The sequence below is a fragment of the Brienomyrus brachyistius genome, chromosome 15 (genome assembly GCF_023856365.1).
Source record: "Brienomyrus brachyistius isolate T26 chromosome 15, BBRACH_0.4, whole genome shotgun sequence".
NCBI classification, from domain to species: Eukaryota; Metazoa; Chordata; class Actinopteri; order Osteoglossiformes; family Mormyridae; genus Brienomyrus; species Brienomyrus brachyistius.
Window position 1 is genome coordinate 20,920,807 of NC_064547.1, and position 72,089 is coordinate 20,992,895.

Genomic DNA, 72,089 nt, shown 5'->3' on the forward strand with positions numbered 1-72,089 from the left:
AAAGTTTTACATTAAAAACGTGACAAAATACTAATCCTGCAATATATTTACAAAACATCTGTGACACCAGACATTTCATTCCTCTGCACCTTCATACGTAAGCTGCATTAATGCCAGTAATCTTATTTATGAAACAAAGATTTGACATTAAATTGCAGCATTCTTGTCTGGGTGTATCCAGATTTATAAACAAATGATACTAATAGTATCCACTGATCTTAAAATACTGATTGGCGTCCTTGTTTTTAACAGTGGTGTTCGTGTTTAACATCTTTACATGTATGGACACCGTAGCAGCGTGCTGTTACTTCCCAAGATCTTTGAACCAATATAGTCAGATTACATTAATCCATCTTCCAACTGCTTGTCCTGGCCAGGGTCATGGGGTGGGGGTGGGGGTGGAATTTGGCAGGCTGGGGACATTCTGGATTATTACCTAACTGAGCAGAGGTGGGGTTCAAACTCACAACCTTGGAGGCTTGACACAAGCTTACATATACTCTGAACATGCATGCACTTATAAATAGACGAGAGGGATAATCATACAAAATATTATAGAATCCAGATTTTCCGAGGTGCCCAAGACTTAATGTTTCAATTAAATCAAATATTCTTTCATAGAGCCCCTTGTTTAGACATCTCTCATAAAGCCTTATTCAAAAACCTACCTCAGGGAATCGGACGCAAAAGCAGGTCAATGCAGGATAAACCAGAACATCATTTCCGGGATCCTTACAAGCGCTCTTAACCATAACACCAAGAAAACAATTAAACATGGATTTAAGTCTGATTCTTTTTTATATATATTTGACTCTCAAGATGTTTCTGCAATTGAAGGTGACCTCTTACTCAGAAATACAACTGTTCGGGAAAAGTAAGATTTCAAAGGATGGATGTGAATTAATTTTGGGGAAAGAGCAGTAAACTGCACTATAGGCAACATCCATCCATTCATCCATTTTCTAAACCGCTTACCCTACTGGGTCGCGGGGGTTCCGGAAAAGCGATGGGCACGAGGCAGGGAACAACCCAGGATGGGGGGCCAGCCCATCTCAGGGCACACTCACACACCAGTCACTCACACATGCACACCTATGGACAATTTAGTTACTCCACTTAGCCTCAGCATGTTTTTGGACTGTGGGGGGAAACCGGAGTACCCGGAGGAAACCCCACGACGGCATGGGGAGAACATGCAAACTCCGCACACATGTGACCCAGGCGGAGACTCGAACCTGGGTTCCAGTGGTGTGAGGCAACAGAGCTAACCACTGCACCACCATGCCGCCCCTCACAGGCCACATGTTTATGTAATTAAAGCAAGACTTGAAAGTAATTAAGGAAGAATATCCAAAGAGTGTATTGGTGACAAACGTACATTTTAACATGGTATCGAAAACCAAAGATGCTTTTACAGACATATTCAGCTTCTCCAAGTATCTAAGTAATATTGTTCATGAGCAGAGCTGTATTTGGGGTATGCTTAATTATTTGGGGGGGAGTGTGGGGGTGTTACAGAACAACTGAAAGAAACAAGAATGGGGGGAGCAATCCAGCCATTGTTTCTGACACCAAGGGACTCCAATAACCCAGCTAGAGCCGAATGGACAGACATCCAGCTAACCCTCACTGGACATTCACCCAGCTAGTCTTCACTGGACAGTCACTCAGCTAGCCCTCACTGGACAGTCACCCAGCTAGCCCTCACTGAATAGTCACCCAGCTAGTCCACACTGGACAGCCACCCAGCTAGCCCTCACTGGACAGTCAGCCAGATAGCTCTCACTGGGCAGTCAGCCAGCTAGCCAACACTGAATAGTCACCCAGCTAGCCCTCACTGGACAGTCAGCCAGTTAGCCTTTGTTGGTGTTCCCCATGACAATTATCAGACTATTTGTCATTTACTGAGCTACTACTGATGACTCTTTGTCTCTGAGGTCACCAATGGATCGTTTAATGTTCAGATTATGTGACTTTAATGAACAGCAGAGTAGAGTTTTGGTTTATATAAGCAGAATGTGCGCTGTGACGACAGACCTTCTGTGATTTCAGTCATCGCGGGGTTTTGTTTACTTTTCTTGGCTGAACTCAGTAGCAGAGGTGTAGCTGGTGCCCGGAGTGCCAGTCCTGCCCATTTACACAGAAACACGTTCGCTCACGCGGGCACTCATTAAGGACGGCGTGCGGTGCCTCGCTCAGGCGAGAAACACAGCCTTGCTGGCTACATCACTCTTTTCCCCAAATAGCGTGCTACTTCGGGCTCCCTCATTTACTAAGGTGACACATTCTCTTCCGCTTCCCACTAGCACCCTATTCAGGGCACTGAAAATATCCCATAATGCATTCCAAACAGTGCTGCGCAAACAGAGTTACCCCAACCGGAAACAGAGCACTGAGAATAATGATCTATTTAGGAAATAGATTATAAAGACAGTATAATTCTCAGCCCATCTGGACTTGAGAAGGAAGGTGAAGGTGGGACCTAGTGCTTGGATCCACACCGTGTTCCTGACAGCTGTAGGAGAAATGGAACAAAGGTCCCACTGAAGTTTGAGAAGACTGGGCTGTACTCTGACTGGTTTCCACGCCACACCTGTGGATGTTGCAGTGTTTAAACAAACACACATCCTTCACTGGTGCACATCCCATGGTCTCCTGGTGACACATGGCAGTGCAGTCTCAGTGTAGTGTCGCAGTCAGTGAAGATGCGGCATATCGCCACTGATTTTGAACCAATCAGATGGCACCTCAATGAGTGGTTTTCAGGACCGGATTGGCTGTTTTGCTCTGCTGCTACACCAATCAAAAATCCAAGAAGGGCAAGAGGAGACATGGGGCTTTCGACCCAAAACTGCCTAATAATATCCCTGAATATCATCATGTCTCTAGGAAGTTTAATGTTATTGACTCATTCAAAATTAGGAAAATGGCCATATAAGGTACTTTTACCATTCTCTGACGTACAGCAGATTAAAGGATTGTCATACCTCATGTTGGTTTGTTGCCTAGGTGATGTATGAGGAACCAAGAATGGGCAGCCATTTTTGAAGGAGTAAATTCAGTCAGAAGATCATTTCCAGATTGAGCTCTCATTATTCCAGTTTAATGTACAGCAGATTAAACTAGAGCCCTATTTTTGAGTTATTTTTTTGAATATCCTCCAGTTAGTAATTTAACAGCGCCTGGGTTTTCACAAACGGCTGTAAAACCAGCGGAGAACATCGAGTTACAGCCCTCAAAAGTGTGATGTCCCATAGTCAGAACATGCAGTGCCAGGATCTCTCCTGACACACATACATACACTGAATGTGGCACCTTTTAACGTCTTATGTGAGGTTTACATTTTATGGTTCACTATTCATATCCTGGGCTAGATTAAAAACTTCATATGTGTGAGGAAGCATGGTAGGAAGGCAGAAAGGTGATCAGATTTCCAAAAAACTGGTTTATTAGGGCAGCACAAAATCCCGCCAAAACCAGAAGAATCAAAACAGAATTGAAGTCGGAAGGCAAGAGCAGTCGGTAGGCAGAACGGGGTCAGGTGATGGGAATCGGTGATGGGTGGTCTTGGGCAATACTCAGAGTCGATGGACAGATCAAGGGTCAGACGAGATGCATCGTCAGTTGTTGAGCGATGCAGAACCTGGAGTCCAAAGGGCAAAACAAAGTCAGACGAAACTGAGAAGCAAGACAGAAATCACCAGGAAATCTCTGGAACTGCAGGAAGTCTGCGGCGTTATTTCGTCCGGCAGGTGTGCGAAGTAGAGATGGCAATTAGTGATGTCAATCACAGGGGTGTGGACCCAAACAAACTTCGCTGGTAATTAAGGAGCAGGAAAGAAGGGGCTTCTCAGACTGGGCAGGTCTTGCAAATTGGGATACCCTAGGGTGGGCGTGGTTGTAGAGACTCAGAGTCTGCGTGACATCATCGGAGCTCCCCCAGGCCAATCTGTGATACTTTCTCAAATATGTTTTCAGGAAAATTGATTTTCTGCTCTGATACTGTATGAGGGTTAAACCATAGGAATGCAACAATGATAAAATTCAACAAATCGTAACACCACCGCAATGCATATAAGACGCCCGCAATGCATATAAATGTACCTCAGATCAGCTGATTTTCTAGCTAATTTCTGCCATCTGCTTCTGTGAACAGTGAACAGGAATCTGAAAACAATATCTGTTCATCTATTTTTTTATGCCACTTCCACATTGACGGGCTGCTGTGTATGTTATTTATGTGTAGATGTATGTTAAAAATAGGCACTAAAATTGATATGTGGGACAGATTGCAAATTGCGCACTTTTGTGTATCTGTCAGTTGTGACAAACTGAGAAGACAATGCCCCTCAAAACAAGCAGCAGCCTTTTCATGGAGGACTTTTAAAGGGCTTTTTGAAGGGAAATGCAGACCGAATCTGAGTGGGCCCAGGAAGGCTAAACAGCACTGACCTCTGCCCCTTTCTTGCGTGTTTACATGCCCACTTGTTTGTGTTGGGCTGTTTTATAAAGGTCCGCTGCATTGGATGATTCATAAAAAGGACAAACTCCTTTTCCAGGTGAGAGGCTCACCCACAAAGTCAATTCAACTAAATGATCTTATAAAAATGAATCAGAACCATGTGGCTGTAACAAGACTATTGTTAATAGTAGTAAGAAGCAGAGAGATTAGTACAGCAAGCAGATTAGTCAGAATAATGATGATTCATGGGTACAGTTAAGACAACAAGCTATGCCATAAAATGTAACTTACTTTCTGATTACAATCATCAACATTGATTAGAAGATCGGAATGGTCTAAACCGTGACTAAAATAAATAAATAACTCATTAAACTTAACTCATATGTTAAGACTTTCGAACCCTCACAAAGTGAATAACGCAGCAAGCACTGAATGATCTGGATGGATAGATGGATATTAACCTAGTGAATGGGCTTATTTCTATATAAAAACTGGATCATCTACTGTAGGTACAGGCCGAGAACCTGGTAGCTGGATACCTGTGCATAAACTGCATCTGGGAATGTGCATTTGTGGAGCGTGAATGCGACGTAGTCAGTCACGTTGGCCTCTGCAGTCCACTGGATAATCAGACACATTGTGGTAGCCCCCTGCCTGCAGAACAACACAATACAGCCCAGTTTGCCTGATCCAGTGGTGATGGGTGTTGGTGGTTCTACATGCTGCTTCATTCTACATGCAGCTACATGCAGCTCTGCACTCTTCATTTGCTTGCCAGAGAGAACAGTGCTAATCACCTCTGCATGGCTTTGGATTGATGACCACAGTATGTCTCAGTCTCTCTTACGGAGCAATACCGACCATCCCCCGCCCACTGCAGGCACACGATAAGCATGACCTGCACGGTTTTGAATGCCACGCCTTCCGCGGCTGCAGGACTGAAACCCAGTACTGTGTTTATAGGAATGTTCTAGACCAGTGGTTGCCAACCAGGCAATCAGCAAAACATTATTTTATTATGTGTATCGTGATTCACCCCCCCCCCGCCCCCCCCCCTCCATGACTGACAAAGTATACTGAGATCCGCCACCCCCCAAATCAGCAAAATATACCAAGGGGGACAAACTGGCAGACCATACTGTCACGATTTGGTATCTCAGCACAGTATTTTCTCTGACTGTTAAAAAGGTTGGATATCGCTGTTTTACAATGACACCCACATTCCTCACCTGGGTAACCCAGCCGAGGGAATCCCCCTTCCCCCCAGATACTGATAAAAATAACAGGTTTCATACTATAGAAATTCCCGTGGTCACACTTTCTAGCAGATTATTTCTTGTCTCCTGCTTCTACGGGCTCTATCAAAGTTAACTTTTTTTAAATTAAGTTAGTCATCGTGTTGGATAAATATGCTGATGTAGATGTATATTCAGTGTTTTGCCTTTAAACTGCTCATAAAATCACATAATGTCATTTGATGAGACCCTTTCTCTATGTTTAAAGTGTATTACGTAGATTTACTGGTGTACTTAATGTCTTACACGGTTTACGATTTGCCAGTGTGTTTGTTTATTTTCCTTACTGCGATAATGTAGAGGTTATAGCTTGGTAACTTATGAGTTGATTGACTGTGTGCCATGAACAACAGGCACCATCCTGAAGGTCATCAAGAGGTAAGTCATATTCCTCCAGCAGGGAAGAAGCCACTTCCCGGAGCACAGTGCCAAACGTGCACCGGTGAACAATGCCTGAGTCACCGGCAGCACCGTAGGTGGGGGGCGATCGGTGCGGTGATTCGTCATGTGCCCTAGAGGGGGCAGTGCTGGCAGAGACTGACAAATGCCCCTCTCTTTTGTCAGGAGGACACATGACCTGCAAGAGCAGAATTAATGCCCCTTTTAACGGCACGCCGACTTTTCAGCTGCATGTTTATCCCACACGCTGACCCAGGCACCTCACCTGGGCTCTGCTAACAGCAGCTGATGATACATGAAAAGGGGCCCTGCTTCCACTACAAGGGATTACATTTTTTAAGAATATAGTTGTGTTAAAGAAAAGTAATTTATGCAGTGTTCACTTTTCTAATGTATAAATATATCTATTTGAAATATATATATCGGGGTGGCATAGTGGTGCAGTGGTTAGCACTGTCGCCTCACACCTCTGGGACCCGGGTTTGAGTCTCCGCCTGGGTCACATGTGTGTGGAGTTTGCATGTTCTCCCCATGTCGTCGTGGGATTTCCTTCGGGTACTCTGGTTTCCCCCCATAGTCCAAAAACATGCTGAGGCTAATTGGAGTTGCTAAATTGCCCGTAGGTGTGCATGCATGAGTGAATGGTGTGTGAGTGTGCCCTGCGATGGGCTGGCCCCCAATCCTGGGTTGTTCCCTGCCTCGTGCCCATTGCTTCCGGGATAGGCTCCGGACCCCCCGCGACCCAGTAGGATAAGCGGTTTGGAAAATGGATGGATGGATATATATCTCTAAAAGACCAATATGTGAATGGAATAGCAGTGAATCCATTCATGTATTGCATCCATTTTTCAATCACTTATACTGAGCAGGAATATTTCAAGCAGCATAGAATACAGGCAGGTGTCAATGAAATAACCATATAAATCATTCAGTTTTAATGATACATATATTGTAGCAAAGCATATACTGCACTCAGTGGTCTAATTGTTATGTACACCTGCTCACAAACAAATAGCATTAGATTGATTAGATTAGACTAGTGTTATTATCATTGTACTGAGTACAGATACAGAGCCAATGCAATGAAGTGACCCTCCAAACTAAGAATCATTTGGCTGCAGCTGAATATATACAGCATGCAAACAGAGTGGAGAGGTTCACTTACTGTTTAACTGAGCATTACAATGGCTAATATTTGTGATCTAAATGATTTTGAACATGGTGTGATTGTTGGCGCCATATGTTTTGCTTCCAGCATTTCAGAAACAGCCACCCTCCTGGGATTTTCACACAGTTCAGTGTCTGAAGTTGTTGGAGAATGGTGTAATGCACAAAAAATAAAAAAAAAATCTAGTCAAAGACCAAAAGGAAAAAAAAAAAACTCGTTAAAGTTAACAGGAAGGTCACAAGTGCAAAAATAACAGCTTAGTATAACAGTGATGTTCAGAAAGGCTTCTCTCTGAACATACAACTGATCTACCCTTAAAGTGGTTTAGGAAGCAAAAGATTTTGTAATGGTATCATTGGGTCTGTGACCATAGGTCTTGGACACTCAGGTGAAGAGTAAAGCATGTGAGTTGGATCACATGACTGGGGAAAGTTCTGGACAGACCTACCAGACCCAAGCTTACAGTGAGGCCGTGCTGGAAGTGTCTGGCAGAAGTCCCTGTGCAAGAGATCTTTACCTCTGGCAGAACATCTCTTGCATTCCAAGAGAGGCCGAAGACATTGAGCCAGAAAGTTACATGCCTTCATTTCCGAAGCGGCTGCGCAGAGCTGTGGCTATAAGATTCTTAGTGCCCCCAAACTGGGTAGTGGACACCAGTGAAGAAGGAAGCCTTCTGAGCTTGGATAGTTTGTGGTACTCTGGAGAAAATTGACAGGTCCGGGCAGGCTGAGCGGAGTGTTGATTTACAAGTTGCAGAAGGAGGAATTCATTGAGACTATAGAAGACGACCAGCTCAGTCCAGCTCAAAGAGATTCTGGAAAATCATCAGGTGACTCAGGAGAGAGAAGCAGGGCTTCTCTCCATGACGTTTACAGCAGGGATGGAGTGCTATTGACCTCAAGTATAGTCGCATGGTGGAAAGGGCATTGAGAGGACCTCCAGAAGCATAGTCAAATGCCATCCTTGGAGTCAGAGCTCTTGGAAGAGGACTTTCTTCATCACAACAGCTGAGGTCACTTAGGTACTTAAAAAGGTCTTCGGTGGTAAGGCTGGAGTTTGGACAAGATTCGACTGAATTCCTAAAGGCCCTAGATATTGATAGGCTGTATTGGCTGACATACCTCTTCAACATTGTGTGGAGGTTGGGGAGAGTGTCTTTGGATTGACAGATAGGGGTGGTGGTCCCAGTCTTTGGATCAGAGGCTGTGCCCCAACTTTAAGGGGATCACTCTCCTCAGCCTCCCTGGGAAGCCCTACATTGGGGTACCAGACAGAAGGTTCCGTCTGTTAGCCGAACTTCAGATCCAAGAGAAACAATGGGGATTTCATCCTGGTCGTGGAACACTGGACCAGCTCTTTACCCTTATAAGGATACTGGAGGGGTCATGGGAGTTTGTCCAACCGGTCTACATGTGTGTTGTGGGCTTGGAAGGAGCATATGGCTGTATCCCTTTGGGGTATTTCGGAAGTATGAAGAGCTGAACAGCTGCTATTAGGTCCCTGTACGACTGAAGCAATAGTTGGGTCCCACTGCCAGCAGTAACTGGGACTCGTTCCCAGTGGGTGTTTGACTCTGCCAGGGCTGTCCTTTGTCAAATGATTCTGCTCATAATTTGAAGGACAGAAATTCTAGGTGCAGCTAAGGAGTGCAGGGTGTCCAGTTAACTGACCTCAGGATCACATCTTTGTTTTGTTTTTTTCAGACAGTGTGGTCCTGTTGGCTTCATCGAGCTGTGATCTCCAGTGTGCAGTGCTGCAGTTCACAGCCAAGTGGCCGGGATGAGCATCTGTACCTCCAAGTGGAAGGTTTCACAGGTGGATCGTGGAGCCTCCGCAGATATGTGGACACTGTACTGGTCTGTCGTCATGAAGAAAGAGCTGAGTTGGGAGGTAAGGCCTTCAATTTACCGGTCAATCTATGATCCCACCCTCACCTATGGTCGCTGGCTTTGGATAGCGACTAAAAGAATGTGATTATAGATAAAAAAGGCGGAAATGAGATTCCTTCGCAGGGTGTCTGGGATTATTTCTCTGTTACGTTGATAAACAGGAATTAACTTCATACAAGTGGTTTGGGATACATCCTTCATATGTCTGCTTATGTGATAAACCTAGACAAATTGAATTATGAATACATTCCTCATCTGAAAGCACACCTTTGTTGACCTCGGGCTCCAGTGCTGATGGCTTTGTTATTGCAATCTGTGTTTTGCTAGACGTCGGTGGAAACTCAGTTCGGTAAATATGATGGAGAGCTATTAAATGTGGTCAGGGCCAGTAGTTTCATAATCTCGTCACGCTTGTGTCTTATTTCGTCTGTGAACTCCCCTAGTCCCTGGCCCTTAACCTGATAGAGGAAAAGATACAAATTTATTTGTTGAGTGAGCTCCAGGAACACCATGCTTCACCTTAATCACCTCAGAAAAAATACTAATAAAAATCAGGGACAGAATGTACTTGCCAAGTTATTGCCATTTTATCCCATACATTTTATATGCTGTGATGCTTTACTTCCTGGCCCATTCCAAGATGTTGCTCTCTGCCTCTTTGTCCAGCATATTTACTCTCAATGTTGTTTTTTCTCTATTTGTAAAATATTTTCTTATCTTGCATCAGTCAGTTAATATAGAGAATGCACCTTGTGTGCTGCACGCAATACATGTTCATCTCAGCTCTACACACTTGCTGCTGTACGCAGAAAAATTTCTCCTTGGCATCAATAAAGTTCATTCTAATTCAAAAGAGTAGTAAGAAATTAATTATCTGCATTTCCTTACTGACGGGCAGAAATCTGAGCTCAAACGAGAGATGTGATAAAAATGACAGTTTTACCTGTGCCTGCCCTTGACATTGAACCTTTCACACAATAACAGCAAGACAACAGCATTTGCATTTGTTTAGCTAAATGTTTCCGCTGCCTCCTGCTATCTGTGACGGCTCTCAGTCGGACTGGCGCTGGGTTACAGGGATGTGTTTTCAGCTTCATGCCGGTGAAGCGGACCTTTGAGGAACTCCAGACTGGAACATGCTTAGAAAATAACAACCAAAGTGCTTCATAAGTGTCCTTCTGGCGTTGGCAGTGGCAGCAGAGGGTGCGAATCCCGGCATTTCGGCAAACGCCGCCTTTCCTCCGAGGGTGCGGCTGCAATGAGCTCCGCCTTTGCTTCTTCAGCCTTCGCCAAGTAATTTAGAGTCAAAAGGGCGTCTCGCTGGAAATGAGGAAACAGCTTGTTTAGCGCTCATATGTACAGCCCCAAGCAATTATGCTGAAGAGCGGGACACACTGTTTGTGGGAAGGCTGTGATTAAAATTGGGCTATAGCTGCCAAACTGCTCTATGATCAGAAATACTATGCCACTAAACAGTGTTAATTTGGAAGAGCTTTGAGCCATGCTAATTTAAACATTCTTGCCTTGCCTCTAGATTTTTCTGTTGCATTATATATCACTCTCCTTATTTCCAAATTAATGTCCTTGTTTTTAAATTGTTGTCTTCCAAATTATTCTCAGTTTCAAAATTAATGCTCTTCTAACTTAGAATCGAGCCAAACTGAACAAGTCCAAAGTCAAGCTGTTCCAAACTGAAGCTGCTCCAGGTTGAAGCTACTTTGAAAGTAAAATGGTCTGAATGAAAGGGTTTCAAACTGATTCTGCTCCAAATGTAAACAGGTTAGAATCTAAGTTGAAAAGGAAATATTTCCCAAAAAAAAAACAGAAATAGAAAATACTTGAAAGCAGCTCAGAAAGAAAAGAAAAACTCATTATTTTTTCAGCAAGGAGTCAAGAACCACTAACAATCTCTCGAGAGGTTTACAATTTTTGCCCAATTTGTTAACAATGACCAGTGTTTATTGTCAGTACAATTTCAGTAGTACAATTCATACTAACAACCAGAGTGTTTACATGGTTGTATGACAGATGTGAGAAAACAGTAAAGCTGAACTGACACCAACTGAATCATGACGCAGAAAGATGCAGAGACACAGCAGGCTTCTGAAGCATCAGCGAGCAGTTATCTGACAGTTGTGATTGTGGTTACAGCCATGGTCACGGTCACTGCTATGATCACTGGATAAAGAATCTTATTCGACATACATATGGGAATTTAGGACTGTGAACAGAAGCTTTAACTGGATGAAACCCAGTATATGTGCAGAGTGTTCTACAGCCTGGGCTCTTTGTATGGAGAGCAGGTGCCTCTCGATGTAGGGAACGGCCTTACTGATGCCCTCAGATTACTGTTTATGTGCAATAAGCACAATCCACACGAGCGTCCTAGTGAGCGGAATAGTGACTGTGATAATGGGGTCAGTAACACGCGGGAGTGTGCGACGGTAAAAATCGTGATCACCATAGCGATGTTCACTTCAAGGAAAGCCCAACGGACGCAATCATGCTACAGCCAAGCAGGGCTGTCGCTGCTGCTTTCAAAGAAGCAGGGAGAGGCGGAAGGCGTCATAGAGCAAGTTCACCGTGTGATTCAGGGTAGTCACACAAGGTACTTAATAAATAAATATAATGACTGCTGTACTGTCAGCCCTGTGTTCTGTGCTATAATAGATCAGTACTGTAATGTATATATAGATGTGCTATACCATAGTGCCTGGTTTATACAGTGATAAGTTCTGTAATGCATTTGTGCCAGTAATGCATTTGTGAGTTTAATTACACAACAATGTTCTGAGGGCACAAGGAAAAACGATTGGTTTTGAGAGATAAACAACTGTGAAGGAGATAGGTCCAAGCAACTAGAGGAGGCATGACCAAGCCATCCGATTGGTTGACCCTGCCTCCACTATTTGCTTGGACCCACCTCTTCTACAATCTGATTGGTTCTCTCTCTAACCAATCATTTTAGGTTCTGCCCTCAGAACATTTTTGTGCAAGCATTTGTGCCACATTGTAACTTAGTAGCACTACATTTAATACATGATAAATCTACTGTTACACTGATTGCAGCATTGTTACTGTAGGATGCCGCTTGCAGGCAGTATCATCTGCCACATTATGTATCATTATATATCCTGCTGTAGATGAATCTGGATCCAGCCTTTCCACATGGCTGGCTGGAGCATCAACGTCGTTGTGCCAGAGCTTCTGTCAGGAACCTGGACGGATTTGGAGCGATGGCAAGGCATGGTGCAGGCAGGTAGGAAGGAGGTGAACGAAACACTGGCGGCGTAAAGGACAAACGGGGTTCATTAACTGAAATAAGAAAAAGACAAGAAACGTTTACGAAACAAAGGAGCACGAGGGGTCAAAAGTAAATGGGGATGAACAGAGACTACAAAACGGTGCAAGTAAGCGGATCCAACATACAAACGTCACAAACAATCAACGAACCACTCACGAACTAAACAGAGGAAGGGACTTAAATACAGAGGTGTAACAAGACTAACAAGGGGCAGGTGAGATTAACCAACAAGGTTGGGAAAACGGGTCACAGATGAAAGTGCTAATTAACTCAAGGAACTAAAACTAAGAACTAACCAGGAAATAGGGAAAACAGAATGTAACACTGGGGGAATAAAAGACAGGTAGAAACACAAGCATGGGCACAAAGAACGAAACCAAAACCGGATAGCAGGAGCTGACCCTGACAGCTTCAGAGATTGGTGTCACCATGTGACCACCATTACTTGGGCAATGTGATTCTGGATTTAGTGCAATTCTCCCCAAGTAATGTGTAGAAGCTAAAGCCGCAGTTGCTCTGTGATTTGGGCTCCCCCTCTCCTCATTCCTTCACCATGTCAGGGGATTCAGAACTCACAGTGTGGAAGCAGACCACCCTTGGTGATGTAACGAGGCTTCTGTGATGATGCTGCATCAGAGGAACGTTGGGCACGGATCTGCCTGTCCAGAAACTTCCTTCAGCCCAAATTGTCCGCCAAAGGAAAATATTCAGTGTGACTGGCAGAGGACAGACTTCCTGTTTAGAGGACACATCAGTTATTTTTACATGTCAACACATTTTATTTGTGTGTGAGTATTTATACTTACTTTTGGTGTATTTTTTACCCTGTTTTGTCTATGTAAAATTTATAAAGCCTGTTACATTTAGCTGTTTTTCATAGTGTCATTTAACCATAGTCTTGTGCTGTTTTCCTTGTAGAAGTGAAAATTTCATGTTGATTTTGTCTTGTTTGGTTTACCTCACTCTTCATGCTGATTTTTTGGGGGCATTTGGCCCTTCAAAACTGTGTCTGAAAAGCAATTAAAAATAAAACTTAAATGGGGTGAACAGACTGCAGACACTCGAGGAACAGAAGACGGCTGCAATGCAAGGACTGTGAAATCTGACTCGCTAGATGTTATCACACTTGTCAGCTGCTCAATTCCCCAGTGAAGCGGGCTGGGATTCGGGAGCTGGTCATGATCCAGGCCTGTTGAGTTCTGATGATGTATTGTTGACGATGTGAGACACTAGGAGGCCACACTAGTCTCTGCAAGGCCTGCCTGCCAATTCTCTGCTGCGTCATATGGCAGTCTGGACTATTACAATTCGTCATGCTTCTGAAGCTCAATAGGCAACATAGCTTTTAATAATCAGTCCTCATTTATTTATCATTTTATCAAGCGCAGAATTATTTTATATAATTTATTGGAAACTTAATATTCAATTATAGTCAATGGTCAAAGAGATTAACGTTACAAAGTAGTCATTCTGAGGAATTATTTTTCATTTCATTTTAAAGAATTTATTTTAACATATGCAAGTCATGAAAAACCAACTTAGGCAGAAGATCGAATGAATGAAATTATCCCAAAATAAGATGTTACAATACCCAGCAAGATTTTTATTTCTCACTGTAGTGTAAACTGTTGTTTCTTTTTCCAATTTAAGAGATAGAAAGATTTTTGGAGAAGTCAACGGATTTGAGATTGAAGGATTCAGAATTTTGATACTGATTGGTGTGGACAGTTAGGGTGGGCTTTGGAAATAATTGTAGGAGCCTTGTCTTAAAAAATAGCATCATTATGGAAAAAGATAGCACTATTAAAATAATTCCTCACTCATTCAGTCGTGACATTTCAAATATTCCCCTTGGTAAAATAATTGGTACAAATGAAATGGGCTATAACATTTGCGAGGGCAAACTCATTATGATACGGTCTTTCTGTGGGTGTCCTACAAACAGTGGGTCATTAGGAAAGACCACAGCTTGGTGACTTTTATTCAATATTAGTGATTCTCAGAAACACCTCAAATAGCAAAGACTCCTTGCATGTAATGACCCCATCAGTAGCACAAAAGATGTGCTTCTTCAATACTCAAGAAGTTGCCTCAGAGCGAAACGCACGCGGACGGACAAGGGAATATTGAATGCCGGTGGTGATTGAGCCCCAAAATAAGTTTATGTGACACTGATGACCTTTATGGGATGTTGCTGACTGCATCACTTGTGGAAAATAGCTGAATAGGTGGAGCTGGTTACACTGCAAACAAAGTCTGAGTACGTATATGCGCGTCACATTCGTATGTGTGTTTGTGTATATATGCAAATTAAAAATTACAATCTGTTTAAACACTTGCAGAGGTGTTTATAAATCGCAGTTATACGCTGGGATGAATGTGTTCCTCTAATGAAAGTCTGGGTTTTCTGCTTTTCTTTTTAACAGTGTTTTTCCACTGGAGAGTTGGAACCACTTAGCACCTTGATTAAACATGAAAACATGACTAGTCCCAGCAGCAGTAGTGTTCTTGAAAATGAAATTAAAATACAGCATCCTTGTCTTATGTGTTTTTCTTTATTATTTTCCCTCTATATTGCACCCTGGCCTCACTGAACATACGGCCCTGCTTTTCACGGCTGTCGTGTCACCGGTGCAATTTTCGCTCATCAGTTAAAGCTCTTCCAGCCGTCCGGAGCAGCACTTACGGCGAGAGGTACGATGTTGAGCGACACTCGTGGACGGCAAAAAACACGCCCCTGCCCGCTGGAGCCTCAGCCAGCGCCGATGTATGAGTGGTGTAGTGGTGCTTCTGAATTCAATCTGTAACTGTGGTTTGCGCAGAATAAATTGAGTTTTCATGCGGAGAACTTTTGTGATTGTTTCATCGAATGGCGATGACATAAACCACCAGAAATAGTTCCACTACGAATTACAAAAAAAAAAGGTTCCTACCTGCATGTTTGCATGTACCGGCTATTGTCTGTTTTTCATTTCACTTTTCTGTGCTTTGGGTGCTGCTGCTTTTCATCCATGTGCTTGATAATCTAAAATTCCCTGGTTCTTCACTGGTGATTAAGAGTGACTCCATGATCTGCAGCTCTTCACCAGCGATTATGGGTCATTCCTTCATCTTCTGCGAGGGAGATGACTTCGGTTCACTGACATGCTGAGTGTTGCTTTATGCTCTAATCAAATCAGCCCTTGAAGCACCAGGCAAAAGCCACACGTGGAACGTGTCATTGGGTTCACGCTGATTTGTCAAATTCACTAATCATGATAAATCTCATGATTTCATTATTTCTGGTGCCAAATGCTGATAAGGAATCAGAGAGATCAATAAGTAAAAAAATAAAAACTATGTAAAAAAGTAGGGGTGGCATGGTGGTGCAGTGGTTAGCACGGTTGCTTCAGACCACTGGGACCCAGGTTCGAGTCTCCGCCTGGGTCACATGTGTGCACAGTTCTTTGCATGTTCTCCCCATGCCGTCGTGGGGTTTCCTCCAGGTACTCCGGTTTAATTTTAGAGGTCACTGTAACCTTAAGCTGTGATACCCTAAACCCCCTCCCTCCCCTCACACACAGATACAAACACACACTACAGAAATGATACACACTGCTAGTGTCTGGCACTAGCACTAAAACTTTCAGCACCTCTATTTAAATGTATTAAAAAACAATACAAAGTCTGGTGTTAACAGCAGCTCCTTTCATTCAGGCTGCATGCTAAAGACCAGAATCTTCCTAATAACTCCACACTCACCCACCCAAAACGATGATTAACAGCAAGGATAACCAGTTTATGGCTCCACATATAACTACACAACTGCAGTGGGATCTGAAAATGGAAAGATTTTACACAAACATGCTCTTTATCATCCTCATCCATTCCCATTTACACCCCCCGGGATGCGATATGATGCAGCCTATTGATTTTCATTTTATTCTTCCTCACTCTGCTCTTATTGCCCTACAGACATGTCCTTTTTAAAGTATTTAAATATTCAGCACAGTCCTGGCTCCCAAGCATGCTATTGTTGTTTGACCACGTTTGAATGGAGTGATCTTTTACAGTGGTATTTAATGACAGCCCAGAGTTAATGTACCGCCAGTCAGCTCTTCTGCCTCAAGTGGCCGATTTCCGCAGAGCTTCAGCGGGGTTTTTCCTGGGGGTGTCTCAAAACCTGGGGTTTTAATCCTTCCTTAATCCAGCAACTCCCCAACGAAAATATCGCTGAGCTTGGGACCCCCACCACTAATGTGTGCCCATGAATGTACTAAGACTTAAGAGCAGCAGGCGCTTTCAGTGGGCTCGCCCATGAATATTTTCACTGCAGCTTGGTAATGAAGCAGATGATAATGCTGGCATTTTGTCAATGTAAGAACCATCTCTGCAGCCCCCCAGGAACTGCTGTGTGGCCCCCCAGCAGGTCACAGACCTCAGGGTAAATACCGCTGGTCTAGATCCAGCTAGATCCAGAGACTGATCTGATTCACCATGAGTGTGCGAGCCATAATTACCGTAGAGCAGCTCAATTAAAAGATCTGAAATTCACTATGTATCATCATACGGAATTTAGGCAAATATGACATAATAAAGTAACTGTGTGACTGATTATTTCTTGAAAATAAAACACTGCTTAGTTATAATATGTCAGTTTTGTTCAGTTGGACTTAAAGAAATGATAGATTACTGAAATTCTACATTTTCATAATTTTTTCGCAAATTGCCTTTATTTCCGAGTTCCTTACTGAAAAGTCGAATTGCGTTTTCAGTTGGCTAATTTAATGTGCCGTTTCGGGGATATGGGAGGAAGAGCATCAGAAATGGATGAAATGTTTCTTAGCACCTCCTAAAATAAATATTTCAGCACCCTCAAGTGTTCCATTTGCAGAGTGATTCCTCATTGGACCAGTAAAATATTCTCCCCCATCTAATGATGAACGTTGCTGATTTGACACCTGCAACAATTCGTTGTTCCTGTCCGTTATACTTTGTAATAAGAAATTATATTAAAACCGTAGCTCAGTAGAGTTTCAAGTGTTGATTAAGAGTCACTGCTGTGATTAGAAGTTAATTCAGAGGCAGCATCTTGTGTGTTTGTCTTTCACTGGGACTTGTGAACGTGGAAAAACGGAGAACTCCAGGCAGATGGAGACGGCTTATGTCTCCTGCAGATCACACTGAGAAAAGCCCAGGAACCCAGCCAATATGTTACATGCATAAACACACCGAAACCGCCAGTGACGGCACAGCACTGGAAGGAAAAATCTCTCCGTTACCTAAAATTAGCACCATTTTGCGATAATAACAATGACACAAGATGACGAAAACGGCACTAAAACTCAAAGACTTCAACAACCAAGGTTGTGTCATCTATCCTATTTCTTACCTTGAATTTTTGGGGTAGTTTTGTAAATCCAGGCACCACGGCTGAAAAGGTTGAAGCCCATTCTGAGCAAATTCAAAAGGATCTTGTCAGCATGGCCCATGCTGGCAGGTGAAGTTCAACACCCCCCCAGAGGTGCCTGGCTATCTGACTCTCTCTTGGAAGTCATCTCCATCACAGTGACCAGCTGCTGAGGCGTGGCCTTAAAGTTTCCCGCATCTTTCACTCTTGGTGCAAATCCAATCTTTTGATCAAACGAGAAGCGTCCCCCCGTGCCAAGAGCACAGACTTCATGCTCACTGCTCTGACCTGACACTTTGTCCTCCCATAATGCAATTTTCCCCGGGTTCTGAGCTAAAGCATGCCATGCGTTGACTGTTATGGCAAAGGAAAGGACATGTGATTTAAAGCAACACACCCCAAACACTTTCTCTTTTTTGAAAAGTTATTGATATATAAAATATAGGGAAATTAATTTATTTTTCCTATCATTCTCATAATCACTTATCCTGGCCAGGATATATAAATTTAATATATTTATTATAGCAAATTTCTCCTTTACCGAAGACTGACATGGTACTAAACTTCTGATTCTTCTGGTTTCAGTTGATGAATTTAATGTTTTTATGTACTTAGCAAGTTCTTCAGTAAGACCCATAGTATTAAGTCCATGAGATGCTGATACACTCTACTGTAGCTGCGTATACTAGGTGCTTGAAGCCACTTATCCAGTGCAGGGTTGTGGTGAGCAGATGACAGGAAGTGCAGCACTCCAGAAGGCTTGTCACAAGGTCATGAACACTGCAATAAAATTACAGGTATAGAATTAAAGCAGGATTTAAACTTATTTAGAAAAAACATACAGCTGTCAGGCCATGAAACAGTCCATTGTACACAAAAGAAATAGTAAATTATTGCAAAAAATCATAATTCCTACTGCAATGACTACCACACTGCAATAATTGTTGCATTTATAGAAAGTAAAATGGATTGCATTTTATTATGTACATTTTATCTAGAAAGCTCATCCATTTTGTTTTCTTGGACGTGACCTTGTTGCTAAATATACAAAAACTCAGTGTGCCCAACTGTAAAAAGACAAAAGCTGTTAGTTCAATGTGTTTCGGCCGTGACCTTTCCGGATGATTCCCAGATTCATTGTTCTTTATCATTATGCGGGAGGGGGCAGCCGAAATGCACGCTGCAACCTACCTCCTCAGGGGGCAATTAGACAATAACTGAAGTCTCTTCAACTTCGCATATCTCTGTAATGTGTCCCAGCAGAATAAACAAAAAAACGAACGAAAAGCAAATGAATGAATGAGTGAATGGATGAAAACGGCACAGACACACTTTGAAGGCATGCAGGCATTGCATGTGACAACACAGCATGTGACACTTTGTTTTTGCTTAATGCAATAAAATGCATTAAATATGAAACTGGGGTTTGTATGACAATTTGCTGTCATTGAGGTCACAAGTGAAATTTAAAGAACTACATATATACAGCTATACAGGGGGTGGCATGGTGGTGCAGTGGTTAGCACTGTTGCCTCACACCTCTGGGACCCGGGTTCGAGTCTCCACCCGGGTTACATGTGTGCGGAGTTTGCATGTTCCAGGTGCTCTGGTTTCCCCCCCACAGTCCAAAAACACTCTGAGGTTTATTGGAGCTACCAAATTGCCCATAGGTGTGGATGGCGTGTGTAAAGTATGACTATGAACTGCAATGGGTTGGCACCCCATCCTGGGTTGTGCCTGTAGCCTCCAGAATAGGCTTCAGACCCTCCATGACCCTGAATATGATAAGCAGTTACAGAAAATGATGTGTTATTATTATTATTGCCCTTACATCATTGCCATTTAATTTACGCGAGTTTCTCAGCAGTGATTATGGATCCCTTTACCCAGAGTCATGGGGGAGTAGGGAGGGTTTAAATCAGCCTAATAAGTAGCTAAATAAGAGTCTTTTTCAATATACTTTTCACGTGCATGGTTTCCTCTGTAACAAGTATTTAATCAGTGTATCTTTGCACTTATTATCAGGTTATAATTGCCTCAGATGGCTGCCATTGACTGATCACCCATGTTAGGTACACATCTGTGAATTACATTCCACTGCATAAAATGCCAAATGTCAGTGCTTTTCTGTTAAGTGCTAATTGAGCTTCATCAACACTTAACTGCGATCACACATATATTGTTATGTAACAAAAAAGCAACACATTTATTACATTTTTGTTATTTGCAGTTGGAATAAACCAGAAATGAGGAAGGGCGAGATTGTAAAGGAAATCTCCTTGGCGACATAGGCAAGGACGAGCGTCCTTGGCACGAGTGTCCTTGGCACGAGCGTAATACGACACGGATGTTTATCAACAAATTTAACACAGCACTGACATCACGCACACATCACTGAGCGCCTGTTCATTACAATTATTATTCAAATGCGGTGTTATCATTCACTCGCGACTTGCCAGTCAGCGCCCTGTATTTTTGCGTGTTTAATTGTTCATGGAAAATGAAACCTAATTAATGGCAATCGTTTTTTGGTTGTCATAAAAAGCTTTATAGGCCTAGTATTTGCAAATGGCAGCAATGAACATCAAACAGTTGAGTGTTTTGTTTTTATAGCAAACTTTTTAGATATAAATAAAAATGATTTTTTTTTAATCAGGGGTTAGTTCTGATAGCAGGGGTTAGTTCTGATAGCAGGGGTTAGCTTTGTTAGCAGGGGTTAGTTCTGATAGCAGGGGTTAGTTCTGATAGCAGGGGTTAGCTTTGTTAGCAGGGGTTAGCTGTACCTTTCCTGTACGAGGTGCAGGCAGAGATGGAGGTGTAAGCGGGAAGCTGAGGAGTCAATGGGGCCTTGGAGGTTGGGGTGGGGTTGAAGTTGTAATATGTCCATACATCCATGTTTAAAAAGCTTGGCAACTTTGATTTAGCCACAAAACTTCCCCAGGAACTTGGCAGATTCATTAGTTGGCAAATCCAATAAGGCATTGCAGAGAACATTTTAGTCTTGTGTGGTTTATTCTAAAAATGACATACATTCTCACTCAGTCTGATGTGGGATGTACAGTAAAGTACATTTTGCCAGGACGCAAAGTGAAAATGATACGGTACATTATGCAGCGGATCAACGTTAAGGTACATTGAGCTAAGGATTTTGTGCAAAAGTGTTTCTTCATTGTTTGTTTGTCTTAAGTAACAGTCGCTGGCAAATTTACATAAAGCATAAAAACACATAAAATTGTGCTTAGGTGGCAATTGTAAATAAGCTTGAAACCATAACCTGAAGCCCAATATAATTAACATGGCCAATTGGGGAAATGACTCCAATAGAAAGCTTAATAAGTGCTATCAATGCGGGATTAATAAACTAAGTGACTCTTTGAAAGGCCCCAGTGCAGACTAACGGGACACCTGCCAAGATCAAGGTCATTTAACCATTTACTGACCCAAGCAAAAGCAAGTTGCCACGATCGCTGGGAGCACGGCGGGAAGGGAAGGACCGGAATCCAGAAGTTAGGATGAAACTCGGGATTTAATAAGGGTTAGGTCACAATCAGGAGCACGACCAGACATTAGCGACCTACAGACGTTAACGACAGGACAGGGGAAAGACCAACAGGAAGGCACTAAGATACAGAAACTTAATCAGACAGGACTGGGAACATGGGGATTCCACACGAGGTTAACGAGGGGGCGTGGCACACAGGAGGAGCGGACAAGCAGGCTGTGACACAAGACAAGCCCTGCACTGAGCCACTCCATTCCATCATCGCTAAAAATGAAGGAAAATGGGGGCCTCTATTGACTTCGGTGAAAATGAGGGGAATAGGAGCCCCTTTGCAGTCTTCCACTGAATATCTGTTCAGATATGTTTTCTAAGAGCTGCAACTAGTTTAACTTTATACATTATAAATAACCACCAAGAGCAGTAACATTTTCAACAAATGTGACCATCTGCAGTATATAACCTCCCACTGCCTTAACATAACACATTAGGCACCATGTACTGAAAGCGGAGGCTGCCTTTCCACTTAATAATCCTCTGCGATTTGCTTGAGCGTATATCAATGAAAGCGAATATGAAATTAACCCCTTAGAAGCTGTGCAGTTGTATTATTCCGGCGTCTTGTTCTTTTTTTGGGTTATCCCTCTTTCCCTGCTTCTCTATATAGGTGACTCTCCACATTGGGAAAATTTAACTGCTCGAAGCAGCACTTTCTATTCCTCAGGAGAAACAGTGGGTCTCTCATTTTTAACTTTACAAAGTTTTGTTGTTGCAGAATAATTTCTCCTGAAAAAAATGCATAATATAAAAAATAGATCTTACTATAGTCTAATTTCAAGATGTCTGTAGATGCTTGCAGACCCCAAGAAGGTCTAAGACCTACATTTTTCAAGGCAGTAGTGCCCCTCAGTTGATTGGAGTGATTCAGTTTCCATCCATGATAGAATCATAAAGTGTTTTATCTAGACAGATGAGAAGATTTCCTTTCTTTGGTTCACCAAGAACCCACCTAAACACAGACCTGCATGCACGCACACACAATCAAATTTGTTTTATAATTGTCCTTGTTTTACAACTAATATTAACAACTTACTGCACTCACCATCTGTGAGGATTTGCCATAATAGTGAGAAATTCATTAATCAAACATTCAGCTCAAGAATGCAGCATTCATGGTACATTAGAGGTACGAATATCCATCAGTCCCTCTTCCAGTCACACGTCATACACGGAGGGGGGGGGGGTGCGTGGGTGGGTTACACGGTACTTAACCCTGGTGTGATTAGAGGGCTACGCCCAAGATGGGATGCCAGTCCATCGCAGGACACGCACACACACACACACTGTAATGGGGCACAGAAAAGGAATGATGATCTATAAGACAGCATTCATGCACCAATTCCAAACGAAACACGCTACACCAAAAACAAAAGGACCACAAGGGGTCAAAAACAAAGGCTGGGTGGGACATCAGGAATACACAAGGACTAGAACATACACTCAAGGAAATACTGGGGAACAATGTAACAAAAAATACTAATTGGGGTCCAAAATATTAGTAACGCCTACAAACCAGAAACCGGTACATATGCACAGCACACACAATGACCATCAGTGAAACAGGGCAGGATTAGGTACAGTCATATAATGAGCACCAGATGAAAGACAGGTGTGAACAATTCACTAATAATCTAAACACTCAGGAACCAAGGGAGAAAACGAGATGGCCAGTGACATCTGCTGACCAAACACGGACATGACACAGATCCTGACACACTCTGTCTGCCAGAGGAGGCTGAGAGAACAAACCACAGTAGCCCATATGATACAGGGGAGCACATCTCATCACATAGAGGCCTCAGTGCTGCCCATCATGCCTCCCTGTCAGCCAATCACAAATGCTACACTAATTAATTATATGCTGACCTTGTGCTGAGGGCTCCACCGCTTAATGTACTGCAACTCAGAGTTACAGTTTATCAGTCCATCTAACAAATTGCTGTCCCGCCCCGATCGTCCGCTCCGCCCGTGTGCCACGCCCCCTCGTTAACCTCGAGTGGAATCCCCGTGTGATCAGCTGTTTCTGGTTGTTGTCATTAGTTTTGGGTATATAGTCCGCGTTTCAGTTTGTTTCCCCAGTCCAGTCATTGTAATGTCAATGCGTGTTTGCCTGCCCCCCTTTCAATTGAACGCCGAGTTCCTGACTGCAGTTCTTTTGTCTCCGCTCCGCGTCCCGCAGTTGCTGTGCTGTATGGCCAAGTTCTAACCATTTAGCAGAATTAATCCCATGAATCGGGTGGCTGACTTTATGGACGTTTATCCTACACACCTAAGAAGTGAAAGGGCAGTTATTTTAAAGATAATTTATTGCAGGAAGCATAGAGTCATTATTTACCCAGGCTGCAGCCTGGTCAAGCCTTACTATTAGGCATTCCTCATCATTTTATTGCCTTGGTTAATATCACGTAACATCCTAACTACCTATTTTCCGCATTCCACTTATTTATTTGGCTGAGTCTGTTCCGCAGCGCTTTACTTCGCTTTTTCTTTTCTTGGCATTTTTTTAACGGATATTTGCTCTGCTTTTCTCAGCGTTGCCGGCACTTTCCGGCACTAATGAGACGGGAGCGGCTAAGCGAAATGCCCCGTGTTTCCTAGCTGTTTTACGGATGCTGCTTCGCTCCCCGCCATGCAGCGATCTCTCCCGCGTACTTTCGCATCTCCTGTATGCGCGGTGCCGCTTCACGCGTGGAGGGCAGTGCGGCCTCGGACATTCATCTGAAGCCGCTTCACGCCGCGCTCCGTGCGGCACGTCCATACATCTCAGCCACTGCTACAGTTTCACACAAAAAGCTGCTATCTTAGCACATACAGTACTTTTATAAAAGCGACTTCGCAGACCAGCTTTTACATTTATTTATGCGCGCGTTGTATCCTGCTAACAAAATCATGGTCACAGTTTCAAATACCCTGGATAGTGGGTAACAAATTAATTATCTGACGTGCAGCATAATTCAAAGGTTAATAAATAATTACCATTTTTAACTTGGTATTATGTAACATATTATTCAACTGAATATCATAATTTATTATTATCTATAGTGTTTGCATCCAGTTAAATTATATAAAAACCCTCCTGTAATGAATTTATACCCAAATTGTGCATCTTTAAATGTGTGTTCACCAGAGAAGAAATGAAATATGTCATGATAAATGTCCGGTTGAGAAAAAAGCTTGTGAAACCTTCTACCAGTAACTTTTACCGACTCCCTAAAGGGACATGAAATTCGTATTTTTCAAATTTTTAGTTCCTGACGCTCACCTGATACTAACCAGGCGTGTTACTGTAAAGTTTCAGGTCAGAACCGGAAACTGAAAATGGAAAAAAAAATAATTTCATGGTGCTTTAGGGGCTCCGTACTTTTTCAGTTATATGATATTTCTAATGTAAACATCCATCATCCAGCCATTTAGCCAGTAAGGGCTTCCGGGTGAATCAGGAGACTGTCCTGTAAGGGAGCCTTAGGGAGCGAGACAGAAATCCCTCTGTATGACAGCTTCCCGGCCGTCACAGGGCCAACGAGCAGGAACGGGGGTTACCTGCAGAAGATCTGCACTATATAGGGATTAATGCAAAGTGCAGAGAGCTGCCACCTGGAATCCTGGAGGGCTGAGGTGGCACTGCTGCCCTGCGAAAGAATCCTGTGAAAGCAGCTCTGTGGCCCCACTGGAAAGAATCTCAATGCTGTATTAAATCTTTCTTGGTTTGTATGTTTATCGGTTTATTATATTTACACAAAAGGCCACTTTAATATCACCAATATGGTATCGTGCCATTTAATACAACAGGTAGTGCAGCACCAGTGACCCTGTGCAAGACAGATGCCTATAAGATGGGTGGGTGGGTAGATGAATGGATGGATGGATGGATGGATGGATGCATTGATGGATCATAGTACGGCAATAGTACACAGAGGAATTTATGTATGGATATTTATATATAGATATTTATTTTTGGATGTTTAAGGAAGTCCATCCTGTGTCTGTGTGGATCCCAGTGCCCAAGTGCAGTGATGGGGACACTGTACTATAAAAATGGTGCCGTCCTTCAGACAAGATGTAAAACTGAGGCCCTGACTCTCTGAGCTCATAAAAGGTCCCTGGGCAGGTTTCAGAAGAGTAGGGGTCGTACGCCGATGTCTTGCCTAAAATTGTCCCAAATCTGGTCTCCTAATCATCCACTGCATCTAACTGGTAAATTCTCTCCTGCCCCTTCACCGCCTTAGCTACTGTGTGGTGAGCGTACTGGTGCAGAATGGCTGCCGTCGCGTCACCGCGGTGGGTGCCGCACTGTGCTGGTCCCCTTGGTCTGTAAAGTGCTTTGGGTGTCTTGAAAAGCACTACATGAATTTATCGTAAAGGTGACCAGTATAGATTTCTGATAAATGGTATAAGATGAATGGATGGATACTTTAATTATGGACGGCCTGACATATGTACAGTAAGGGGATAGCTGCATGTCTACCATGAATCCCACTGCGATATTAATGTTTTATGCGCTTCGGAACATTCCTTATGGATGTGTGCGGTTTTCCATGTGTGATAACCCTGTTGCTGCCTCAACACGCGTGCAGCAGTAGCCCGTTATTAATCTCTATCGCGCCGTGGCATGAATATCAAAGTGGAGGTACGCCTTGCCACAGTCAGTCATGCTCGAGAACTGAACGACGCGTACTAAATGCAAAGACGCTCGTTCAGTGGGGTGCCTCTTTCTCATCCGACCGCCCCCCCCATAATAATACGTCCTACTTCCCTCACTGACAGATGTTCCATTCACTCTTCTGCTGGTTTTTACCATTACTTGACTTATTTAACAATAAGGGTGAAGGGCTCTTGTATTCTGTGTAAACGGTTACGATTCCGAAAGTCTCTCTTCTGCCGCAGATTGTGCGATGCCGATTCTTTGCAATGCGTTTATGCGGGATTTAATTTAATCCCTTAACTTTGTAGCTGCGCCGCTTGACTGAAAAGCAAAATTTAGGGATGTGGGGCAGGGAACGAGACTCGGATCTCTGATCTCTCTTCGAAAATAGAAATGATATTTTATGGAGCCGTGTTTAGCTAATAGGCATGCAGTGATGCTGCTGTGTAAGGTCTGAATCGGGCGCGTAGCTGGACATTCTGGGGCCCCCTGAGAAAATGTCACCTTGGGCCCCCCCGTTAGGGTTGCCACATTCAATCTAAAGAAATACAGACACCCCACAGTTGATAAAATTTGCCAAGAGAAGAGGGATGATGGTCCCCAATGGTAGAATATGCTGAGCATCTTAATAATTAATAATAACCTTAAAATTCAGAAACCCTGAATATCAAATACCAATCACAAAACATAAATAAAAATGAATTATCAACCATCTAATATGCAACAACGTTTTACTTATATAGAGGCTGTAGTGTAGGAAGATATTAGTTGACCATATTATACTCGGATTACATGGCTGTCAGATCATAATCAAAAGATGTAAAAGGGCAAATAATGCCGTCATTACATCCAAATGGTTGAGCACACTTTTGCCAGTGAGTTAGCTGTTATGTTTCCTAATGCCGATGAAATGATCCAGCAATAGGCGGGTCAGCCGGTTCAATGCATCATCTGCCTGTTGATACTGAGTAATGATGCAAACCAGCCTTCAGTGTGTCTCATAGCCGCCAAACACACTAGATGTCTGCAACTCGATACCCCAGCTCTGACCACAGGTTACAGTGACATGCTGCAGGTTACAGGGTAGAGGGCAGTCATGGGTTACAGGGTAGAGACCAGTTACAGGATAGAGGGCAGTCACAGGTTACAGGGTAGAAAGGAATCACAGGTTACAGGTAGAGGGCACCCACAGGTTACAGGGTAGAGGACAGTCACAGGGTAGATGGCAGTCACAGGTTACAGGTAAAGGACAGTCACATGCTACAGATTACAGGGTTAGAGGAGAGTCACAGGGCACAAAACATGAACTTTTAAATTAATAAAAAACATTTTATTAAACATAAGCACGACACAAAATGGTGACGAGGATGTCTAAGAAAGGAAAACAGAAGAACCATGATTATGACAGCCAAGGCAACAGAGTATAAAGATACGTAATGAACGTTAACCCATACTTTCCGGACACATGGAAAGCCTCCTGTTGGCTTCTCTCCTGTAGCACTCCACTCTGTCCAGGTAGCTGACCCTCTGATAGCTTTTGATGAGATATTTAAGCTAATGAGAGCTAACAGGCTTTCAACGAATGGAATACCTGTAGGCCGAGGGCTGCTGATCACTCACCATGGCAACAGCGCCTGTGCCAATACCACCAGCCTCCTGCCTGCAAACATTTCTCACGGCTGTGGATGAGTTATTTCATAGCAGTTATCCATAGATCCATATTCTTTGCTTACAGGTATGGAGACACTTTAGACAGATTACAAACCAGTTTGAAGACAGTATAGAACTTCCAGAACTACATCAAAAGCAGCATGGAAAATTATATAAATAAATATTCAGAAATATTCAGAGATACTAATGTGTAGACAGAATCTAACTGAATGAATCCCTTGACTGTGTTAAAATATGCTTTTTTTCTTGACACAGATTGTCAAGGTATATCCTAAAACTGGCATGTCTTTCCTAACTTGCAAATGTAATAAGAAATATTTCCATTTTAAACAATACTTGCAAAACTTCTGCAAAAAAAAGCCAGAAGAAAATGATCATTTCAGAGTGTAGAATAGTGCAGGCCGTCAAGCCCATCCTTGGAGGCCCCCTCCAGTAAAAAACAGGCGTGGGACTTTAGCGGCATATTTACCCAGAGGCACCTGAGAGTACAAAGCTTTCCCCCCACCTACTGGTCTCGGGGGTGCAGGAGAGACGCGATGCTTCACCCCGTAGCAGAGATGGAAGCCATCCACATTGACATGGACATGTGGTGGCATCTTTTATGACAAATATATATATATATATATATATATATATATGAGGGTGTATAAATATATAAACACACTCTTTATATATATATGATTTTTATACACATACTGTAGAGTCAGAGGCCAGTTCATTAGGTACACCCGCTTCTCCAAATAGCCAATCATTTGGCTGCAACCGAATATCGGTTAACTTACTGTTTAGTCGGGCATTAGAACAGGTGATATTTACGATTTAAATGACTTTGAACATGATGTGATTGTTTTTGCCAGACATGGTGGTTCCAGCATCTCAGAAACAGCCACTCTGCTGGGATTTTCAGATGTTTTCAGTGTCTGGAGTTTACAGGGAATGGAGTGAGGAATAGAGGATAGGGTGGGGAGCATTTCTGTGGCCGGAAACACCTCGTCAGTGAGTGAGGTCAATGGAGAATGGGCAGACTCACTACAGCTAACAGGAAGGCCAGAAATAACAGCTCGGTACTACAGTGATGTGCAGATGGGTTACACCTCAGCACTTTAAGTGGTTTTTGGGGACCAAAGGGGGTCTCCCCAGGTACTAGGCAGGGGTGCCTAATAAAGTACTCATTGAATGTATAGCAATAAAGTATCACTTAAATGTGATTTCTGAGTTCTTAGATTAGCTTGAGATGTAAATGGAATAAAACGGATGGAGGCCTAGTGCAGCACTTTTTGTGTGACACCAGTATGTGACCCCTGATCTTGCCAGTGACAAAGTTTGGATCTTGTAAAAGCCCAAAGGGTGACTTCATGGCCAGGTCCATTCACCTGTGCCTCTCTGCCGACCTTTCGATAAGATACGAGCCCAGTACAGAGACTGCGAGATCTGGTCCCAGTAAGAGTCTTGCATGACTCCTGCTACCGAAATGTCTTCCTTTCTCACAGCTTTCCTCCCTTTCCTGTATCCTACTCCTTTGACATGTGGGTCTGTTCAGCATCCTGCTCAAAGCCCTACTTAAGAAGCCTCAGAAGCAGGATTGATATGCACAATCAAACAGCTTGTGCTCCACTGCCCCACTAAATTTCAGACTGGACTCTGTATTTACTCTAGACATGCATATATTAGAAGGAGGAAAAATTAAGGACTTTCCACTGCAGATGGTGTAGAAGTCCAGGCTAATACCCGGAGATTCTTGAAGCATAATCACTGAGTGAAAAGTGTCCTTTACAATCCCTGCAAACAGCTTCCACCTCTTCCCTTATTTCATATATTGCTCGTCCAGTTGTTCCATCCATCCATTTTCCAAACCGCTTATCCTACTGGGTCACGGGGGGGTCCGGAGCCTATCCCGGAAGCAATGGGCACGAGGCAGGGAACAAGCCAGGATGGGGGGCCAGCCCATCGCAGGGCACACTCACACACCATTCACCCACACATGCACACCTACGGGCAATTTAGCAACTCCAATTAGCCTCAGCATGTCTTTGGCCTGTGGGGGGAAACCGGAGTACCCGGAGGAAACCCCACGACGACATGGGGAGAACATGCAAACTCCGCACACATGTGACCCAGGCGGAGACTCGAACCCGGGTCCGTCCAGTTCTTCATATTTTGAAATATATATCAAGCATAAACAGGATGCTGACATATTTTATTTATACATGCTTAACGAGGTTACCGCTTCATTTTTGTGAATTCCTCTTGTCACCTTTAAGGGTGAGATCCGGCTAAAATTAAGTTAAAATTATTAAAGCCTGTTATTGTTCCTCGGATGTGTTCAGAGGTGTGATGGAACCTCAATGCCCTGCATATCAGGCTTCATTTCTGTTTAAAGTAATTGTCTAGCACAGACCACGATACTGATCGCGTAATTATTTTCATCCAAAAAGCAGAATCAGCCAGTGCAAATTTTGTGCATCGTTCATTTAAACAGATGACAGCTGTGATACTCATTTCCAAATGCACTCAGTCAGAAAGCCTCCTGTTAGACCACACATTGATTTCTTTTGCAAATATACTATAGATCAGCTTTGCATGATAACTCTCAAAACAAGCCATGACAAGCGCAGAGAATAAGGAAGCCAAAACAGATATGCTTGTTTTATCGCGACAGATCTGCTTGGCATTTGTTTCGTACTGATTATCAAAGTAATTTATTTTTTTTGCACATATGATTAATTGCCGGTAGTGTTATCAGTGATAGGCAGTGATAGTGTTATCGTCACTAGATTCCCCCTTCCTCAGCTGCCGACGAGACCCCCACCAGCGTTAAAGTTACCAATTGGCTAACAGCCTCCTGAGTGACAGCTGGAAATATTCTAAAAAGTCAGATGACGTGCTGTAGTAATGAACAGTTTCTTTAAAGGAAGTATTTATGGTCATGGAAACAGGCTTAAATTACATTCAGGAACATGGGTGCCCATCAGTACGTCTTTTCCGAAAAGAATCACAAAAATACTCAAAAAAAGGTCACGTAAATGCAAAGTCTACAGCTTCATTGAGGGAATGAGTTTGTAACAGTCAGTAAGAGAATAGCACTAAAGACAGAGTATGATTGAACAAATTTGATCGTAAACGACTACAAGCCAGGTTTATAACCAAAAGTAGAGGAAGGCACTTTATTAAATTGACATAAAATTCAATACAAAAATAATATAAAAAACTTCAGTTGAAAGTAAAATATATGAAAATTAAATAGAAATACTTTACTTAATTTACTTAACATTTTACTTAAGGTCACGTTTTTAGTAATTTATAAACACATTGATAAATAATGCATTCATAAAGCTTTATAAATATGACTATCTTATTTATGAAAATACCTTTACGAGGCAGTATAATGGTTGGTATAAGCATTGGTGTTTCTGAGGCTGAGATCTGTGCCACAATGGTTGTCAGTTCGAATCCCATGAATGCCAGAAATGATTCTATTCTATTGGACCATTGAGCAAGGCCCTTAACCTGCAACTGCTTTGTCCTGGTATGACGTTAATCTACATCCAGTCCTGCAAGCAGGTCCTCCAGCTTACAGGGAAAACTTGGGGATGACAGGATCTGCACTCCAGCCACCAGGAAAAAATCTCACACAGTTCCACTGCATTGGAACTAATGTGGTGCTGAGGTATCACCGGCTGCACGGCTGCACTCAGGTTCTCATCCCTGAGGTGGCTTGTCGTGGGGGGGGGGGGGTGCGGCAACCTGCTGTATCAAGACATGCTCCTTACCTCTATGAGCATTAAAGATGCTTTGTATTGCATTATAAAGGTTTCTATAGTGCAAAATAGATGAGAGCTACATAAGGCAGTCATAATGCATTATAAACATGAGTGTAATGTGTTATGTCTTTTCATAAATATCTATAACTATGTTTATAGTTCTTTATGAATGCATTATAATATATTATGATTGTATCTATAACTTACCTAAAACATGGCCATACTGTAAGTAAAGTGTTACTAATATATCTTTAAAAAGTAATACAAATAAATAAGACCACACTGAACTAACTAAAACTGATATGGATTTCAAGTAGAAAATTAAAATGATATAGAAATTAAAACAGCAAAACTATAATAGCACAAACTAGAAGAGGCAAGAGAAACACAACAGAGAAATAAGTACTTAGCACTGATAATTCTCCTAAATCAGTGTTTGCCAACCTTTCTCCTGCCTCGGCACACTTTCCATAAGGCAGCATTTTTTAACAGGTGTCCCACCAGTTGAAAAACGCTGCCCTAAATAGTGCTTCTGCTCCAGGCATGCTTTTCACTACCAGAAAGTTGCAGTCCGGTAACAACAGGGTCTCTACAACATAAATGGCAGCTTGCAGGAGGTCAGTGTTCACAATAATGTTCCGCCTCCCAGCCAGATGTGATGTGGCCTTGTGTGGCTTCTCTGGCTCCTAAAAGCATTCATGGCATGCATTGTATCTGACGCTGTGACCGTGGACCACCTCCGTGATGTCGGCCACTGGGAGAGCTTGCCTCTGCTCCTTTTGCAGATGCCTCTGTGTTAAAGCACTTTGCCAAATCACTCTCAACCGAGACCAAACCAGCGAGACGCTCCCATAGGTCAGCTAAATAACCAAATCGACATTGGCGAGAGTCAAGAACAGAAGAATGACGATGGAACCAATATGGGGGCATGAGAAAGAGAGTCAGGAAAGAACATTGATATATAAACATACCGTCTCCACACGGCAGCCTAGGCCTCAGGCCTCCTGTACTGTCAACAGCTTTTTCTCTTTTTTTTTTTGCATTGTTGCAGAAACGTTTTGTCATTTCATAGGATTTTTGGAGACAGACTCTGAGACAGGGCTCAGAGTAAAAACTCTGTACGAAACTTCTTCTGGAAATGTGACATTAACACCATTAAAGTGCTGTTAGGAAAATAACGACAGTGTGATCTGGGAAAGGGTGACGTTCGCTTCCTTTAGTCGCTGTGCCGGCCAGGGGTAGCTTTTCCGAAATATCAGCACGCTTAAAACAGTTTGTTTCAGTTAATCGCACTGGGAGTTTTTTTTTTTTGGGAATGAAGATCAGTGCAGCACTTGAATTTATGCCGAACTTTGAGAAGCCCTGGATTTGAACCTGCTCTGGCAAACAGACTACTTAGAAAAACAGATCAGGGCTGAGCTGACATTTTCAGAGCGGAAGCATGAGAAAATGCCTGATTGATTAGAGGAATCCAGATGATGCTGAAATGTATCTGACTGAGGAGAGTTTAAAATGGGGTTTATTTATCAGCTGGTAAATCGTAGCTTTAACAAACCATACTGAGGGATTCTCGCAGCTAATGTTTGCAGTTCGTATCACCGCTAATATACAGCAACAACACAAACATTTTTCTCATGGATTTGGTCAGACCTACAGTATATTAATTGTGTTAAGTCAGAGGTCTGCACAGCTACGACAACCTTTCTTGTTTTTCCATGATTATTTATTTATTTTTTCTCATTATTGCTATATTGAGTTGTAAACAATGTAACCCAACATATGCAGCCGTTAATGTCAGTGGATGACAATTGGAAAAAGGTTTTTATCCTGCCCGGGTTCTGTGCTGAACAATAGGTAGGGCTGTGTGGGCTCGCTGAAATTTCAGCAAAACTCACGTCACACTCAGCGATACACCCAACAAGAGAAGTCAGGGATGCTTAATTAAGAATCACTGTCACCATGACTTAAGGCATGGCCTAGCTGTTGCAATTTCATAATAAGCAGCAGTTTTGGCTGGTCTGTGTTTACTATTTGGGGGGGGGGGGGGGGGGGGGTGAAGGGTGGGCCTGGTATTTATCTGCCCCCTGGGCCCCTGACAGACTGGAGCCAGCCCCGGACATATGGTAGTGACAGCATCAGATCATGAAGACGCTTTTCATCAGCGGGATGCGGGAAGCTTGGCGGGATAAAGGGCAGCGTGTCAGGAGTGAAACACGGCGGCAGATCTGGGAGGAGACCGGGGTTGAGCCTGAGGAGGAGCGCAGGAGCGGGCGGGGAGTCGGCTCGCGACGGGGGACGCGACCAAAAGCGAGGCGGCAGCCTGTTACCGAGGAGAAGGCGGATGATTGGCTCGTAAGCCACGAGCTGGATTCAGAGAGATGATGCCGATTGAGGAACCTCAGAAGACTCGGTTACAACATCTGCCAAGTGATCTCTCAGGGGAGTGGATTCTTATCTGATGGGGAAACATAGCTTTTACTGATCTCTCAGGGGAGTTGATTTATATCTGATCGGGAACTGCAGCTTTTATTAGCTGTTGCATAACTTTGCACAACTCAGGCAAAGAAAAATGTAATACCACAATATTGCTAAACTTCAGGGGTGCATTGGATTAATAATACATTTACATACTGACATCTTTAGAAAGAGATAAACATGTATAGACAGAGTTGCATGGTGTATGCTCAGATAGACATATTGAGATCAAACGCAAAGCATCTGTTTGACTCCAAGGACAGAGTTAGGAAGTAAGATAGCATATTCAAAGCGAGGGATAAGAACATTATAAGTGAACAGAGTCCCTGGGCCACTGGACACTGGACAATTAACGTGGGGAAGTCATGTGACTGGGAGAATTCTGCCATCACTGTCCTCCTGTCATGTGACTGGGAGAATTCTGCCGACACTGTCCTCCTGTCATGTGACTGGGAGAATTCTGCCATCTCTGTCCTCCTGTCATGTGACTGGGAGAATTCTGCCAACACTGTCCTCCTGTCATGTGACTGAGAGAATTCTGCCATCACTGTCCTCCTGTCATGTGACTGGGAGAATTCTGCCGACACTGTCCTCCTGTCATGTGACTGGGAGAATTCTGCCATCACTGTCCTCCTGGCTTTTTTCCACAGATCCCTAAGCATATAAATTCACCCAGGCTGTGTAGCTCAACCCAGTTTTCTGTCTCTGTCGGGTCTAAATATGATACTTCACATTTATTTTGTCTTTCTCTACCAACAGGAGCCCTTTGCATTTTTATTTCCCACCTGTACTGTGTTGACCCAATAGGGAAAATGATTCAGGCAGGTGAAGAGGTGGCTCACGATGCCGTATTTGTCTCGATTCCTGCTTCCTTGTCTCGATTTTCGCTTCCTTGTCTTGATTCCCGCTTCCTGCAAGAATAAAAGGGCACCATATGTTGCCTTTTGGGTATGAAGGATTCCTCGCTGCGATCTGATTGGCCGGAACTCTAATCCCGCCCTCTGAAGAGGATCGGTGATATGCTTAGACTCCTCCCAGACTGACGGGTGACAAACAGCATCTCCTGGCAGCTTCAGTTGTCGATCCTCACCCCCCCCACGGTGGTTCCCCTTAAGCCTCGATGGGGGCGTCTCGGTATGACGGCTCGAACTGCAACAGCCTGGTGAGGATAGAGGCCTTGTGTGTGTGTATGGGGGGGTGGGGGTACAGCCTTGCATGGATTCTGTACTTCATGATAGCTCTGAGAGCAGCATGATCAGCAGATCCTCCATGATCCTCAGAAGACCACTCCCATCTGCATGTGATCCTGTAGCATATTATACCTAAATAATGCATGTGCTCAAGTTTTTTTTTTTTTCACATTCAAAAGAATAATAAAATGCAAAAAAAAAGAAACATGATTAATAAATAAGCCATATATGATCCAAAATTCTTTTATGTTCTATTTAACATTATTAGCATTAATTTTTCATGCCCCTACAATCATCCAGACATAAACACCAAAGTATTAAAGAGTAATGCTTACAGTTGTAAGCACTCTGCTGTAATACTGGGATCGTCGGCGTGAGAGGCAGCCACCGGCGCTGCACCAGTCACCACAGCGCTCCCACTTTTTAGGACCGCCGACAGAACGTGTCCGTCGTGAGAGTCGGGCCTTCTGCTGGCTTTGATCTACACCTTGGTGCTGTGCTGCTGTCACTAGCCGTCTTCGGGCAGGGAGGCCCCAAATGAAGAGGATTGGGACCAGGACTAGGGGGGGGTTTCTACTTAGACACTTCTGCAGTATGGAGGCGGTGGGGTGTGACTTCTGGCCGGAGAGGCCACGGCGAGGGGGAGTATGATGGGGGTTCACGGTGAGTGCTGTTTGCTCAGTGTGTGTGGGGACCTTACATTGGCATTCATGGACCTTCATCCGGCACAGAAACGCTGTCTGTATATATCCAGGTTTCTCCGTTATCCATATCAAATGTTAGGTAATGCTTAACATCAACTACACCTTAATAATGCTTTTATGGCGCAATCATAAGTAGCATCTAAGTTTACCATAAAGCATTACCTCTTAAAGCACTGCAGTCATAACACTGTCCATGAACAAATATACTGCATAATCATATACTGTTTGTTATTAATATTTAGTTGTTAAAGTATGTTTGCATGCTACAGTATACTTACATGCTGATTATGAATATTCTATGAATGCATTATGAAGGCATTATGAAGGTGCAGGTAATGTAAAGCATTACTGAATATTATAACACCTTATAAACTCTTCTTTGCGGTTTCCCTGTTCTTCTTCCCCGTGCTGTGTTGCCTTGATAGAAAGCCCTGTACCCACCTCCTCACCATCACCCACAGGCATTCTCACGGCTCACACCCACTAACAGGGGTGGGTTTGTTCTGCTATGCCTTTCAGTCTGCTGACTTGTTGCAGACCAGGCTGTGCTTCAGGTTAGTTCAGGCATGGATGGCCTCATACATTCCTGTAAAATCCTCCAGTACAGAGCATAATTCACTGCTCCCGCCACACACACCCTTAGTATGAGATTCCCGCTGGAGAATACAGTGTTTGCCTTGCAACAGAGATGATGAGGCCTTTGTCAGCCAAAAAAAAAATCGTTTTTGATTCCTCTACCCTCAGAACATCGTCATTATTTATAGATAATTCAATTCATGGCAGCTGGAGCTGTGTACAGAATTGTACAGACATTTATAGACATGTGCAGACAGTTAGAGGTGTTTCAGATGTGAATGGATAGTTAGAGATGTTTACAGACATGTACAGAGAGTTAGAGATATTTACAGGCATATAGAGACATTGAGAGATGTTTACATTTATGTGTACATGTAGTGGCATTTACAGATGTACAAAAACACTGAACTGGCGTTTACAGGAGTGCAAAGGCATGTAGAGGCATATATTGATGCTCACAGACGCATAAAGGCATGTACACATATGTAGTGATGCTCACAGACGCATAAAGGCCTGTGCAGATATGTACTGATGCTTACAGACGTATACTGACGCTTATAGATGTGTTAAGGCATGTACAGACCTGAAAATGCATACACAGACATGTATTGATGCTTAGAAACATGTCTACAGATGTGTACTGATGATTATGGACATGTAATGGCATGTACAGACTTGTGCAGCATTGTACAGATGTGACCCCCTTGCTTGTGTTTTTATGAAGTTGCCTGACGACTCTACTTGCTGAGCGATGAACTTGAGGCGTGCTATGCACCATGCAAGGTTGTGTGAGATGGTCACGAGGACGTGGATAAATGGGCAGAATTAAATCTCCACAGGTAACCAAACTCACTGAGGCCAAAAATAGCCATCGGGATGAGTTCAGGTCCAGCCTGCAACACATTTTCCTTACAGGTAGACATGAAAATACAGGGATCGGAGCAGCTGTGGTTTTACCAATATGATCAATGCAATCTTCAGATTATACTGTAACTAGCAGGAACTTAAAGGATTTTTATGGTTCAGTTAAATGACTGTGATTTGGCTTCCATCACAGCAGATCCATATGTGGAGAACTTAAACATGGACGTCCCGCTAAATACAACCGTGAACTAATAAACCAGAAATGGTCTACTTCTCAAATCTGATTGGAGCCGTGAAGACTCGTGTTTAAAGCTGTACTGTCTCAGCTGTGGAATCCCTCACAGAGCAGTGTTCATGATAGCAGTTAAAGGCCCAGAGGGAGGATCATTAATGTCCAAGCTGGGTGACGGATCTTACCAAGGAACCATCTGAACTCTAGTGCCCATCGTTAAAAAGTTGAAGGTCACTGGAAGAGTCACTTTCTATTGGAGAAGAATATATACAGTCTACACACACACACACACACACACACACGCACACGCAAAACACACAGACATACAGGTTCCCCTGCTATATACAGTATGAGAAAGTAGGTTCTGGGGACGAACAGAGACCTGATTGTAACAGTAGGGGGTCTCCCAAGATGGCTTCCTTCTGGAGGACGATGAGCACGAGTGCCATTAAACGCAAACTGTGTGAATGTGGTGGCCCTCGAAGCCCATGCTGAAAGATAATGCCATGGGGACAGCTTCCAGAATGTTCTGTGAAACGACTGTATGCTCAACCTCTATGCTGAATCGGCACTGTAATGGAAATCGGCACATTCAAATCTCACTATTGCCTTTATATGTTACCATATATATGATATATATATGATTACAAGCACATCCATTAATACATTCATGCTAAATCATCGTGAGGTAACGCATGGTTATATTAGGTAAATCACAATGCCTGCGTATGATCCTGTTTACATGTACTGGTTTGTGTTACTTTTAAACGGTGTAACGTGCTGTTGTCAGGTTTATTACGGACGTTATCAGTCCTTTTGTGTCGATGCGACGTGGTAGAATAAACTACATTAAATGCATCAGTATTTTTTAAACGCGGTGGGTGACTTGCTGACTGCTCTCCCTCTATCTGCCCATTCAGAGGCTGCAGTAGTGTGTGTCTGTGTGTGTGTCTCTGTGTGTGTGTGTGTCTTTTCTTCCTTTGTCTGTGTGGGCAGAGTAATTGCAGCCCCAGCCACCCTGTCTCGTTAGGCTCAGGCTGTGCTTCAGTTTACCATGGCCGCTATCACGTCTGCGTCGCTCGCTCTTTAACCAGAAGGCTCCGGGCACAGTTCACAGCTTTGAGCAATGCGCTCCTTAGACCCTAGTGCTGCCCTGACCTCTTTTATTACTCTGTGCCACCCCCCCCCCCCCCCAATAACAGTGAAGGGCTGATGCTGCAGGTTTAAAAGTCCTGAAATCACAGGTCGTCGTCCACCTTTTTTTCCCCTGAAGATTCCAGAACTTCTTCTACCAACGGGGAGAGAATATTGGGGAGAGATGTGGAGTTCAAGCTGAAACGGTGGAAGGAAATACACTTGGAGCTCTCCATGTGTGACTAATCCTTCCAGAATCAACGGATGAAAAATGACACCCCAACACATGGCACCTGACGTTCTTTTAATAAAAAGCAAATTGCATTTAGATATGGCCAGTGTCACTATTTAAACTGTTACCGCGGGACAAAATCCAATAACTGAAAAGAAGACAGATGATCATGTCCCAGAATTATTACAATAAAACAAACCCCTGCTTTGTAGCTAGAAGGCATTGCCCCCCCCTCCCATTCCCCCCTCAGTATGGGTAACGTGGGGTGTGTCCAAGACACCCCCATCCACACGAGAACACCATGTGGATGCCAGTAGCCTCGGAATTTTCTGAAACTCACACTCAGATGGTCAGTGCTCCAATTAGGCAGTAGGAGGCGCTGGAGCTGAAAAGCAGTGGATTCAGGTCTGCCAGGGATTACAATTATATTTTTGTTGATGTGTGTCATACAACCTCATGTTTGTCAAATGGGCAAAATAAGTGTCTGTAAATCTAATGTCTGTAAATCTAATGTCTCATGAGAAGACGGAGCCTGATGGAGGTTTCCCATGAGCATTCGGGAGTCATGTGACCAGAATCGTGTGACTGCAGTTGGTCATATTGCTGAAGCTGACCTGCTCCTCATTTACCAACGCACAGATAAATTGCTTCAGTCCATGGCACTGAACCGATTTGATCTGATTCCATGTAAACACTGCACATAAACAGAAAATTCCCTCAACCAGAGCCATTGATTTCATCAGAGATCAAGGACACAAACCCATGCAGTGATAATGAGACTGTTTAAGAAACTTTTTGGTATAATTTTAAGAATTTTGCATTCCACAGATTCATATTAATGATCCTTTACAAACCGCACTGAGGGAATGTAAAACAGGGTAAAGTTCTTTTCATGCTGTTGTCTCTTTGTTAATCATAAATTAGTAATTAATCATAACTATAAATAGTCATCCACAACTATAAATGTTTAAAATAGGCGTTTCTTCTCAGAATGCCTCGAAACAGAAGCATATAAATAAATATAAAAATGTATTGCCTCAGTTATCCTTCAGAGAGTAGCTTATTGAACCATACTGCATGATTACTGATAGTAAACATAATTTAATGTATAACATGCACTGCCTTGAACACCACAAAAACAAAATATTAATAATATAAAAAGACTTTTGAATTTTAAGGTGAATCCGAGTCTGTTGCATTAACTATTTGCAAAGCAGTGTGTTTCTGTGCCAGGTGAACTCTGAGGTATGAGGTCACTAGTGACGGTTTATTGTTTTTGACTGGGGGGGCGGGGGGGTGGGGGTAGAGTATTGCCATGTCTTCCTTCACCTGTGGGAGGTGTTGACGGGGATTGATTTTTAAGCCCAGAGACAATAGGAAGCCCTTGCTTCCTTTCTGTGGGGTTTATTACATGGGGCTTGCCTGCAAGCCAGCTGTCTCCCTGGTGGGGGGGTGGGGGGGGCGGGGGGGGGGGGAGAGAGCTCGAGGATGGGTCGTCCTGCCAAAGCCTGAGGTATCTTTATATCACTCTGGAGAGTGAGTGATTGAGCGGGTAGGCTTAAAATCCAGAGCCCATCTGAAATCGGGGTATCCGATTAAGAGGAATGGAGGTAGTCAAAGTGAGCTCAGCCCAGGGGCTGAATTGCTGCGCATGCTCACAAGCATCTTCTTAACGAGCCAAGGCGACTCATTAGCGATTTACCGCCGCTGGCAGCGGAATCATGCCACATTTGCACACAAAATTCAAACGCACCCAGCGTGGCCATCTTCTTGTTCACTAAGCAGGCTTCTTCCTATCATGGAAGAAGTGCATGTAGTTTTAAGGCAGCCTTCTGCTTGGACATGCACCCTCCTTAGATGTCTTCCCTTTATTGTTGGCTGTCAGATTGCCTGGCTGACAGCAGTGGCTGTTTGAATCTCTCAGCCTGCTATGCGTCGTAAGTGTTCAGCAAAGTTATTATATTTACTACATCAGCCAGTCAACAGTTTTAAATTTCAGATATCTGCTTGGTGTTCTCCAGTTTGTCCGTTTAATATAAGAAATACAGTCTGGACCAGTTAGGGAAGGAAGCATCAATGGATTGACTCTGACCTATACATTCACTGTCAGTCAAGATCTTACTTTGATATTCAAGGTTGTTTAAGGTTAAACAAAATTATGGATGTAAAGCAAACATTTGGAAATGTACTAGCCAACATGATCAAAAACAAATTACCCAGCTTTATCCAGCACTTAAAACATAATTGAACTATCACTGAAGCAGGCTGTCTTTCATCAAACTGAGATCAATAATTCCTTGGAGAGGGGCCAGTAAATTATCCCGGAGATCAAGTTGTAAACTCCACTGTGATGATTTGGGAGAGACAAACCACAGGAGGACAAAGGCCTCGCAGATAATGAAAAGTCCTGTCCAGCCCTCACATAATATCATTCCCTGGCATCTAATCATCCACGGACGGAGGTCGGAAAACGCCGAAATGGGGGAGAGGCAACTGCTTGTGTCTTTCAGAGATTGTTATAAAGTTCAGCTGTTGATTGAACGGGCTCCCTTGGGGACAGTGCAGTTAATAGGCGCTCCTCTCAAATAAACATGGAGCACAGGCAATATTTAAAACATAATGAAAGAATGTGAACAATGTGAAATATCAGAAAAGATGTCTATAGGATTTGTTAGCTTATGTTATTTAATAATATCATAGATCTGCAATCCTTCTTCTTTGAATTCTTTATATATACTGTATATATTTTCTGTACAGGTATGTACCTCTCGTACAGTATGATACTTTGAAAACAGTGTCGGCTAAACATGTATGAAAAAGGTTTTACTTAGTGCATGTAATTTTAACGTGTATGCAGATTTGCCGTTTTACTCTGTGTATGTCGTTTTACTGTGTATATACTGTAGCTTTACTGCGCATGTAATTTTACTCAGTTTAAGTTCTTTTATTCAGTGAATGCAGTGCACTTGCGTGTTCAGGTCACACAATGGCAAATGAGTTATTTCTGAACAACAGATTAGAAAAGGATTTCCTGGTGCGGGGGGGTGTGTGGCAGAGATGGGGTCGTCACTGAAGGTTTCCGCTTCACCACCAGCATAGGGGTATCACGCTGCCCCCGCATTCCCCTGCTACAGCCGCTGCCGTCCCAGTGCTGCCCGCCCCCGCCTCACTTTCAACACACCATCAAGGGAAAAATACGAAGAAAAAAAAAACTTTAACATTCCCTCTCATCAGAAATACTTTCCTTGTCACCTCCTTCATTTCAATGCAGTAACAGCTGTTAGAATTTATCCAGGGGATGGTGAGCAATATTTTATTTAACACCCACTGGAACATCAAAGGCTAAACGGCATTCTGCCTTGCCCATTTAGGCTGTAGAAAAGGCAACTTTCCGCCGTGTACTGCTAGTTAGCTCAATGCTAAGTGGTAATTTAGTGAGCCGAGTCATGCTGCATGAAGAGGTGTGATCCTGTGTGTTGGAGATGGTGCTAGCCTTAGCTTAATATTAGTTGAAAGATAGATGGATGGATGTTTTGAATCGTGTGTTAAAAGGAGGACACAACACAACATGCCAGGAAGTTACACTCAATTAATAATTCATTTGTAGCCACCTAAAACATGAACAAGAAGTTGTAAGAAGTTTGTACAAAACAGCCTACATTGTGCTTGGCTGGAAGAGTCAGGTGACCTGGGCTATTCATTTTGATTGGTTCCACCTGTCACTCGTTCTCCCAGTAACCATACTATCTTCTGTGAATTTATGCCCTCCTTATTCTGCCTCAGCATTTCAGTCCTGCCTTCCTTCATTTACATTTCCTGTGCCCCCAGCTCCAGGTTTTGGTATTTCAATTTGTGTTGTGTTAGCTGAAAACCTACAGAGCCCCTGGAAAATACCATCTTACGCTGCCGCTGAGTGAAAGATTTACGCGATGAGACACATGCACAATGGAGTGTAAATGCGATAAATGTGACCCGAGCTCATTTCCTCCCATTTTTTCTTAGTATAATTACAACTAAATAAAATCAGCGGCAGAACTCATAGCTTCCGCGTTACCACATTCATAACTCAGCATTGCAGCTATACTGCTTTTTTGTCACCTAATACCACAATAACGGTACATATCTGTCTTTGCGATAAGTATGTTACAGCAGGTTCCTAGATAGACAATTAGCTAGGTGTTTTACCATCGGATTCGCCTTCATTTCTCAGTTAATTTCCTACTAATTCTATACATTATTCAGCGTTGTACATTGCTACGCAAACGGCTCAAATATACAGGCTCATACTGCCAGGGTTTAATGAAAGCTTTGGAGGTGAATAGATCGATGCAGAATTTTTTGCATAATTTGCCTTTCTGGCTCAGAATTACCATTTTTGCACGTTGAATTATTGGACTTTCAGGTTGCAGGCCGACCTTTCTGCATAAAGCCCATGAGTAATGAATTTAAGTTGTACATGATAGTAATAGAAAATATATATCCTACTAAACAAATTGACAGCTTTATGGGCATGTTAAATGCAGACAGAAGCGAGTAAATTACTCTTTTATAATGAGAGAATACTCAATCCGTCGCCAGTGTAATGTCGGGATATATATGAAGTATCTCTTCAAACAAGCATCTCCTTGTGTTACCTGCATATGGCGCTTGCTCTGCTTGAGGCATCCCGCGGCATCTCCGTCTGTTAAGAGTCATGATCTCTGCGCTGATTGGACGACCCGTGTGTCTGTCACGGGCACCCTGACAAAAGGGAGGGTTGTTTCCTCTCTTCTGATTGACAACATCTGTCGCCAGCACGCTGGCTGGTCTCGCGGTGCGGGACGACTGTGGAGCGTCGGCACCATGAAGGTGAATCTGACCCAAATGTCAGTACTTAGCACTGTGCTCCAGCAAATGGAAACCCAGTGAAAGTGGTTTAACCTTCTCAACAGAGCTGGTTCCATTTTCCCATCATTATCGCTGTGTAAGACGGCCACCTAGGCGAGTTAGCTTTCAAGCAACCTAGTTCTGATGATTATAGCACTATAGTAAGTGTTTTTTTTTCAGCAAACCCATACCTAAGATTATCTGGAGTAGCAGAGTGGGATCAGCTAACTGGGTTTTACAGGGTGGTCACCTGACCGGGTTTTACAAGGTGGTCACCTGACCGGATTTTACAGGGTGGTCACCTGACCGGGTTTTACAAGGTGGTCACCTGACCGGATTTTACAGGGTGGTCACCTGACCGGGTTTTACAAGGTGGTCACCTGACCGGATTTTACAGGGTGGTCACCTGACCGGGTTTTAGAAGGCAGTCCGTCAGATCAAAGAGGGTAAATTGTTACACTGGTAACTCACATTCAGGGGATCAGTGAGCTCGCTTGTCTTTGCTGGTCTTTACATTGACCCTGCGGCACACTTTTCAAAAATAATCTTCTTTCTTTTTTTTTTTATTACTGTTGCACCTAAAGGACTCCTTTGGGAATTCTGACAAGCTGTAGATGCATGAGGACAGTATGGCGTTTACTCCACTGCAGCTCAAGCCTCTGTTGTGGATACAAAAATACTGTGGACCTGTTACAGTGGATTTCTAATGTCAGCATTATTAAGGATTCAATCCATCATAGTATTATGACTATAGATATACAAATAGATGAGAATTTAGACTGATGTAAGCATAGTTGGATCGGACATGGATGCTTTACTGGGGCCTTGATGGCTACAGTTTCTGAGCAGTTTGTTAGAAGAGGTGCTTATGGTGACTTCCTGTCAGCCTGCTTTCTTCTGGGTCAAAACGCCCGAGGTACCACTGAAGAGAGGAGTAGGACAGACCTAGAAGGAGATGAAGAGAAGCTGTCAAAATGCAAGAGCCCAGAAAAAAAACCATGACTTGTAAAATTCTCCCAATTTTCTAACACCTTAATTCACATCACTACTTTAAATGACATAGTCTGACACTAGGTATTAAAAATACAAAGCGAGTCTTCAAACAGCTGACAAAATAATTATGATAAATGAACAAAAATTCAAATGCAAAATTAGAAATGGATAAATGTGATAAATTTGGAAGATGGATTCAAAAAACGAACATTAGGATAATCAAATTGAATTCAGTATATGTTGAGACCCTTTTAACCATTTATCATGCACATACAAAAGTTTAGTTAGCGTTCAAAAAAATATAAAAGGCCCTTTCTGCATAATATAATAATGCTGAGCATCAGTTTTAAACATTTAATATAACCACCTGTGTTCTTCTGAGCATTTAGTCCATCATCTTAAGCATCTTGTACATTTACATGCCACAATATTAAAAACTCGCTGTACATGTAATAGAGGCAAATGCTTATAATTAAGTCTGGAGGTTATTATTATATGTTTAGTAAATTGGTACTCGCCGGGGCTCAGACAGGAGTCACGTGACCGAAGAGTAACGGAGAACAGAAGCGAATACGACGAAGAGCACTGGAAGCGGTGAATGACGCAAGGCTCGCTGTGACACTGGGCAGAATGGCGCAAGTTTCACCCCCTAGGAAAGAGGCCAGATTCCTGTAAATACGACAGAGCAGACTGTCCTCTCGCAGACGGGGGGAGGCCAGATCAAAGACAAGCCCTGCGACTGGATGAGGAGTGCGGCAGGGGGGTGTCTGTGGTTGTTTAAGTAGCTGCTTCGTTCACGTGAGAGTATCTCAGCTCTGTAGTACATGCACAGCCACGTGAGCACATGGAGCGAGGGGCAGGGAACTGTGTCTTTGTTTGGGTAAAATAGTTTCTTCTTGTAGGGGTGACAGAAGATATGATGGAACAGGAAGGAGCAGGATAAAGGTTACAAAGCCGAAACCCATGACTTTGGTTCATGTTACTGGGGGTCCAGTGTGACCCTTACTGTGACCTTTCAGCTGTCCTGCATGCTGCGGTTGTGTTTCTCTGATCAGACACATCTTACCGCCCAATTCTGATAAGATATGCACCCTGCATTGCAGAGTCTAGCAGATATACAACACAGTCTATTGAGTACAAAATGCAAAAAAATAAATAAATAAATAAATAAAATGAAAAAAAGTCCTACGAAGCAGGACTAGGCAGTAATTTCCTGATCTCTCGAAATCCATTATTTTAAATCAACTCTGCAGTGACAAGATTGAATTATACAGTCAATATTGCCCAGCTGCCGTTGGTCGCCAGCACATTTCGTGATATGAAAACCTTTTGTGACCCATTTATTTTGCTTTCGGAAGACAATTGTATCAGTCGGGCCTGAACAGTCATTACTGAGGAAATGCAGGGCCTGCCCTCTACGCCGCGTATCTCTCCGTCAACAAAATCACTCCTCGGGCAACTTCTGATGACTCCATTTGTTAAAAAATAATGTATACATAATTTACCTGCTGTCTTCAAAAGCTGTTGAGCAAATTATTTAGGAAAGGCTGAATTTATAACTTACACTATGTTTGGTTACAGTAAACAGCACTTCATTACAAAGACATTACTTTGTAATATTACTCTAGTAGCACATCTGTTTACAGTTGGAGGTTTATTGTGACCTGTGTAAATGTCAGCATCGTCATCTCGACAGCTCTGCACTGGACGCCGCACTGGATCTGCTATGAAGTCAGGGCCGCTTCCTATACCTCTGTGCCACTGCCTTGACTGCCCTGAAATGACAGTGCCTTCGCTAATGACCTGTAATAACCTGTTCAGCATCAATTGTCATTGTTCACAATTCACAATATGACATGGAAGTATTTGCTGACAGATGTTCGGTGACGATAAAGAAAAAATCACCTCGCAATATTGCAAAATTTTACAGTTCGAACTACTTGGTGACATAAACCAATGAAGTGTAAATATTTAATTCAAATCTACTACGTAGTTTAGTATGGCATCCTAGACACATTCCACCAGTGACATTATACAGTGCGTAAATCATGAGATCAGAAACCTGCTTAAAAAAACTGACTTATTTATTTTATTACATATATGGGTCCATGCTTGAGTCTGCGTAAATGGATTTTGTAAAAGATTATAATTCATTAACTGCCATGCTCTGACAGCACAACAAGGGGGTTCCCTGCCTTGTGCCCTGTGCGTCCAGATCGCAGTGACTCTGAATTGCATTTCTATAATTAATGTAGCAATTTAAGTAAGAAATGCAGGGCCATTAAAAAATAAAAAATAAAAAAAAAAAACTCCTGGTTCTCCTTACTGTTAAAAGCCATTTAAAAATAAGCTGTGAATGGGCGGCCGAACAATCTACTCGGAATTTAATTTTTTTTATTAGGAAGAATATAAATGTTGCTGCAAATGACCTGCAAGCTCACCACCATCAGTTACAGGAATCAGTGTGGCATGATTAGCAACCTTGCAGGTAAAGTACCACAAAAAAGGAATAAAGAAAATGCTGGGAAAAGACTTTAACCTAAATATAAAATCTTAGCATTGGCCTAAATCTTCGCTCCTTTGTAGGAAGTATTGAAGAAGGTACTGGAAAAAAATTAGCCGGAGATCGGGTAAGAAAAATGATGCCAGTGAGAGCCTTAGAGAGAGAGACAAAGACCCAGAGTCCCAGAACAGAGGCAGAGTTTCAGAACTAAGACAGGATCCCAAAACAGCAGAGAACCAGAACTGAAGCAGAGTCTGGAAACTGAAGCAAAGTCTCAGGATTGAAGCTGAGTCCTATAACTGAGGCAAAGTACCAGAAGTGTGGCAGAGCTCAGGACACGTGTGTGATGTGTCCGCTGATAAACAGGGATGTGATGTGTCCGCTGATAAACAGGGATGTGATGTGCCCGCTTATAAACAGGGATGTGATGTGCCCGCTGATAAACAGGGATGTGATGTGTCCGCTGATAAAGGGATGTGATGTGCCTGATGTGTCCGCTGATAAACAGGGAAGTGATCTGCCCGCTGATAAACAGGGATGTGATGTGTCTGCTGATAAACAGGAATGTGATGTGTCTGCTGATAAACAGGAATGTGATGTTTCTGTTGATAAACAGGGATGTGATCTGCCTGCTGATAAACAGGGATGTGATGTGCCTGCTGATAAACAGGGATGTGATGTGTCTGCTGATAAACAGGGATGTGATGTGTCTGCTGAGGATGCACACAAAAGACAAAAAATCGTGAGGTGCACATGCCAAATGACAGGAAAAGAGAGGGAGTCCTAAATATCCACAGGTAATCACTCTAGTCTGATAGATGGGACTACATTGTTAAACAGGTTAAAATTTTTGCCGTTCCCCCTTGGTACATTTGGTCAAGGACCAGGGTGGTGGTCCTCCAATGGCCAGTTCCTGCATGGAAGGGTGCTTGATTTGTCTTTAAACCAAGGACTGCTTTTATTGCTTTCAAATGTGTGATATACTGTTTGTTTTCAAAAATATGGCAGTTTGAATCCTGTACAGGGTTCCTGTGAGTGGGGGCTTGATCCCAAGAAACACGGGGCCCAGGCAGGGGACACCCTGCATGGCATAGCAGTTCAGCTTCTATGTGGTTAATCTGTTATTATATGGCATCAACTTCAGGTATGAAACAATATCATTAATTAATCAGCTTTAATTATTTTAGTCAGCTTTAACTTTTTAATCTACAACCAGATATTAGCAGATGTGCTTGGTTCTGGCTCCCATATTCCTACTGACGGCTTACCTATACATTTTTTTACCATGGTATGCACATAGCAGCACCATTCAGGCCAAATAGCACTCGTGTTTCCAACTCATGTTGGCAGAGCTTGATGTAGGAAGGAACAATCAATGTAGCCGCTCCAAATAACCAGGGTTTTATTAACAAAACAGAATATAAAGGGAGGAACAGAAGCAAAGGAACCAGCGAGAAGGCAGGGAACAATATTGGGAACAACAATAGCAAGTGTAGTAAAAGAACACAGAACTACAATATCTAACGAGGGATGACCACAACTAAGGATCACACAGGAAACAGTCATAATTAATCACTGAGGAGTGGAACAAGAACAGACACTGTTAATAAGGCAAGATGAAGGACAGGTGAGAATGATAACCAAATCATTAAGGGCACGGGGCAACAAGGAACAGGGGGGGTAATTTACAATTAACAGACTCTAGAGGCTAAGAAACACTGAACACTGAGGGTGAGCAACACTAAAAGAAATCAAGAAACACAAAACAGACCATGAAAGAGGCACAGGTAGGGTAGCCATAAACAAGACATGAATTGACTATACAGACACCAGGGGATAAAATAAAAGCAGAATTAAATACAAAAGTGAGGCAGGCCAGCCTCGATCTCACAAGAGGAGGGGTGTCATTCTCGGAATCACATGCTCTGCCCGTAGAGCCACACAGCAGTCTGGGGAGCAGGGAAACACAGTAGGGGAACAGCAAACGAGGTGGCCAGCGGGAGCTGCTGGCCAAACGGGGAAAGGATGCATGGGACAGGGCCAGATGGGCACCAACCCCAGCACTTGGCTCTGACTGTGCCTCTGTATTTTTGCACGTCACGTGTGAAGAATATATGAATATGCAGAACATTATTCACTTCACCATTAGGCGTCACTAAATGAAAGCAGGCCAAAAATAATCTCATGGTGTGACATTCACCCGCTGGTCACGTATTAGACGTTGCAGGAATGTCAGTGATGGTGCACTAGAGGGGCAACAATAAGATGACCCCCAAAACAGGAATGATGTAACAGGTGGAGGCCACTGACATTTTTCCCTCCTCCTTTTCTGAATATTTTTCACTAGTTTTGCATTTGGTGACGGTCAGTGTCACTACTGGTAGCATGAGGAGATACCTGGACCCTACAGAGGTTGCACAGGTAGTCCAACTCCTCCAGGGTGGCGCATCAATACGTGCCATTACCAGAAGGTTCGCTGTGTCTCCCAGCACAGTCTCAAGGGCATGGAGGAGATTCCAGGAGACAGGCAGATACTCAAGGAGAGCTGGACAGGGCCGTAGAAGGTCCTTACCCATCAGCAGGACCGGTATCTGCTCCTTTGTGCAAGGAGGAACAGGATGAGCACTGCCAGAGCTCTACAAAATGACCTCCATCAGGCCACTGGTGTGAATTTTTCTGATTGTGTTGTCAGAGACAGACTTCATGAGGGTGGCTTGAGGGCCCAACGTCCTCTAGTGGGCCCTGTGCTCACTGCCCAGCACCATGGAGCTCCATTGGCATTTGCCACAGAATACCAGAATTTGCAGGTCTGCCACTGGCACCCTGTGATTTTCACAGATGAGAGCAGGTTCACTCTGAGCACATATGACAGATGTGAAAGGGTATGGAGAAGCTGTGAAGAACGTTAAGCTGCCTGTAACATTGTTCAGCATCACTGGTTTGGTGGTGGGTCAAAAATGGTCTGGGGAGGCATATCCATGGATGGACATGCAGAACTCTACAGGCTAGGCAACGGCACCTTGACTGCCATTAGGTATCGGAATGAAATCCTTGGACCCATAGTCAGATCCTACGGTGGTGCAGTGGCTCCTGGGTTCCTCCTGGTACATGACAATGTCCAGCCTCATGTGGTAAGAGCATGCAGGCAGTTCCTGGAGGAGGAAGAAATTGATACCATTGACTGGCCCCCACACTCACCTGACCTAAATCCAATAGAACACCTCTTGGGATTAATGTTTCGGTCCATCTTATGCTGCCAGGTTGCACCTCAGACTGTCCAGGAGCTCAGTGGTACCCTGGTGGAGATCTGGGAGGAGATACTCTGGGACACCATCCATCGTCTCATTAGGAGTATGTCCCGACGTTGTCAGGCCTGCATTCAAACACGTGGAGGCCATACAAGCTACTGAGAATGATTTTGAGTTGCTGCAATGAAATTTCTGCAAAATGTTTGCTGTATCTGTTTTTCACTTTGATTTTTGGGTCTTTGAATTCAGACCTCTGTAGGTTGATAATTCTCATTTCCATCAAGCGATGTGGCATCCTGTCATCCATAACACATTACCCAGTCCATATGAATATAGATATCCAGCATGATTTTTTTCCCTTTGAGATCTGATGTGTTTTCAAAGTGTTCCATAAATTTCGAGCATTGTATATTATTCCATTTTAAGCCTATAGTTACCTACATCAAAAGCGTTAGGGCAGCACACAACCACTACAGACTATGTACAAGGTAATAAAACTGTTACATACATGTAAATGTGTGTAGACCCTGGTCATGTGACTCATCTTTCTGGGACAGATGCTACCCCACCCCTCAAATTCTCACGTGGACAAATGCATGGGGGGCTACCTCACTGGCTGGGAGCTCTAATACACAGAGGATCGGGGCAGACAGCGAGGGAACATCGGACATTAACTAATATCAATGGCGGACCAAAAACCAGGGCAAGACGTGGACTCAAATAGACAAGACTGGGCGAAAATAATCAGACACAGCTGGGCAAGATCAGGGAAGCACACGTGGATAATCAGGGGACGTGGCACACACGAGGATAATCAGGGGGCGTGGCACATACGAGGATAATCAGGGGGCGTGGCACATACGAGGATAATCAGGGGGCGTGGCACACACGAGGATAATCAGGGGGCATGGCACACACGAGGATCGGACGAGCCGGGCATGGCACTGAGAATCTTCTTAATTTTTTTTTTCGGAAATGTTTACCCTGGTGAAGAAAAAAATACACCAATCATCATATTCTACAAATCCAAACATCCGAGTGGTGAATGATGGTAGTCTGTGAAAAGTGAAGAAGTGAGCAGATGGAAGCCTGTAAAATTTAAACTATCCATATAATGAATTTAGCTTATTAAAGCAGTCTTAGGAAATCCACTGCTAACGAGTAAGGTTGATTTATTTTCTTTCTTTTACTAAATTTTCAGCAGGTTTAAAAACACTGGAATGTTTGACTGAACAACATATGCCAGGGTGTATTTTAACAGTCAGCTGTGAGGTTTCCTACGTGTTGGTCATATAGAGTTGAGTATAAGCAGTGTTGTTCTGATAGAAATTCAGACAACAGATGTTCTGCCTGAGAGGAAACTGTAGCTTAAAGCCTGATGCCACTAAATACACTTTCAGAAATGTCTAGCAATCCTGACAAAAAGTGCTTCCGTGATGTACAGAGACAATGCAACATGCCTATGTAGATTTTTAGAGAATTACAACTGAATCAGTATAACTGCATTTCCTACGGTCACCATCACAACTGTCATCAATGAACATGATTCTCACGCTTTCTCCATTAAAGACTGAACCAGTCCAGGCTCATCCATGCTCCTTTTATGTTGCTGAAGTCAACCCTTGTGTCATATAACATAGTATGTGTTATATAACATGTCATACCTTATATATTGTCCTGTGTTGTAGATCATTCACCGTGTCCATGGTGCTAATACCTTTAGATGTCCTGTAGGTGACTCTGCAGTGTTTGATAACCCGTCTTGTTCATATAAAGAAGCCCATCTTGCTTTGTGACCAAGCATCAAGGATCTCCTTTCTACTGAGCACTTCCCAGGTTTTATGGGAAATTGAGGGTGAGTTAGAAAGACCTACATACCAACATCTCCGCCAAAGGAAATCCAGAAAGCACACAGCAATATTAATTGCAATGATAATTCTTGCTTAGGACATTGTGGTTTGTTTCACCTAAAAGGATTCTTTACATGACTTGCCCCCCCTTTCCTAACCCACATTCATTCCGAATGAGTCTTGGTGCATCTGCGACACTGCATTACCAATGCACCGCTCTGATGTGCCCCCCACCCTGGCATGTGGCCCTCGTATGTCACTCTTACGGGCACATCATCTTGTTTTTCATGAATAATGTAGTTGAGGACGGCAGTTTTCACCTGGATTTCCGAGCCACCCTCGTGACGGCGCGATGCCAGTGGGAGTTCCCGCAGCCAGCTGTGATAAATCTCCAGTGGCCTGCCCAAGCATTCATTTGCATTCATTCTCTTCTTTTCATTCTTGGTAGGGGGGGGTCCACAACGCAGCAGCGCGTGGGTAATGCAACATCGCAGATGCACCAAGACTCATTCGGAATTTGGGGTTTCACCCAGATTCGCAGCTTGGTAAAACCTTTGCCCGTATGTAAATTTCCCCAGAAACTTCATCGTGCACAGTGGTAGTTTAGGGGCGTTAAACCTATCACTGTTTGACGAATCTGCCACTTCCGTATGGGCCTCATATATGCCAGCTATCATTTCCCATGAACCACAGCCCATTTTTAATAACAGAAACCGGAGCCCAGGTGAGTTCAAACACTACTGTTGTCAGGTGAGGTGAGACTCTGCAATACTCAGTCAGGTTAGACAGGTCAGATCCACGTGGAATATTATATGAGCTCACACCTGTATCAGTACTTCACGTGTCAGGATCAGTGCATGTCTAGTCTTGTCCCATGTTTTTTCCCCGTTTGGCCAGCAGGTGTCACTGGCCATCCTGTTTCCTCTTCTGTCTTGTAGGCCTAAGTCCCTAGTGTGTTTGCCTGCCCCTGGAGGCCACTGTGTGACTTATTGGGCTAAGTGGTTGGCCACTCTTCCCAACTCCCTTTTTTTGGTTGTGGTTTCAAGGCTATTATTTAATGTTTGTTGGTTTTTTATTCTCCCAGTTTAATGTTTGTATTGGTATTTCAGTTACAGTCCCTTGTTTTTGCTCCTTCTTCTGTTCATTTGGTTGTCCTAGTTTTGCTCGGTCCTTTCCCCCTACTTGTTAATTGACCTCTCTGTGCTTGTTAATTGTTACTATCCTGCCTGTTTCCCAGACGGTCAGTTGATTTGTTATGGTTCTCACCTGTCCCTCGTCTAGGCTTGTTAGCAGTGTATTTAAGTGCCTGTGCTCGTTCTGTTTCTTGTTAGTTCCTTGTGGCTATTTCCTGTGTAGCGATATATTTGTTGGTTGTAGTCATGATAGTTATTCTCTGTTAGTTACTGTCATTTTCGTGTGTTCCTCCTTGCCTTTAGTATCGTGGTTCCCAGTGTTGGTACTTGCCTTTATTTTCTTTGATCCCTTGTGGGGCTCATGTTTTATGGTTCTGCCCTTCTGCTTGTTCAGTTAAATATGCCCTGATTTATTGGTGCATGCTTCGTGGATTATCCTTCCTCTGTCATGCCGCGTCATAACGTCACGGGGACCTTCTATCCCAGATCCACGTGGGGTTTTATATGAGCTTCCGCCCGCGTCATAACATCATGGGGACCTTCTATCCCAGATCCACGCAGGGTTTTATATGAGCTTATGCCCTTGCCAGTACCTCATGGGGACATTCTGTCCCTGATCCACGCGGGGTTTTATATGAGCTCACGCCCGAGGCAGTACCTCACAGGGACCTTCCATCTCTGGCCATTCCGGCCCTCCCAGCACGAGTGGCATGCCACAAACACACTTCAAAGCTCCTCCTGAGGGCTTATGCCGGTGCAGTGCTGGAACGGTGCCCCATGAGCATCAAAACGAGAGCACTCCGACTGCAGGGTACCGCTGGGCGATGCTGGGTATCGCCACGGAAACCGTGCAGCTCGGAAACAGTGGCTATCCTTTAAAATGTCACCCTGAGGACGCCCCATCAGTAGGGAGATAACGGCAATATAAACAAATCTGACAGGCCTAACAGTTGTGGACTTTGTATAATCAACAAAATATGCGGCTAGGTGTCCTGTATGCCTGCTTGTATCAGTCATGTTGAGATGAACAGTGTTTGATAATGCGGAAAGTAAAGAAAACTAAAAAGATGTCATTTTTTAATTGCACAGGTTGTCATTATAATAAGAGCTATTGGTTGCATCATTTCATAGAGGGTATTGAGTCTTTGGTTGGTCTTGTATGGTCCCCCAGTGCTTTGCATCCCCCAAATTGTCTATAACTGTCAGTGACTGTATGTCCTTTGAATCGCTTGTAGCGTGTTAGTGATTGTATGTCCTCTGAATCGCCTGTAGCATGTCAGTGTCCGTATTACATACTGAGTCGCCTGTAGCGTGTCAGTGTCTGTGTGCCCTCTGAATCGCCTGTAGCGTGTCAGTGTCTGTTTGCCCTCTGAATCGCCTGTAGCGTGTCAGTGTCTGTTTGCCCTCTGAATCACCTGTAGCGTGTCAGTGTCTGTTTGCCCTCTGAATCGCCTGTAGCGTGTCAGTGTCTGTTTGCCCTCTGAATCGCCTGTAGCGTGTCAGTGTCTGTTTGCCCTCTGAATCACCTGTAGCGTGTCAGTGTCTGTTTGCCCTCAGAATCGTCTGTAGCGTGTCAGTGTCTGTGTGCCCTCTGAATCGCCTGTAGCGTGTCAGTGTCTGTGTGCCCTCTGAATCGCCTGTAGCGTGTCAGTGTCTGTGTGCCCTCTGAATCGCCTGTAGTGTGTCAGTGTCTGTGTGCCCTCTGAATCGCTGGCACTGTTTCAGTACTATTGTGTATTTATTATTGCCCAGCATGCGGACACAATGAGTAAGTGCATTCATGATTAATTAAATTGAAAATGCTTCTTTTCTAAGCTTCTTGTGATATAATTTCATATGTGAGAGGCATTTTTTGAGAATGGTGTAATTTATGTATATAGAAATAAACTCAGTGAAAGCAAAGCTCTGGTGTGGTTTTGAAGGACCAGTGACCTTGCATAAACAGTGACACAGAATGCAAATCTCTTCAGCCAAGGCTTTTAAAACTGCCCATTCTTCTGTGGACTACTACTGCATGCAGGCTGTGCAGCCATTAGCAAATCAAACAGTGAATGAAATACTCGCGATTCACCTTCCAGCAGGAGATCTATTGCATGACACTTTGACTGAATGGAAGGGAGGCATCGTCTACATGCTAGTGCTGAGCTGAAGCACTAGCTAACGCATCAGAGTGGCTTTTGATTAAAGAGTTCGCAGTTAAATAATGCAAATGTGATTCTGATATGTAAACAGATGTAAACTGGGATATGCTTAACAACCGCATAAAAATCTCTGACAGAATGGTGATACGCAATGAATTAATTGCCAATTACCAGTATGAGGTGCTTAATGGGAGCCAAATTATTACGTGAACGTATCTGTCCTGAGTAGGGAAGGTTCGTGGTAAGAATATTCTCCCACTTTCGCGAGTGCCCCTCTTCAAACATACCTAAAAGGGTATGTTTAAGCATCCATAAAATAATGTGTAACGGTGGTGTCCATGAGAGGGATCAACACTCACACTTAATGTGTGCATCAGGATTCATTTTCACAATAATCTGTCATGTTTTTAATGATTTCGAGCCATAATCAGGGCTGTGATCAGAATTAATGGTTACCCAGACAAGAAGTACCATATAGATCATGGCCATTACCAATCGACATGAACAGAAATAGATATGACTATTCTGTGTTGCAAGAGGGGGATAGAAGTAAACATCATTTGTCATTCATTCTTTTGCCCATATTGACATGCAATTGAAGAGCCATGCCATGTGCCTGACACCAGCTTCAGACAGGCCCTCCCTGAGGAGCACTGCATAGTCTCTATGCCGCGTACCTGACACCAGCTTCAGACAGGCCCTCACTGAGGAGCACTGCATAGTCTCTATGTCGCGTGCCTGACACCAGCTTCAGACAGGCCCTCTCTGAGGAGCACTGCATAGTCTCTATGCCGCGTCCCTCACACCAGCTTCAGACAGGCCCTCTCTGAGGAGCACTGCATAGTCTCTATGCCGCGTGCCTCACACCAGCTTCAGACAGGCCCTCTCTGAGGAGCACTGCATAGTCTCTATGCCGCGTGCCTGACACCAGCTTCAGACAGGCCCTCTCTGAGGAGCACTGCATAGTCTCTATGCCGCGTCCCTCACACCAGCTTCAGGCAGGCCCTCTCTGAGGAGCACTGTGTCGTCTCCATGCAGCGTCCCTAGCACTAGCTTCAGACAGGCCCTCTCTGAGGAGTACTGTGTCGTCTCCATGCAGCGTCCCTCACACCAGCTTCAAGCAGGCCCTCTCAGAAACACTGTATCATCTCCATTCCACCCACAGATCTGGGGTTTGTTACCAACAGCAAACGTCACTGTCAGGCACTGAAGAAGAGACAAATCTGCACACAGGAGTGACAGGCAGCCACATCCCTGTCTGCAGACCCAGGTCCTCTTTGCGGGACGCACCTTCCCTTTACCAGTGAACCCTTTATACAATGTAGGGCATGGTCATAGTTTGTATATTTAAATAATAATAATAATTTATATAATCGTCTTATATAATATGTTATTTGTCTGTACTTGCATGTGTTACAGTTACTGCATCAAACTCAGTAAAAGGATTTAAGGACCTTGTGAAATCTGAGATAAGCTATGTGGGAAAGTGTGCATCAGGTGCCAAAAAATACCCACAGCACCTTAAAAATAAGAATTTACCAGGTTTATTTCGATTTAATATCAGTATTGCAGAAAGTCAACACCATCGCTGCTCCTGCGATGTGGCCACATGCCGCCTCTCACCAGGCCAGATGGACAGTGTTTGAAAGAGGAAGCTAAGCTTGAGAACTTTACCACAGATCTGGTTAGATTCACAATAAATGCACAATAAAACTGTATAAAATCCGCTTCTTCCTCAGCATGACAACTTCCTATTATTTAAAAAAATAAGGTCAACTCATTGTATGAGTCTCTGTTTGACAGTGCATGCTAGCATGCACAGATATACTGAGGATTCACAGTGAGGCCTTTTTTAAAAGGAGAAGCTTCTTATTAATGCAGATATGCACGTACACTGTATGTGTCCATCTCTGTTTGACAGTGCATGCTAGCATGCACAGATGTACTGAGGATTCACAGTGAGGCCTTTATTAACAGGAGAAGCTTCTTATTAATGCAGATATGCACGTACACTGTATGTGTCCATCTCTGTTTGACAGTGCATGCTAGCATGCACAGATGTACTGAGGATTCACAGTGAGGCCTTTTTTAAAAGGAGAAGCTTCTTATTAATGCAGATATGCACGTACACTGTATGTGTCCATCTCTGTTTGACAGTGCATGCTAGCATCCACTTATGTACTGAGGATTCACAGTGAGGCCTTTATTAACAGGAGGAGCTTCTTATTAATGCAGATGTGTACTTACACTGCCATTAGCAGGCCTTTTCCCTCTTTTCTCTGTGAGACAACATACAGTACAGGCATATTTTAAATGACGTAACTAGAATCGAAATAACAAAATATAGCTTGTACACACAGGTATATATGTAGGCCAAGAGGATAGTGAACTCAGTTCAGTTTGATTTAAATTCCAAGGGAAACACATTTTTCTTCATAATATTTTAGATTTTTGGTACAATTTCTAATTGTTTCACAAGAGCATATACAAAAAAACAATTTCAAAGTAACTCCAAATCTAGTTTTTTTTTCAGAAATGGAATTCCATTAAATTAACTTATTCCTGTGATATTTAAGCAGTTATACCTTGGCTAGAACACATACCCTAATTTTATCAAACGGCAGAGAAAAGCAGCCCCTATTGATATGCTATTTATGACATGCAATCCAGTGGCATTGGTGAAGTCGCGTGCGATGCTGAAGGTCACCGGCTCGTACTTCCTGCAGACAGGCAGCAGTTCCGATTTGGGGCATAGAGTGGCAGCCATGTTTTGGGGTCTGGTACCCAAATGATTTTGCTCTTTTGTGAAAATGGTATGCATGATGGTATACAGGCAGTGACTTTGACAAATGCTAAATCATTATGGCCCTTAGCAGGTGACCCCACAAGTCTTGCCTTTCAGAGATACTCTGACCCAGTTATTTGGTCATAATCATTTGGCCCTTGTCAAAGTCATTGCCTGGATACCATCATGCATATCATTCCCATAAGAGATCTTTACTCCTACCGATTTCTTCTGCGTTCAACATCTCGACAATAAGTACCGAATGTTAGCTTACCATGTAATACATCTCAGTCCTTGACATCTTATAAGTGGGGCTAAGTCTGTACCTGTGATCAGATGGTTGCCAGTTCAAGGCCCAGCCTCGGAAGACAGTCACATGTCTGTGGGCCCTTGAGCAAGGCCCTCAACCCCCAGGGACGCTGCACGTCGGCTGACGCTGCACTGTGACCCCCAAGCTGTGGAGAGCGCGATGGGTAGGCGGAAAAAACAATTAAAACGTACCTGTACACGCACTTATTCAAATGGAAAATAGACAATTTATCATTTATCATCATCATTATTCACTTCGTGTGGGGTTGGTCATAATGTTTTGCCGCATCATTCTATAAGACTGATATAATTCAGAAGACTCCCAAGATTATAATTAACAAGGATTATGTAACTTCACCTATATTAATCAGGGAGCCAGGGTGTGGGGGGGGGGGGGGGGCTTGCTGATGGTTGCGGTTCTATAAAGAGCTACATGGGTCACGTTCCTGTGGGCCCACCACTCACAGGGGGCCCGGGGAGGTCGGCAGCATTCAGTATCAGGAGGCAGTTGGCCTGGTAGAGCCTTGCTGTCCCTGCAAAGGAGCTGGAGGAGGTGGCTGGGGAGAGCGAGGTCTGGACATCTCTGTTTAATCTGCTGCCACTGCGACCGGGACCCAGATGAGCAGTGGAAAATGGATGGATAGATGGACAACAGAATTCTTACATTCTCCGAATCCAAATAGGAAATGATTGCATGTCTTCCTGACCATGAATTAATGCAATGCATGTAATTGTACATGTAACTTTAATGTAATTAGGTAGGAGGTTAAACTGCATCACACTATACAATACATATTCACATTTTCAACTCCTGATTGATGCTAGTAGTTGCCTCTTGTGGTGAAAATTTTGCATTTCTTTCTTTATTTACAGTATTTATTTTCCACTGAGGTTGTTACTCTGGCTCCTACTAGTTGGGTTTCTAATTGCTGCATCTCCATATACCGTAATGAGATTATTGTAAATGAACAGAATGTTAATATTTGCATATTTTACATAATGGATTGAATGCCTTCATTAATAATATTAGCATTAGCCAATAATTTAATGTCTTTTTCAGCATTTCCATCTAGCAAGGTCTGAAGACCCCAGAATGAAATACCTTGAGAATGAGAAAGGCAGTGTTTCGATATCAAATGACGTTATAAGATCTTACTGAAAGCTCTTCATCTGATTAGATCCATAAACAAAAGTATACATGATGCCAAGCAGATTAATAAAATAAGCAATTTAAATATGCTTTATGTATTATAATATGGTGGTGCAGTGGTTAGCACTGTTGCCTCACACTTCTAGGATCAGGGTTCGGTTCTCTACCATAGCTCCATGTGTGTGGAGTTTGCAGGCTCTCCTCATATCATATGGATTTCTTGCTGTAATCCAAAGACCTGCAACCAGGCTGATTGGTGTCTCTAGATGTGTGGCCTGCATACCCAGCCAGGGTGCCTCCTGCCTTGTGTGCTGTGCTGCCTGGGATAGACCTCTGGCTCCCTTTGCACGTTTGTCCTGGATAAGCAGCTAGAGAATGGATAGGATCGCCAGTGCTTTACAGATAGCAGTGTACTGTAAGCCTGACTGCAGCCATGTGACACAACATGAGGGGAATCCACTGGATTTACTGTTTACTTTCGTACGAATGCTGCAGCAATTCAGGAAACTTTCAATTTGTTATGTGACCCTTAGATGAAGTGTAATATCGTCTTTATCAAATAGAATGTGAGATTAGGGAAAATGCAGCTGTGTGCAATAATAAAGAAACAGCTTTCTGCTGTTTCTGGGGGAAATATGAATATCGTGCAAAAACCTGTTTAAAGCAAAGCCTGTGAGTATGAGGCGACAGGCTGCTAGTCATTAAAACTTCCTGAACGTTAGAAAGAGACATTAACTGGAAAAAATGTTTTGACTAGAATTGATTAATCTTCAAGGAAGTGAAGTGCCGCACGCACATTATCCTTCAGCCGTACAAGTCATATGCAAATTATCAAGTTGCTAGAATATTGGAAAACGTGTTGTAAAGAAACAAAACTGTGGCCAGAACAGACAGACATTGCTTAAGAAAGCTGATTCTCCTGAATTCATGAGCAAGATTGTAATCTTTGTATTACATGAGTAGTTTAATGTATTTTTGGGTGCATTTGGATGTGATCTCAAAGTTGAAAAAAATGACACACTGGGAGTCCACAGCATACACTGGAAGCCCGGTACACACACTGAGAGTCCACTACAATGGAAGCCCAGCATATACACTGGGAGTCCATTGCATACACTGGAAGCTTAGTACACACACTGGGAGTTCATTGCATACACTGGAAACCAGTACACACACTGGGAGTCCACAGCATACACTGGAAGCCCAGTACTCACACTGGGAGTACACTACAATGGAAGCCCAGCGTATACACTGGGAGTCCATTGCATACACTGGAAGCTTAGTACACACACTGGGAGTTCATTGCATACACTGGAAGCCAAGTACACACACTGGGAGTTCATTGTATACACTGGAAGCCCAGTACACATTCCAGGAGTCCACTGCATAGACTGTAAGTAATGACCTCAACAGTCAGTACACTCAGGCCTTTTTAAAAGGAGACAAGACAGCACGAAATTGCATTATCAGAAATAAAGAGAACATGATATTTTGTGATCCACTGCATTGTTGCTCAATGTTATCAATTACAGCTAGATTTTGTAACTAATTCATTAGCTGAGGATGGGTAATTTGATGTCAGATTCATTCTCTTAATCTCCCACATCCATTCATCTAATTTCTCAGTTACCCTCGGCAGGCTGCATAGATTAAGCGTCACACCTCCCAGAGCGTATCTGGTCATTGCTTCCTAATACCACCTGTTTTGAAACACATTCAAGCAGACACAGATGTTACACATTGATTTAAAAGCATTCTAGATATAATAAATTCTATGCAATGTATCCTGTTTGTCTGCTTTTCAGGGAAAACCTCTACATTTAAGCTTTGGTTATCTTATAAGGCGGGTAACACTAACCTAACTAGGAGTAAAGTTTTGAAGTAATTAATAATTAGACCCTTACCTTAAAAACTGCCTTTCCTGAACCCCTAAGACTGAATAACTGTGAACGAATGGATTTATAAGCAGCATGTTGCAGATTCTTGTGCTTTGCTTTCTGATAATTCCCCATTGCAGGAGCATTTACAGTAGGGGTACAGTGCATGTGTTTGTTACAATTACTTATTGCACTGAGCAATGTGTTGATACTTCCAACAGCCATTTATGAGCGGATAATAATAAGATACTCATTAGTGTATTTGAATGTTTAAGATTGTGGCTTCCCATGAGGTAATGAAATGTTTATATAAGACAGTGAACACTGTTCAGCCTAACTTTTTAACAACGACAGTTCATAGGATTATGTAAACATTAACATTTTCCTAGTAGAGTAGCCTGTTTTATTGCTTGTTTTCATTTTCCTGTTGGTTTATATGAACTTGGTAGCTGCACACATTAACAGTGATTACCTGAGCGCCCTATTTGTCCGGCCGCGAGCCGAGAGTGCATTATCAGACATCAGGTTTTATTTCAGCGCATACTCCGCATGTGCACGGAATTTGTTTTAGCATGTTTGACAATCGACACATGGCAACATGGATGACCCACGGGACAGGAGGTATATAACAGTCGTCCTTGAATGCAGCACGTATGAGGAAGATCGCTTACACAGCGCTTACAGAGGCGTGAAGTGCATGAAAAAGACAACATGAATAGCGTATGAACATGCATAGCATATATAATGCGTATGAACATGCATAGCATATATACAGTACTGTATTGCATATGAACATGTATAGCACATATAACACATATGAACATGCATAGCATGTACAGCACATATAGTCATGCATAGCATATATAACACATATGAACATGCATAGCATGTACAGCACATATAGTCATGCATAGCATATATAACTCATATGAACATGCATAGCATGTACAGCACATATAGTCATGCATAGTATATATAACACATATGAACATGCATAGCATGTACAACACATATAGTCATGCATAGCATATATAACACATATGAACATGCATAGCATGTACAACACATATAGTCATGCATAGCATGTATAACACATATAGTCATGCATAGCATATGTAACACATATGAACATGCATAGCATGTATAACACATATAGTCATGCTTAGCATATTTAACACATATAACTGTGTAGCATACATAACACATGGCCACTGTACTGTATATGATACTGAGTAAATACGGGCATGAGCAGGTGAGTGACAATGACTCGACAAAGCTAAGTGACACAGTGATGGTGATGCAGAGCCTGGCTGGGGGGCTGGGGTGGGGGGTGTAATTGCACTGCATAAATAAATCAGATGGACATGGACCTCGCTTTGCTGGTGGGGGCGGAGGCAGCGGGGCTGTGACTCTCACAGGGGCCTCGTCACTGACGAGGAAGGCAGCTCGGCTTCCGGGAGGTGTCCCGCAGGAGAGGCGTTGAGCAGATGGTGGCCTAGGTGGGCGCGCTGGATGGCGCGCTGCCGCGACTGCACCCACCGCCTCGTTTGCTTTGTAGTCGCAGAGATGTGCTTTTCCCGTTCAAGGGACTCGGAGATTACAGTCCCCAGAAACCCGTGGGGCTGCTCCACCGTTGCATGTTTGATTGCCAGGGATACGGGAGTGTCCCTGAAATTCTCTGCTTTAAAATTATACATGTATCTGTCTTGCAAAAGCTGATCCAGATCAAGCCAGCAGGTCGTCCAGGAAAGGATCATGTACCATGAGTAACACAGAGATGCTAAATCACCTATCTAGACTTAAACAGAAAACCATGCTTAGTGCAAAACATGCAACATGCTAACTGCACACACAGTCCGCCTGCTATGTATGCATGCATGTATGCACACAAAAATAACACCACATACAAACTTAACTTGGCCGCTGTTCCCTTTCACAGGTCATTGACTGAGTGACCTGTCATTCTAGAACTGCCAATCATATGCCCTTAAAACACAAGGACTCACTGAAATCCCATCCCAAATCGTCCCCCTCTCTCCTACTGGCCCACATTGAGTTTGGACAGCGAAAATGCTACATTTTCTTCAAAGTTTGCCAAGTACTTGAACTCCGCGCATATGTGTTTACTACAAAACTTTATGCGACAAATAAATACTTTCTTTTTCACTGTTACGTGAAACCGGCATCCACTTCAAAAGGAGGTATGCCAGACAAATGACAAAGAGAGGCTTTAGAGCAGATGTGCTTTCAAATGTGTAGGCAAGAGATTTGACTGTTGAGACAGTATAAGGGCTATGAACAAAGACACATACTGACACACTTCTTTCATTTGTAGAACTGTCATTAGGAATGAAAAGCCAGAGGGCCTGAGATGCCCGTCTTACTGGAATCTGTGTGATGGCCCTGAGCTAGCCTCACTGTGCATCGCCCTCCATCTGCAGAGTGGGCTTTGCTATCTGTATACAGAAAAAGCAGCCAATTCGCACATCAGTTTGTTTGCTGACGCACAGGCTGTACTATTTAAAACAGCACGAAAGTGATCATTCTTTATAGATACGCGGTACGTCAGTCAAATGTTTACATTTGAAATGTGCTGTAGCATCTAGACAAACTGATCTGACAGGAGTCTTATCTAAATATGCAGTCTAAGGCAGTACAGCAAATTCTGTCGTATTTATGCTTAACAATGTTCTTTGTCCCACTGATCTTCTCCCTGATCTGCTGGAAGATCACCAGCCTGAGAAGTTACTCGACACCCTTTTCTCTCTCGGACCCTGCTCTCCTCACTTCAGCACCTCGGCTTCTGCACCCTATACGCATCTGTATCTGATTCACACATCTGTTAATCTGTCTGTTTCCCCATATTTCAGTCACTTGCTTTGAACCCACAGCGGTTTATTGTTATTGTGCCGTTAAGGTTCTCGGCGTCATCGTTATAGGTAATGCTCCTGACTCGTCCGTCTGTGGAAAACCCAACTTCCCCTGGCACCTGTCCCGGTCCTGGGGGTGGGCAGCTAGGGCTGGGGGGGGGGGGGGGGGAGTGCGCTGGAGCGTCAGTGATATGCAGACGACTGCAGGAGGCGACGTCGGTTGGCTAGCCCTTGTGTAGGCTCCCGTCGAGTGGGTGCGACTGCCCTGCAGGCCGACGTGATGCTGCCTACTCATGCACACACACAATTCGTAGGAATAAAACGGCTCATGCAGAATATAGGTTTGTCTCCTGCCAGCACTGAGATCTGCTTGTTGATTTGAGTTATTGCCAGCATGGATGGAATATATATGTGGAAAAGGACAGAAAATTCATAAAATCTTCAATTTATTGCCAGATTTCAGTCCAGTCCTCTATCTTAATAGTTTGCCTTCGGTTCTAAATAACTAGCTGTTACAACTGAAAGTAATATCTTTTGGTGAACATGGCCTGCCGCCGCGCTAAAGTGTTTTATTGTACACTGTCTGACCATCTGTCTTCCACATTCACTTATCCAGCGTCTGGGGCTGTGCAGAGCCTGATCTCAAACTGCCTCCCTTTGAGCTGTGAAAGGAAGTTGGAAAAGCTGGAAGAAGCAGAGAGGAGCAGGATGGGAATCGAACCCGCAACCCTGGAGATAAAAGGCCACCATGCTACCCACTGCCACCCGCACCTAGCTGTGAGGAAACCCCTTAAGAAACATGTAAGCTGCTGAAACATAGAAAAACATCCAAATTCCACACATACATTGCAAAGGCAGAAATCGAACCCACCACCCTAGAGGTATGTGGACTTTACCTTTAAAATGTATGTTTTTTTTTTTATTATTTTACGGTAATACATGTAATAAATTAGCCCTTATTTAGTTAATATAACGATAGTTTAACATACTTCCTGTGGATTTTTTCTGCTGAGTATGCGACTTTGAGACTGGTTAGGAATACACCCGGAGTTTTTTCTCTGAAATGTTTGAGTTCAATAAACGATTGCGTCATTAATTCTCTGGGCTGACATTTTTCTTTGCTGTTAATTTTGATATTTCCTGTCTGGCACCTTGCTCGGTGTGTTTCGGTACTTGGAAAATGTTAAGAGAATGCAGTGGCACTGGAAACATGTATCAGTTATCAGAAATAGCAGGATGCGGAAATGCAATATTTATTTCTGGGTCTGTGCACATCTAGTAAAGGGGAACGCCACCAATGGATAACATGAAGTATTTTCTTTGGATAACACTTTCGTACAGGGTATTTAACCAGATTAATTACCTTTCTCAAATGTATGGCAGCAGAATTCCTTCCAGAAGCTTCACTGCACAGGATCATGACCTGACCCACTTTGCCAGCTGGGTAATTTCATGTCCATCATATGTTATGCAAACAGGAAAACTATTCTGAACATACAGTACATTTTGATGCACAAGAAAATAAGCCAGTTCAAGCCAGTTGTGTTCTCCTGTTTTTTGGCACATGACAGCTTATGAAATTTTGAAGTCAGTATTTTAATCATTTTAATGTTAACATTGTAAAAGAACATTACCTCAGTGTGATATTGGCGTTAAAAGGAAGACTGAGTACCACAGCAGCAACCCAGCTTCCCTGGTTGGGCCTCCCATTCAAATTCTGTTCAGGACAAACCTGCTTAACTGCAGGTGGATTGGCTGCTTCTAAGCAACAGTGTTATCAAATAGTGAGGAGCCGAAAAACTATTAGGAACTGTACAAATCTGCTCTAAGCAGCGGTCGCGATCTTCACTACAGCAAATCCATCCAGTCGGCAGTTTCTGTAGTAGCTAATCCAGTGCAGGATCTCAGGATGCCCTGAGCCCCTCACAGGTGGCAGAGGGGAAAGGAGACAGTCCCTTTACTACCATACAGTGACCACAATCCATGTGTCTCTGAGCTGATGGGGAGAATGCAAGAGAGACAAAACAAACTCCATACAGTACACAGGCTCAGGGCCAGAACTGAACGCAGGAGCCTGAAGGTGCAAAGCTAGAAATAGAGTATGAAGTAGATCAGTCAGATGTTCCTTCAGATCTCCTCTTGCGTCAGTCTCGGGAGTGAACACGAGCCCCCTGAAATGTATAAGTGGGAATAAACAAGCAAACAGCTGTGTACCCCATGCCAGGGGAACATTTGCTGCAGCTTGACTCATTTCAGTGTTTACCATGGTTCTCACTAACTCAGTGTTCACTACAAACGGCCCTGTGAGCTTCATAAACACATCCCAAGAACATTTCAGTCAATCAGCCAATCAAAACACGTTTGATATAGCAGTAATACAGCACCTCCCTCAGGTGAGGCCATGTTCAAACAGGGATGGCAGGCATGTTAATGTGATGCTGTGGCTGTGGGGGTTACATGTTGGTGTTCCTTGAGCTGGGAAGTAACCGTAATCTCACGATCTTGTATATAGACCTGATGCAGCTCCCCTAAAGACCTTGCTCTATCAAATCTCAGATCAATAATAACTTTGTGTAAAGTCTGATCTGCTGAGAACTGCAGGTACCCATTTGATCTTACAGACCCGGTGCATCTGACAGGCCTGCAACATGGAGGTCATGCTGACTTCATGTAATTCATGTAACTGCTAGTGTTACGTGCTGCACATTCCTGCGATTCTGCAAAATACACTGCAAGATATGCGAAACAAAACAAAGCTTCATTTTTAGAAACAGCTGCGTTTTTCAAACAAGAACAACATAAAAATGCATAATTTATACTGTATGTAACAAAAGCAAATGTCAGTTTATCCATCCATATACAGACCTGGGGCCCCTGGACACAAGGAAAAGGACACCCTGGACAGGATGCCATTCCCTCACAGGGCACGAGGCAGGGGACACCCTGGACAGGATGCCAGTCTATCACAGGGCACGAGGCAGGGGACACCCTGGACAGGATGCCAGTCCATCACAGGGCAAAAAGGATTTTATGGTGTTTATTAATCATTGATGCACATAGAAAAATGAAGCATATTGCAGACACAGACACTTCAATATACTGCACACTATATATTGCCAAAATATAAAGATAACTCTTCCATCCACCTGTCCATCTTTCCACTGCTTATCCTGGCCAGGGTCACACTGCGTGTGTGTGTGTGTGTGTGTGTGTGTGTGTGTGTGGGGGGGGCGGGGCGGGGTTAAACCTACATGTATTAAACCTTTCAGCTTTGGGAAAACATGGTGAAATCATTTTTCCTTCTGAGTTTAATCACTGTGATGCTTTACAGGTACAGGTATTATACCTGATGGCTTTTCGAAAACACGGTGAAACCCTTTACTGTGCTGCTATACAGTAACAACATCCAACAACAGGTATAGCTACAGGTATTATACCTGCCAACCTTGAGATGGATCTGGGCATCTCAGCGCCAAATAAGTCCCCTAAACCTAAACCAGCATGCGAATGCCCGTTTACCCCGCTGTCTCCGAACGCAGCTCCATGATAAAGAGGAGCTAATTAGCTAGCATGCGAGCATGCTGAATGGGCTGGGAGCCCGGCCAGGGCATGGTAGGGGGGCCCAAACAGCGGTGTGCAATAGAGCCACAGCGCTAAACTGGGATACAGTACCCGCAGTGGTGCAGGTCAGCACGTCTCTGCTGCAGCCATGCCATTATTCGCAACATCAGTTGTTCTGCCGCAAATCAAACGCAGTGCTGAACCGTGAGGTTCGTGCATGCGACGACACTGGTTAGCGCATTTCGGCTGCGGTCCACACATTATCTGCAGTGTCAGCTCCCAAAACAGCGCATGCGGGAACTGAGGATGGAAGCCTCTTTGCGGTAGGGATGCCGCAACATGTTAGCAGGCCAGGCAGCAGATGGCAGATTAGCCTATAGTCACACGGGGGCTGGGAGCGCGCCAGCATCCTTCACAATAGGAAGTCCGACCGGGGAGTTTTTGGGGTTTGGGGAATGGTGCCAAATGGAGGGGAATTGTTAGGAATGTCGGCTGAGGAAGGACGTGTGAAACTGCGGGGTTCGCATGAATAAAGCAGGCCTGGGCTCAGGGACAGTATTAATGAACCTCTGAGCCAAATATTAGCTGATGACATGTTGGGAGATATATAATGCCTGCGGTTTAAATGACGCGTGTAACTGAGGGGTCTGCAGGAACAAAAGAGGGTTGGGCTTAGAAATGGCCTTAACCATCTACAGTGTATTATTTTACACTTGAAGATAAACTGATTAATTTATTGAATGTTGGTGGAGCACATTGTTAAGGTAACCCTAACCATTACATCACCCCCCCCCCCCTGTCCGACTGCACTGAATTGTTCTGAAACTGTCCGACGAAATTCTGCATTGAGTTTTTTCCAGGAGAAATATTCAACAGGGCAAAATCATTGACATTATTAAATGTGCAAATTGCAAAGTTAAACGATCAGGTTAATCTGCATCGCTGTGTTTTCATCCTTGCAACCAGATTCACAGCCAGAATGTTTCCTATGGGGCTATTATTGCAGCAAACTTATTTGCAAATGTGCTTGGAGAGTTGTGTGACTGTGTCACAATGCGTGTGAGCGTAATCGGATTTGTAAATGTATACTTAGATCTGCAAATGTGCAAAAGAATCTGTAAATGTGCATTTAGAATCCGCGTGCATAATCAGATTCATTTGAGTAATGAGATTTGCAAATGTACTGTACATGTGTAGACAAATTTGTAAATGAGTACATAGGTATTAATGGATAAAAAGACTAAGTATTTTGCTCCAAGAGCTGAATATACATTTACAACTCGCTCAATTGGCTGTCTTTTTACATGTGATTTTTGCTATACGTCTGCATGGCAGACCAGCAAATGCGTGTGGAAATTCGTCTGTGTGTGGGGGGTTTGGGGGCTAATGGCTTAGCGCTGTCCCACGGACTGAGATACAGTCACACAACTCTCCGTACACAATGCTGCAAATCATTTTGCTACAGTAATAGCACCATAGTTTCTGGTTCATTGTACAGCTTCCTGACAGACCTTAATATGGAGAAAAAAAAACTTACCACGACACAGAGAATTGTCTGATAGTTCATAAAAGCTCGGATTTTTTTGTTTTTGTTGATATTTTAATTTTTTTTTCTGATTGCCAATATTGAAAACAAGCAAAATATTGTATAGAAGTACACTACCAGTCAAAAGTTTTTGCACACGGAAATTTCTACATTTGCATGTTACTTCCTTAACATTTACTAACAATACACTCAATATTCTTGGCTAACAAATAAATTTACAGTTCACCATTTCATTACATTTATTAGCAAGAAAATGTGTCGTGAAAGTAAACTCTAAAAGTTAAAACAGCAGAGAAACATCGAGGCATTCCTTCTACAAGGGACATTAAATACTGCTCTGTTTCATGGGGTGAAAAAGTGAACTGGTGCATTTAAAGTTAAAGGAGAGCCTAGAGTTTGACTATCATCACCACACAACCGGTGAATGGGATGTCAGACATGCACTGTTACTCTTCCCATGTTATAAGGAAAACTTGTTTTATTTTCTTTTAATTTATAGTTCACTTAACTTTACAATGCTTGACAAGAATAAAAAATCTGCAGTTAATGAAATAAGTGGAAAACTGGTAAATCTCGTAGTGATCTCGCAGTGATCTTGCAGTGACCTTTGTATATCGCGTTTCTTGTGTCTTTTTGCTGTGCTGGCTAAGGGCACCAAAACATCATAACCATTTTTTCCAGATGGAAGGAGGCCTAACCCCCTGATGTAGAAGCGTCAAATGTATAAGGCTCTGATTACAAATTTGGCGGGGGGGGGGGGGGGCAACAGACAAGGTCATAGATGATCCTGCATTAAATTGTGAAATAATGGCATGCTGGACTCTATGACATAACATGAGGTAATAATTAGTGTGATCTATTCAGAACCACAAGAGTTTTTTGTTGCTTTATTTGTTTGTTTTTTTCCCTCCCATAAATCAGATTACTTCCACACATTTGAAATTTGCAGTAAGTTTCTGAGCCCGGTAACTCGGTTACGGATGAAGCGTGGTCCGCAGAAGCGAAGCCGCAGTCAGTGATTGATGAGAGCACGCCAGGCGGAGCTGCTTTCATATCCCAGACAAAAGGAACAAAATTATTCAGCAAGTTGCACTGTATAAAAATAAATAAGAATTTATCCTGCAGCCTGATCTGTAGAGAGATTGGGAGACTCTCTTTGCATGTAAGACAAGCAAGTGTGCTACGAAGAAATCTTCTACCAGTCACGTCTTTTCCTTTCACATAATAATAACAATAATAATAATAATAATAATAAGGAAATGGTGGGTGGCTGTGCCCTGCGATGGGATGACGCCCCATCCTACCTTACACTCGTAGTCTCCAGGATAGACTCTGAACCTCCTGCGACCCTTAATAGAACAAGAGGTTTCAGAAAATGGATGGATGGATGGATGGAATAATAAAAAGGCAGATGCTGAACACACTCCTGTTCCATTCTCAGATATGTTCAGGCAGGAATGGACACATCCTTCCCGCTTATACATTACTGGGGCCACGCTGATGGGCAGAAGTTAGCCCATGATGATGGGAACAGTACCCGGCCCATGATGATGGGTACAGTACCCGGCCCATGATGATGGGTACAGTACCCGGCCCATGATGATGGATACAGTACCCGGCCCATGATGATGGGAACAGTACCCGGCCCATGATGATGGGTACAGTACCCGGCCCATGATGATGGATACAGTACCCGGCCCATGATGATGGGTACAGTACCCGGCTCATGATGATGGGTACAGTACCCGGCGCATGATGATGGATACAGTACCCGGCCCATGATGATGGGTACAGTACCCGGCCCATGATGATGGGTACAGTACCTGGCCCATGATGATGGATACAGTACCCGGCCCATGATGATGGGTACAGTACCCGGCCCATGATGATGGGAACAGTACCCGGCCCATGATGATGGGAACAGTACCCGGCCTATGATGATGGGTACAGTACCCGGCGCATGATGATGGATACAGTACCCGCCCCATGATGATGGATACAGTACCCGGCCCATGATGATGGGAACAGTACCCGGCCCATGATGATGGGTACAGTACCCGGCGCATGATGATGGGTACAGTACCCGGCGCATGATGATGGATACAGTACCCGGCCCATGATGATGGATACAGTACCCGGCGCATGATGATGGATACAGTACCCGGCTTACACTGCTTCTGTCTGCATGCTGAGCAGTTGATGCAGTGATAGGATCGTCTCATTTGCGAGGAAAATGTTCACCTCAGTGACGTGACAAATGAAGCTTTGAAATCCATGGTGGTTGGGGTTATTATGCTCTGTCAAACATCAG

The 72,089-nt window shown here is 43.4% G+C and overlaps 1 long non-coding RNA gene across 1 annotated transcript; it reads left to right on the forward strand.

The window, feature by feature from the left end:
* The first annotated feature begins 8,972 nt into the window (after window positions 1-8,972).
* Window positions 8,973-15,290, forward strand: LOC125709233 (uncharacterized). Its single transcript, XR_007382663.1, has 3 exons — window positions 8,973-9,214; window positions 12,357-12,472; window positions 15,169-15,290. It is a non-coding gene; the product is annotated as an uncharacterized LOC125709233 (long non-coding RNA).
* Window positions 15,291-72,089: the final 56,799 nt, after the last annotated feature.